This window comes from Lagopus leucura, unplaced genomic scaffold (assembly GCF_019238085.1).
Source record: "Lagopus leucura isolate 7727_CA_CO unplaced genomic scaffold, USGS_WTPT01 Super-Scaffold_100016, whole genome shotgun sequence".
Taxonomy (NCBI): domain Eukaryota; kingdom Metazoa; phylum Chordata; class Aves; order Galliformes; family Phasianidae; genus Lagopus; species Lagopus leucura.
The window spans coordinates 4,594,351-4,666,439 of record NW_024962270.1 but is presented as its reverse complement, the minus strand read 5'-3'; the positions used below and the strand labels follow the sequence as shown (position 1 = coordinate 4,666,439).

General features: G+C 34.6%; 1 protein-coding gene across 2 annotated transcripts; it reads left to right on the top strand.

Moving 5' to 3' along the window:
* The first annotated feature begins 23,222 nt into the window (after nucleotides 1–23,222).
* On the top strand, nucleotides 23,223–64,676 carry LOC122183002 (protocadherin-9-like). 2 transcript variants are annotated; one of them, XM_042876709.1, is made up of 3 exons: nucleotides 23,223–23,298; nucleotides 58,355–58,594; nucleotides 64,423–64,676. In XM_042876709.1, the coding sequence occupies exons 1-3, from the start codon at nucleotides 23,241–23,243 to the stop codon at nucleotides 64,464–64,466; spliced, it is 342 nt and encodes a 113-aa protein (XP_042732643.1). In that variant the 5' UTR covers nucleotides 23,223–23,240; the 3' UTR covers nucleotides 64,467–64,676. The 2 variants fall into 2 exon arrangements, with proteins under 2 accessions (XP_042732643.1, XP_042732644.1); XM_042876710.1 differs by lacking the exon at nucleotides 64,423–64,676 and adding an exon at nucleotides 59,594–59,930.
* The last annotated feature ends 7,413 nt before the right edge of the window (nucleotides 64,677–72,089 follow it).

Sequence of the window (72,089 nt, the reverse complement as noted above, 5' to 3'; positions counted from 1 at the left end):
ATACTCCTGAGGAGTCTCTGTGATTCTGTTAAAATTGTTAAAAAAATCAGATTAACTTTTATATTTTAATCAGACTTTTAATGTAGAGTCTGTGATAAATATATCAATAACTCTGTTTTGGATCTAATTACATTACCTTTTTAACAAGGACAGTGGTTTCTGCTCACTGATGTTACAAAAACTTTTATTCTTTGTTCACACTAATTTATTCAGTTATAATGAGACATTGTTTGTTATTACAATACAGAAAGTCATAAATGGTTTTATTATCTATGTAATCATCAACTCTTACATCATCTTTCATGTTTATAAAGCTACTAGTTAGGCTGATATTATGCCTTTTTTCAATCAGCTTATTTGGGATATCTAATGATTACAAAATCAAGTTCAAAGTATAGGGTTTGTTTTTAAGTAGTCTGTTTCTTGGATTTTTGGGTGTTTTTTTTTTTTTTTTTTTTTTTTCCCCTTTAACAAATATATGTAATGCAAGGAGAATCAAGGCTTCATTGTGCTTGTAGGCAGATATACACAACAAACCACTGTGATAAAATAACTAGCTATCTTTCATATTGCTTCATCTTGTCGAACACCTTTGGAAACAGATCTGATAATGAAACAGTATAATAATAATAGCTTCCACAGTGATTTGTTCTTTGGCATGCAGTTATGACAAAAAAAAATATTTTGTTGGCTTCCTTTTAAAATGCATAACCCAAAATTAATAGCAGTACAAGTTAGAGCTCGTGTCATGTTTTTAGCACTACATGATTATTTTTATGGCTGAGTCACAAACCCCATAGTGACTGGAGTTAAAAATGCTGATAATTGTCTAAATCTACTGTCATTACAGGGCTTGTGAGATCAGCGGGGTCTTTCAAGACTGCAAAACTGTCACCATCTCTGACCTGCAGTGGTGATGAGAGTGCAGGACTGAGTAACTCACTGAATTACGAGGCTTAGAAATGGCAAAGACAACAATACTGCCAGAACAGGAGAAAATATAGGCACACTTAGTGAAAATGATGTTTTTCTACTTTGAAAACTCTGTGATAGTTTTACAAATTGTTACTGGGGAAAAAGAATTCAGAAACAGCCAGTTTGCTGTTAATACAATTACAACTCAAATGGCCGACTAGAATTTTGTTATGTGACAGGAATCTGATATCCTGCCACAGTATATTATGCATGGGAATTTCTAACCACAACCCATTAGAAAAAAACACGGTGCTGCTCTTTTGAATTCCTAGCTGCAATTAGGCAGCAGTGGGACACTGATGTGAAGCTTTTATGAATAGAAACCAGCATGCCCCTGGGCTAGAGAAGTGAAGGGATGGCTCAGCAGCAGCAGGAGACAAACTCACATTTTGAGCAACATTGCATATTGCATGAGAAATGGGTTTTAATGTGAACAGGCATCTACTTCACCTGGGTATTATAGGAGAGTTAACTCCCTAACAACATCAGCATTGCCATTCACGGACTTGAGCAACTAGCAAATATGGCTCTTAAACAGCAAGGTGCCAGATTCTGTTTATGTATGTTTTCCCACAAGTTAACCTCATAAACAGAGCTAGTAACACAACTGATTCTTACTGGATAGTAATTCCATTCAGAGCTCTCTTCGGGGTAGTTAAAAAATAGAGGAAAAACTAAGGAAAACCTACTTTAAGAAGATAACAGTTGATTCTTTTTGCAAAGTTTGCCCACTAAGTTTTCTATTTAGTTACCTAAGGGCTTTGATTTGTGGTAATTTCTTTCCTAGAAGATTGAGAGTGATTGTCTTGTACAGCTACATTTGGGCAGATAAGAGTAAACCATCAAGAGCTGTCAACATAGGAATGTACTTAACTAAGATAAATCAATGAAGGACCTTGGTAAATGTCAAAAGATGCAGAGCTTGAAACAACTAAATTATCAGGTTACAGAGACAAGGTGTCTGCAAGCAGGGTGAGGAGAAATATCAAGAACAAGGTATGAGGCTGTATACTAATACAGTCTCTGTTTCCATTGTAGTTTAACAATTCCTAACCCTTGGCATTTTTGGGTATGTGTTTAAAGAATTCTATGCAGTCCCAAACATCATCTGGTTGCAGAGGCAAAAGAAGTAGTCACATGACAAGTTCTACTTAAATTTTATTGTGTCAGTTATCAACAGCGTAAGGTGGTCAAGTCAGAATTTGTTAAACCTGTCTGTATCTACCAGAGTGTATTGTCGCTTCCAACAATCACTTCTCTTATGTATCAGTTCATTAATCTATTGCAGAATTGCTCAGAGCACAGCAGTGTTCTTTCTCTCTTATGACTTGTATCAAAAAGATCTGTAAGTTAACATTTGTCCTGTGAGTGAGCTGGAGCTGGCCAATGTACAGACAAGCTGCTCTGCTGCACTGTGAAGTTTAACAAAGAGCTGTGTGCCGGCAGATCTCAGACAAAATTCTTTGTGGAGGTGGTGTGTTTAACCAGATCAACACTAAACAGTCTCCTAAATTTCCACTCAGATGCACAAACATTCAGCTAAACATGCATATTTGTGCTCTTAAAATATTAAAACATAAGTGAAACTGCCAAAATGGGTAGCAGTATTACTCCAGAAAAGCAGAAGCTGCATAAAATACAAGAAAAAGACACAAAAAGCCTGTTCTCCAATTTTGAAATGTTTTAGATTTGCTCTAACGATAATTTAATACTTCTTTCATAAAAGCAGCCAGTGAAGTTACAAAACTGGAGCATATTCCCTGCCTCAGGTTCCTGAAGTTCTACTAAACATTTTGAAAGAAAGTTGAAATGGTTAGCCCAATCAAGAGTATTCAATATGCAGGAAGCATTTATTAGGAAAATATTCTTAAAATCCATCGTTTTCAAAAATGCTTTTTTTTTTTTTTTTTTTTTTTTTTTCTGTCACCATAGAAAAAATTGAAACTATGTAAAAAGCCTCATTATCCCATAAATGCAGATCTGAAAGCCTTGTCAGGCTGCCTATTGAATTAACAAATACAAAAGTTGAGCACTCTGATTGATGCTGCCTTGCCAAAGCAGCAGCCAAGAGGATTTAGGTAGCTTTATTAAAGCTGGGTTGTACGGAAAGACTAAGTATTAATTCTTAATATGGTCGAACACAAGGTTGGAGCACGTCTGCTGAGACTGCTTTTTTCTTCTGTTAGATTACCAGATTCAAGCTTACTGTCAAAATGCAGAACAGAGGTTTAGATGTAAAGAACTGTATTCCCGGAAAAAAAAAAAGAAAAAAGAAAAAAAGAAAAAAAGAAAAAAAACCTTTCAGCATTAACTGTATGACAGTTTTGAGGAAATAGAGAAGATGTAAGAAAATGTCCTACTTTCAACTTTTTTTGGAGGAACTTGAATCTTCAGGAAAGGAGAACATAACAGAGTCCATTCTAAACACTAAGAGAACAAGCAGAGAAGTAGTTGTGCCAATACTGTCTTGTTTATGGCAGAGCTTCAGACAACTGTGCCTTCTGCAACTGCTACATCAGCAAAGTTGTGTTAGGGTCCTGACTGCTATGGTTGCCTCTGCAGTAAGAAAGATCTGCATTCCCACACACTACCATTGGCAGGAGAAAACAAAACCACCAAAAACTAGGACTAGTTACTAGTTGTTTCTTTTCTGCTTGGATGGTGAGATTGTATTTATCTTCCATTCAGAAGCCTTGGGGTAGTACTTATGTAGGATTCATTTGTCTGCAGTGCATTCAGATAAATGGGAGTTAACCTATTTCTGCTAGAAAAAAGAAGTCTGTAACAAAAAAGAGCATCATACTTAACTTGCTCATTTTTAACTGCTGCAGATGGATCAAAAATTGAATAGGATGGAGTTATCAATTCTAAAGACATTTCTCATGCTGCTATTGTCATGCCTTTAACATGGGTTAAAAAGAAACTGCTTACAACTAGTCTACTCATACTTTTTCATCAAATGCTAGGTTTATTGCCTATGTGTTTTTGTTTCCAGAAAGCGGTAAAAAATAAGAATGATGTTCAAGAACCACTCTTCAACACCAAGGCTGTGTGTAAACTATTAAATTGTTTGAAAAGATACATCTCTGTAAATGTATTTGATTGTATACTGTCACGTTCCTTCCCAGAGCTTGTGATACTGTGTTTGTGTCCTTTATGTATAAAGCCAACTACCTGGTGTTGGAGTGCCACAAGCACAGCTAGAGTTGGAGTTGTAGTGCATTGTAGAACAAAATTAATATTTTTTACTATTTTTTAAGCCCCACTGTCATTTTCAGAATAACTGTCAACCAGTTTGGTATTCATAATGTGGCTAGCAGTTGTTTCATCTTGCGTGTGGTACCTAAAGGTAGATCTACTGCAAAATTTCAGATCCTTGGTTGTCTGAGGCTTTCCCCACTTTTTTCTTTTTTAGAGGTTACTGTCCTGGTTTTAACAAAATACATTTTCACACTAATTTGTTTTTCTACCAGGGATTTTTTTGATCATTTTCCCATTGTGCACAAGCTGGACTTACCTTGTGAAGTGTTTTTTTATTTGTTCGCATTTTATTTTGCAATCTTGTTTTAAAAAGGTGTGGTTATATGCTGCTGTTTGTATGGATCTCTTGACTGCAAACTAGGTCATGTAGCAAGAAGGGTAGAGAGGAGTAAGTCTTCCATATCTCCTCCTAATTGAAGAGGTCAACTGATCAAACTCTCAGGTTTTCTAATGCATGAAGGAGAGAAAAGACTGACAGTGAGAGGCAACCAGCAGTGAGCTGACATACAGACAGATGTGGAGGCCTTGGATGCAGCAGACAGAAACATCTTAGGGACTTAGAGCAGAACGAATGAAGTTTGTAACAGTGTCAGAATTGCTAGACTGAGAGCAAGTCTGAAATGAAAGCATTTTCAATGTCCTGTTAAAACATGATGACAAAGGGGACATCCTGCTTATAAATCTTTTGGTTTTATTGTCTCATCCTGATTTTGAACTATTTTAGAAGTTAATAGCTCCGGATGTGTTCTAATCAAACTTGGCTTTTGAGTTTGAAAGACCTTTTCTTATGGTCCTCATTATGAATAGAAAATAAACAGAAATCCAGGCTCTCAAAGCCTGGTTGAATTGGAACCTTGCATAATCTCAAGCTTAAAACATTCAAATAAGCATTGCATTGTTGGGACATTATTGCAGCACAGTGGCAGCACTTTTGTAACTAATGAAACAGCCATTTCTTACCACTTTGAGTATTTTAAATAGAAAGTAGGATTCCCTACTCTAGTTTGCAGGTCTGAGAAGAATTAAAAGATCTGATTCATGCTGAGAAAACCTTGCTAGAGGTTTTGGTAGTTCATTTCAAAGCAATTAAATGCTTACCTCAGATTCTGGAACTTGTGAGCACATTTGAGTATATTTAAAATTGAGTGATTATCAGAAATGTCACAAAATAAAGGGGCAATCAGGATCTAGAAGGACTTTTTACAAATTCAAAACAAACAAAAAAAAAAAAAAAGAAAAAAAAGCAACCTCCACTGGTGCAAAAGAAAACAATTATTGTGCAACTGGTCTTTCAGAATTGTAACTAGAATCCATATCCTAATGTACATCTGAAGAGTGTAAAAGTCTCAATGACAATGAGAAAGGACACTTACATTAAGAAGTGTTTGGTGTCCAAATTCATATGAACTAACCAAAACTGAAAGCATCTGCCTTAAGCCCTGAGGCACACCAGTAATCTACGAGCTGATCTTTGAAGAGAAGCATATTGTAAAATCAGCAGAGTACATAAGTAAAACTCAGCTCATATGGCTTATAGCTGATTTTTGCCTGGCAAACAAGGATACAAATTTGATGAGCTTTAACATACAAGATAATAAGAGTAGTCCCATGATAGGGAACACTATACAAAAAGAAACAGAAAGAAACATGAAAAGCTAATTGCTTTAAATTCTCTGCAGCTGTAATGAAATACAGTAAGAAACATCCCCAAGCCATACTACATTAGATTCACTTGCATAGAAATCAAGAACTAGTTAAACAAGCAAAACTGAGACTGAACACTCCCTAGCTCAATGGCTCCAATTTCAACACAATTTTTACAAGAAAATGCATGCTGTTTACCCAGCATGTACAAATTAAAATTAAGCTAAAAATGCTTTTCTTTGTCCTTTTCTACTTTACTTTCCAATGAGCAATTTTTCTTGCACAAACACTGAGCAAAGCAAATAACAAGCTCATTGAAAATATGTGTCGAGAACAAGTAGTTGATTTCTTCTCTTTGCACTGCAAATTGGGCATTCAGATCAAGTATAGCATTGTCCTTCTTGAAATGCATCTTGGTAGTGCAAGGCAATTCAGTGTTTTTAGACCTGTATAAGCAATGTTAGAGATAACAACAGTTCTCAGAACAGAGAAAGGCTATGGAAAGTTAATGTACATGAGAGTTACAGTCTGTCATTATATGATCAAAATTTCAGCTTATTTCAGGTCATCTGATATATGAAAATCTCATACTTTTCACTCTAGCATTTTAACCATCAGAATAAAGAAATATTTTTTTCTTGCTCATCTGAAATTACTACATAACAAGCTTCTGGAAAAATCTGTGAGGCAAGAGTCCTGAACTCTCCTACAGTGCCACTACTAAAACTAAATTTGCAATTATTACTACTTCTTACTCCAGAAAATAGGTAGCAAATGAGACTCCCAGAAGTATCTTGTAATAGCTGATATTTGTGCAAATCAAGTATAATCAGGTACACTTTGCCTCTCTATTGCTGCCTGATCACTCTAGGAAAGCAAAACCAATATGTTTTAATGCCCTTCTTCTCTTGGGTAAGTTTTACATTTTACCCACAGAAATCTCAACTTGTGCACCAAGAGTCATGCTACAAAGTCGTCTTCCTTTAGGAACTTCCTTTAGGAATTTGGAGAAAACTGTTAATATTTCATAGCTAATTCATTTCTGCTTTTTCAGTTGAATTGAAATTGTAGGGATTTATTAAACAAAAAGCTTGTGGGTGTTAATTTTGATACTCCCCATTCTGACTGCACTTGACTAACACGTTGAGCAACTACATCTTTTTTTTTCCAAAACAACATTACTCATTTTCCACTTGAATATCAGGAGTCAATCAAATGTTTGTCTCATAATTACTGTATTGCAGTAATTTTCATTAATTAAAATTATATGCATAACATTGTTTCTAAATTCCTCTTCATAAAAACAGCATTTCACTTTTTAAATCTGTAGTTTATTTTAAAGGCTAAGCTTCAGCTTTACAGCAAAAATTACATTGCACCAAATATAAAGCCCTGTTTGTTACGACTTACACTAAAAAAAAATCTTGTTAATTTTATTCTGACACATCTTATTCTGTACATGATTTTTGATAAGTTGAATATATTTAGTGCTGAAGTGCTTTGAATGTTCTTAGCTTGACAGAACAATAAATAAAACAGTATGTAGAAAAAAATGTTTAGTGCTGCCAGGAACTGCTTTCATTGTAAGGAAAAAAAGTGTTTTAAAGTTTCTTTTTCCAGTCCAGAAAATAATTCTTCGCTGTATTATACTAAATTGGCATAAAACTGTTTTATCTTGTAATATTTGCACACTATATAGCATATACTGCACGAACATTTTAACCTTTAGTAACTAGAAGTAACTAAACTATAATTAACCTCAAACACAGAGAGGTTATATTTTGGTTTTTTTGTTTGTTTGTTTAGTTGGTTGGTTTCATTATTCTTTTGTTTATTTTTTTGAACAGTATTGCTGGCTGTGCTAACAGAGTGAGTTTCTAGCTCAGGCTGGTATGCTCTTTGAGCAGCTAAAGTGAAGTTCTGCTTTTTATTTAAGAATTTCATTTCCACCATCATTTTTGCAGAAGTAAATTCATATTCATCTTTAGATAGTGCTGGGTTGATTATGTATGATATTTCTTGGCTGTCACAATGGAAAACCAATGCCTATTGACAGTGCCTATTCTCTTACGTAGTAGGGGAAATGCTTTAAGAACATGTCTGGTGGCAACAAGTTCTTCTGTTTGGAGTTTCTGCAGTCTCTGTACAGCCCAGCAGACCTATTTCACAGGTCTTGACTGGGAGATGCAAGTGCATGTTGTTTCCTGGTTTCCTGTTTTGTGCACTGACAGGATCAGTAGTTTACTGTTCTGCCAGATGCTTCATAGAGGCTTAAGATGTCTTTTTTTTTTTTTTTCCTTTTTTTTTTTAATGACAAAGCAATGTGTGTTCGATCTGCAATTGGTAACTATTCAGCATAACATTCAGCATAAGATGAAGTTTGAAATGTACAGACTTTAGTCTTATTAAACCGCCATTTGAGAAAACAACAAATAATTTTAAGCATTCAGCCTGACTTTAATTCTAAGCAGTAGGCCACACAGTAGTCTTATTGCATGAAGATGTCTGACAGCAAGGAGCTTTCAGTAAAAAACAGACTTGCTCAAAATAGGGAAATTAGCTTTGTCCATTAGTATGTGAAATAAGTGTAATAACTTCTGTGTTTCTTAAACTTAGTGGACAGGTTGATTTTACTTATACTAATTACATGCTTAGTGAACCCAACAATGTCAGCAATTCAGTAGTTACAGAGGAGTATTGTAAGTATCCAGCTGTGCAGTAGGACTTCCAAGTAATGCACAAACCTAAATCTTTGTATTTGGCTGACATGCAATAATGTACCTTTCAAGAAAAGAATGCCACAATCCTTTAATTGCCACACATTAGGAAAGCCACTTTATCAAAGAATCAATGGGAAAGTCATTTAGGCAATTTACATCATTTCTGCAGGTTTCACACCTGTGAATAAGCTTTTGCCTTAACATGAGCTAAGAACTGATCTTCCTAAAGTTAAATGCTTTAATGTTAGCTTTAAAAAAAAACACGAAAACAAAGAACAAAAACAAACAAACACAAATAACCAACAACCTTTCCTAATGATTCTTAAGATTCTGGAAACACTTCAGATTGCTAGTTCCAAGGGTAATGTTCCCTAGCTACAAATCAGGTAGAGCAGCGATATTGTGCGTTATGGGCATATATATATGTAAATTTTTTCAATACAAAAACACTACTACAGGAATGTGCTTTCACCCTGTTCTGGTGAAAAGATTTCTGACAAGCGTGGCCCATTCAGTCATTGGCTGCTTTCTTTTCCTGAGGCTGCCAACAAAAGTGCCAATTAGTAGCAATTGTGATGGTGATTTCTGAAGTGCAGTTTAAAGGATTTCTGAGTTGGAGCTGCTGTCAGTTGACTGACTGGAATAATAATAAAAAAGCTCGCTGCTTCAACAGAAGCTTGTTAGACTTTCCTGTATGATCTGCTATGGATAGCATGAACTGCAACAGCTTTTGCATTCAAAAGAGGGATTTTCCTAAAAGCATCAGTGAGCACTTGAGTTTTTTATCTGTCCTAAAAAAAATTTTAATTTTAAATTCTGTTAAAAACAAAAATAAATGGGGATCCAGAAATAGGAGGAAAAAGTAAAATACCCTGTGGGGCATGCATAACTGTTTGAATACACTAGGATCCCTGAAGTGTAGTCTTATCAAGCAGAAAAAAAATTGTGCATATTTTCCATGTACAGACTTACTGTGATAGAATCGTATGCGCTAAATGGGTTAAAACACAGGGGACCTGATATACTGAGGTTTGTGTTGATGTTTTACCCTAAATATCACAAACCAATATATACTGACAAGCTATCTAAAGAAATAAATATTTATTGTTTGCACAGAAAGGAATTCTTGAAATACACATCAACAGTATGAAACCAACCATTTGAGCATTAAGCTTTGTTTAAAGGATTTTTCTTTATGGAAACATACATAATTAGTTTTCCAATTCTTTTCTGTACTAGTTTGTTCTTAAAGCACGGTAAGCACCTAGTCTAAGGCTTAATGAACTCACCCTAGCCACTTAAAAACAAATAACATTGTGAAGTTTCAGAACTATATATATTAATTGCATTAAAACTTATTTTAGAATTCCCTGGCAGCTTTTTAGTTTAAAAGAAAAAAAAATCCTCATGCACGAACCTGACTGAGCTGTAGGAGCACAGGTCAGCATTGGGGCAGGCCTAGATATAAGCAAAGAGCAGGCAAGCCTGGACCTCATCCTGCCCCTCTCTGGAGGGCTTCCAGTTGCTCTGAAGTGCAGAGCAGCTCTCCTTCACTCCTGAGTTGCTCCTGAGCCAGGTTCTTCTTAGAGAAAGGGGATGTGACTGAGAAAACACAAAACAAATCTCACATCCAACACTGCAGTACTGCCTCTCCCTGGGAGAGCAGCACCTGGGTAGGAACTCCTAACCTCCATGTCAGGTCCTAGTCTTTGTATCCTGCTTTTATGAGCAAGGTAGTAAAACCAGATACTGGGGGAGCATGGTAGAAAATCACACATGTGCTGTGAATTAATGATTCCTTGCAGTTTGGATATTAGGAAAAGCTTCTTCTCAGAAAGAGTTGCAGTGCATTGCGCTGGCTGCACAGGGAGGTGATGGAATCACTGTTCCTGGAGGTGTTCAAGAGCCATGGAGATATGGAACTGAGGGTTGTGGGAGTGGGCTGGAGTTGGGGTTGGTTATCTCAGTGGTCTTTTCCAACCTCAGTGATTCTATGATTCCGTGATTTGTGAGTGGGCCTTCCAAGGTGTTGATGCACACATCTGGGTTGGTACCCAGTGGTGGGCTGCAGCTGTGTGGGCTGAGCTTGCTGAAGTCAGCCTGCAAGTAAAAATGTACTGTTTGAGTTGCTTTATAGCATTTAAACTGACTATTTAATAAATGCAGTGTGGTTTATAATATTTTGAATGTTTTCAAAGAAGCAAATCCTGATGTGTGTGATATGCTACATTTCACTTGCATGGCAATTCCAGAATACGAGTCCAAAAAGATCTGTGAGATGCCACCATGAGACAGTAAATGCTTCAGAGATTTGTTTTAGCAAATTAGACTATTGCCTGTGCTATTGCCTGGCATAACTTATACTCAGAGGATAAAAAATGATTTTTGCTATGTATATTTGTTTCAAAATGGAGTTTAAGCAGATATAAATTAAGAAGAGTTTTATACCGCTTTATGTGGTACCACTCCCATTTCCATAATTATGAGTTAAAACTCCTAATACTGTACTAGTTACTTTACTCACTTTTAAGATGCGCTTTGCACACAAAATTAGATTCTGGTTATGTAAGTGACAAGTACCTCAGAGGCTGAGGTTGTTCTGAAGTGTAGAGTACCTATCCTTTGGCTAGAACTGCTGATCACAAAATCACAAACATAGGGTTTTCCCCTACATCCATTTCCAGTGAGCAGTGCAGAACAATAATAAAAATCTCTTTTTTAACTTTTAATTTAAAAAAAAGTGGCTTATTTTTTAAATAATCAGCTTTTGTGTATTTAAAAAAATGTGGCTCAAGTATTTTTTGTAGAGTGGATTTTCAAACTGTGAGATATAGTACAGGGTTTCACTAGAAATGTTTACAGGCCTTCAACTCTTGGCAAAAATATCATAGCTTGGGTAAGTCATCCTAACTGATAGTTCACTGAAGTACTGCTATTGTTTTATTTCATGTTCATAGTTACAGTAACAAAGACTTTTTGTTAACGGCATCAGTGGGCCCTAAATTACAGAAATCTCTGTAGTTATTTTCCAAATATATGTATACAAAATATGTAGATATACACATGTATGTTTGCATCTTTGTGCACAAAAAGTACATACAATTCAAGGAAATGTACTTCTTTTCTCATAAAACAATAGCAATATAATGTTATTTAGGTAAAATTAGTCACGCATGGATCTAGGCTTTTCTCTGACTAAAACCTATTTGAATATTTTCATATTTTAAATGTCTCATGTGACTATTCTTATATTTCAAGACAGATTCCTGTGATTTAAGTATGTCTCATTTTAGGCACAGGCAGATTACCAAATGACCATAGAATACAACTGAATACAAATTCAGCTTCTGTCTCTGGCAACCATATCACATAATGTCTTTTATGTCAAGCTCTCATTTAAAAATTACCCTTAGGACTGCTTGGAGCTATCAAATTCCTGTAACAGTTCTTAAGTTTTCTAATTTCCATGGAAGTTTACTAAAATTTTGCTTTTAATGACTTCTAATCTTTTGATCTTTATTGTTTGGAAATAAATTACAATTGCACTTTGGAATTCATTTTAGTAAGCAAAAGATCAAGCATCCTTTAGTCCATTCTTGATGAGAGATTTCACCATTCATCATTTGGCCATTCATCTCTATGCCCATGACATTTTAACATCTCTCTTTCACTGTTGGTTACAAGAATTCTAGAAAACCTAGATGTGACCTTAATGTACTGACATAGAGCTTGGGTTTTTCCTCATATCCACAGAAAGTTACCAAAAATGTTATTAGAGAAATGGAATATACATGTATATTTTTTCACAGTTATGATAACTAGGGATGCTTAGAAAGAGGAGTAGCTGAAGCACTTCTGCAGAAACCCATTTTCTTCCAGGTCTTCTTGCAGAAACACCTTTGTAAATCTTTAGATATACGTAATGTAAAGAAAAAAGGGATATCTCTAAACAGAGATGGGAAGATTGAGGCATTTAAAGAGTTATGGAGGAATAATGGGAATTGCTAGTGTGGAAGAATTTTGGGACACAGTCATTCTGTGTTCAATTAATATTCAAAGGATATTTTTATCTTGTAACATTTCGTATGAACTACCCCCTGGGCTACCATTTCCTGTTATTAGTACACTTAAAATTTAATAGTCTGAAATTTCATTCTATCATCATCCTCAAGGTCATCTTGGTCATCATCATGGTTGATATTCTACTGCCCTTCAAGGTGATGTCTTCCAACTTCTTGTTACTAGAAAACCCCACCAGCACCTCCTGATTTTTTTTTGCTTGTTTGTTTGTTTTTTTAAAGGGAAGTCATTAACATTAGATAAAAAGCCTCCAGCCCAGTTGCTCTTTTTTCTTTTGCTAAGTACCTTTATCTTATAGGCAGCAATAATCTTAATCAATAACCTTAAGTCAATAACCTTATCAAGTTCCTTATTTACCTTTACAATTTTTTATTGCAAGTTCCTACAGATTAACTAAATGCTAACTATATGTGTCAAATAATTAATGCTTTAGTTCAGAAAGATTAGTTCTACCACATTTCCTTTATTTATAATTTTGTTTATGATTCTGACATACAAAGCTGTGGCTAAAGCCATGCTATATGACTATTTACTATTTGTCTTTACAAGGAAAGGAGTGTCTCACAACTTCCCTAACTTCATGGGGAAAGGAAACTCACCACAAAAGAGCTAAACACTGAAAATAGCTTGTTTATTTCTAAGCCTAGTTTATAAAGCAAGTAAGTCAAGTCTCTTTTGTGGAATCATAATGTTCACTGAGAGTTGCCTTTTTGTCTTGTTTCTCTCAGTCAAACTGTCTGAAATCAAATTCTCTGAGCCTCTCCTGGTGTAACTTCATGCTCCCCCTCATACATTTTCCACTCTAGACCATCACTGTTCTTGCAGCCCCAAGGCACACAACATATTTACTTTAGCTGTAGATCTGGTTTGCGAAGGTCCTGCCCTATTTCCCTAATTCTGCCTGCCCTTCTCACTCCTACAGCCTCCTCTACCCCATTTATACTGATACATCCACTTGTGAACCCTAAAAATGTTCTAGGTGAGTAAACAAACACCACTCTATAATCCCAACCCTCAAAATCTTTTCAACTGCTGTTTTCAATTTGATCTATAGTGAAGACCTGCAAATAGCTGTACTGGGCCAGTTCGGAGGGCCAGTAAAGTGAGTGAGAAGAATGATTGTCTGGGCTGGGTGTGTTAAACCAGTTTTGATGAAAATGTTGTGTATAATTACATCCTGTGTCAGCTTTTCAGAAACGAACTATGTGTCACGAAACTGAAAAGCATACTGTCTTGCATTTCATATTTATTTTGAAAATTGTGTAGTTACCTATACTTTAGTGTAGTTGTTTTTTCAGTAATCCTAAATTAGCAGTATTGTATAATGTGGTAGAAGCTAATTTTTGTTGTGTACAAACTATCCATACACCTATTAGCACTTAATCTGTGCAAATTGCATTTGGATGCTAACATTCTATCCAGATAAATGAGGGATGTTCACGCTTTGGTAAGTGCCTCATTGTTTCAATTTGGTTGTGAGCAAACAAGATAAGGGTACATTCTTGTGCTGCTGTGTTTTCTTTGGAAACAGAGAGAGAAATTCTTAGTTAAAATGCTCCAGTTTTTACCGTATAATACATAACCTGCCGAATGTTCTGAAACTCATAAACTTAATATTTCAATTCCAAATTTCGTTTTCATGAAAAGCTAATTTTATTTTATGCCATCAAAACAACGTGTTGTGGGGAACCAGTATTATTTGTATTAATTTGCATTTACGATTCTTAGCTTCCTGGATCCCATACAGGACAATGAAAATCTGAAGTTTCCCTTTCTTCAGTGTCTGTGAATGTATACATTTCCCCACTTGTTTTCCAGGAATTAAGGTAAAGATGTGAATATGGCAAAAATTCTTTTTATGGTCCTTATCAAACCCTCCTTTCTTTGCTCCACAAAATTAAAAATTCAAATATGAGCATTTGTTCTTAATTCATTGGATATATGGGTTGTATGTTCCAGAGGCAAACCATGAGAAATTTTGCGCCTGAAATTTAAGGATATTCAACCTTCTTTTTAAAGCAATGTATTTAAATATGATGAATATAAATCATGAGTTGATTTGAGAAATATAGTGATTATACCCTTGCCTATAAATAGCTAAGTTGTAAAATCCTGTTCAATTGTTTATTAAAAGGTGAGACTTTATTTTGCCCTGATCTAGCTATTGTGTTCTATCCTGGTTTTGTATCTAAGCTGTTTTCCATTGATTTGAAGATCCGTCCCCATTTTAAGTGTCACTGTCAGTTTTTTCTGTGAAAAATGAAGTTTATTTGATGTGGTTGTTGTTGTACTTGTATAAGCAATGCACCTAACACTTTTCTGTAAAGAAAAACTGACAAGAGTATGTAGTCAGACTTGTTTTCTGCAGTGACTTTTGCAAAGCAAAACTGCAGTAATGCATACTTTCTTTACTCAGATAATGTACAGAATATATAAACATGTAATAGTGAAAAGAAAAAAGCAAAGGCAGAATATACCTTAAGCAGTGTGATGTACTCTGTGCAGATCCATACGGCTGGTTATACTGTGAGGAAACAGATGTATACCATACACCTATAGTAAAAATAGTTGTGAGGGCTAATATGAAAATATACCTTAGCATTTATATAGACTTCTTACATTGTTTCTTTCATCAGGGTAAAGGGTAACAGTGACCATTTACTTAGTGAACAATTAATTACTAATGAGGAAGTCAAGATGTGAGCCATCAGCCCAGTCATGCTACAGAGTACTGAGAGGAAGTGACGAACCTAAAAGCTATTCCATATTAATAGGGAATTCTCCTTTAGGGTGAGGGAACTCCAATGGAAACAGGACTGTGAAAGTCCATTTGGCTTTCAAGATATGGCATATGTAGCAATGAATTTCTACAGCAGTGAGTTTGGCTGTTGCTTAAGTCCATGAGGACATTGGAAAGCCAAATGCTTTGCTCTGTTTTGATATTAATTATCTGTTTGTTCATACTTCCCCTAAAATACCAATATTAGGTGTTTTTAACCAGTTGACAGTATACACTATGGGCACTGTGAATGGAACTGTGTTTCTAGCAAATGACTTGTCATTCTGCCACAAGGTACATGAATGTGACCAATCAATCCTACATTGTCTTCATGTGATGAATTTGCATTTTAAAAGCAGTTCCTCAGGTGATTTTCCAGTCTTGCCTATGGCATTTCAGTCCTCCAAACCACCTGTGATATCTGGCATAAGTCTTAATTAAATTCTTTGAGCATGACTGTGTCTCTAAGGGTGCACCTATAGACTTTACTGAAATTTGTCTCCCACACAGGTGTTAACACTGCCCTTAATTATGACATGACCCAAGTCACCTGTCACCAGTGATGAAAAAATCAAGCATCTATTGATTCATGTCACAGCCAAAAAGCAAATCCCACACCTAACCTTAGTTTAGATATAAACTTCTTAATGAAAGTTCAAAGTTGTCGTGAATTAATTGAGAGTTGGTATATTAATTAACCAACTTTCCTAATTTAGGAAGTCTAACTTAAAATGTTAAGTTATGATGTACACTGACCTGTTTGCATGCTTGTAAGTTGAGATACCATTTTAGCGACTATTTTCAACTGTCAAACTTGCCTGAGCAGTTATAATAAATGTAAAAAGTAATAAAAAAACATTTACAAGTCTAGCTGGATTATATATTATTAATAATAGCCTCTCAGACATAGTAGGCACTGTATAAAAACATAGCATTAGCTATGATGCCAAAGGGCTTGCACAGTAGATAAGAAGCAAGGATGTTTCCAGAAACCTGCAGTTTTTCCTTTCAGTCACTGTAATTTTCCCTCATTAGAAAAAGAAGGGGAAAGAAGGCGCTGTTCATCTTTCCATCTTTTCTAAGTTTCTTTTATTTTCACTTTTAGAGTGCAGTTCTCAGTTACTACAATACTACAGGACTCATTTCTTTATCCTTATAATCGCACTTAGGTGTTCCTGCTTGAATTTGTATTTGAGCACTTCAAAATCCTTCTGAAACTCATCAAGGAATTTTGAGGTGAATATTTATTATATGGGAGAAGTAATAAATAATAGTAAGGTCATGCGGACGATACAACTGAAGTCTTCAAATTTGGACAGCTCTCCAGCTATTTGGTGGTCTACTCCAAATACAGCTTTCATGTTCTTTTTCTTTATGTCCCTGCCATCCCTTAACATTATGAAGCATTGATTCTTTTTCCTAATGTTTAACACATCCTCAAAAAACAATCCCCTGTTAATTTTTCAGCAACCCAGTTGAGTCTCCATTGTTGTCATTTGAGCTCCCCTAATAAAGGGGAGATAATTTTATAAGAGATGTGATAAAGCTGTGATACTGAATCATGGAAGATGTGGAAAGGATAGTTTTGAAGTTTTTAAATTCTTCATGTTCTAAGAAGGAAGGGCACCAATGGAAAGCTGGCCTGTCAAAAACCAACACAGAAATGCTGTTTTTCCTTTGGGGCTAATGATTAATCTGCATCACACATTGCCATATGGCATCTTGGACTGAACATTAATAAGAGTAAGATAATGTGCTACTTTGAAATGATTAGTATTTAAAAGCATGTGAAGAGTACAGAAAGCATTACAAATCTTCATATTTTCTTGCATAAATGGTCTTGTGGTGCATGTGGTAGAAAGGACGTTTTTAAGCAGTAGATTTGTCTCCTAAATTAAGAGTTTGGTTCTTTTTCCTGTATAGTATCACTGTTCAAGACAGGATTTGGGATTAGATGGATGACTGCTTTGATCTGAGCTGGCCATTCCTCTGACGCTTCAGTGAAGGAGTTCTAGGAGTGAAACTTGTCGCCTTACCGGTTTTTGATCATCTGACTGCCTTGGAAGATGGAGGGTTGCTCCCTGATCTGAGGAAGGACTGTGATGGCTTGAGAATTTCAGTCAAGCTTTAGCCACAGTGAATATTCACTAACTATGGCCTACTCAAAAGTAGTTGATGGTAATGAAAATGAGAAGGAGCTGTTAACACCAAGTAATCTGTGCTACTGTAATTAAAAGGGGCACCAGATAATACTCTAGATATTATATTATAATCTGCTAAACATTTTGGATTTTCTTTGATTCACATCTTCAGTGGTTAGAGTAACAAATGCCCTTGTTTGGATTGGAAAAGGTTTGAGAGTGGAATAAACAGATGTTTGAAGTTATTCCCCAAATACCAGCATTTTACAGCTCTTTAGAAGCATTGTTACTGTTAATGAAGGTCAGTGTGCCTCTGACAATTAGATAATGTCATAAACAGGGCTGGTACTTCTGGTGAAAATACTGTGTTTAAGGAGTACATACTTGAAGAATTGCAGTATTATGGTTACCTAAGTGATGAAGTAGGATCCTGTTTTGTTCCTAGAAGTGACATTATTTTACTTTATTAACTGGATTCATTGCTCACTGAACTGTGCATGCTTGTGTGCATATACTCCTTCCCTCTGCTTTACTGCTCTTCTTTATGAAAGAATAATCTAAGTATATGTATATATATGTATATATATGTATGTATGTATATATATGTGTATATATATATGTATATATATATATAAATAACACAAAACACTACATAGTTTCTAAAAGAGGCCAGCTTCACAGTACATGTGGAACGCAAAGTTTCCAGGCTCATTTGCCTGTAGTACTGTCTGGTAGCTAATGGTTCCTAACTGTGACCATCCTGGCTTAGAATTTTTAAAATAAATGTTAAGCAGCTCCTATTGTGCAAATTCAGTTGGTGGATTGCTTGTCTGATCCTTACTGTTTTATAGTCTCTAGGATCTCATTATAGGACTTTAAGGAAGGCTTTTTCAGGGATGTACTCTAGGTCAGAATCACAGAACTGTTTCATTCCTGGAAGTGGTCATGAAGATTTTCACAGAAGTCCCACGTGGTGCTGATAAGGCTAGGATAGTATGAGGCCTGCTATCACAAGTTTGTCATCCTCAGTGTCTCAGTGTCACAGATGCCTCATTGTCATCAGTGGATGCTCAAAGTAATTCATGGAGCCTGAAACTTGTTAAAGAGTTAATTTAAGAAGTAAAGTGTATTAATAGTTTATTCAGCATAATCACAGAGGGCTGTGTATATATTTTTATAGCAGGGCACTGTGAAGCATGTAGACGGTGCTTGAGAGTGGTTCTGAAAGACAGTTTGGAAAGCTGAGTTAGGCAGGGGGAGCGATGGCACCTTCTGCCTTAATACCTCATATAGTAGTCAGTGGATCAAAGCCCCAGGTTTCATCTAGTGGAATATTTATTGTTTCTGTTTCAAAAGAAATTTTGTAAATGAGATAGCATGTGCATATGCTGAGCAGAAACCTCAGGGCAAGGTCTAAGGGTGATTCACATTGACAGAATTACTATTCTCTCATCCAGCTGTACACAATTTGCAATGTGACTTAATTGATCTGGTAAGCTTTGTGCTTTTCCCTTTCCTCATGTAATGCACCAAAAGCCCTTCCACTGACTTTCAGTAGATACTGGATTGAAATCTCAGGCTCTAGTAGCCAAGGCTAGAAAGATTTTAATTTTACAGTAGACTTAGTAGCTCAGATTCAATAAAAATACTAATGATTTAAATTTTGTTGCTGTTCTTTATAGTGTATTAAATTATGTATTAATCTGATAAAATATGATCCACAATCACATTTGTTTAACAATGAAACATTATGTCCATCTCTTTGAGTGGTGTAGAAATACAAAATTTGACAAAAACCTTAAAAATCCCTTTCACTGAAGATGCTTATAATGCAGAGTTAATTAAAATGCACAATGCTCACCTTTTCTTTTCCAGCATCTGAGTGTGTACTAAGTATTGACCACTTCTACCTAGTCTAGCAGTTATCCCAGGCCTTTCTTTGTGAGTGGCAGAGAAGAGATAGGAACAGAAGAGGAGTCAAGATGTATCTCCATAGTACAATCAGATTGTTGTTTTATTTTGTGTTGCTACTGTTAGTAAATTACAGCTGGATTATTTAAATGCATGTGTTTGGAAAGATTTGCGACTAGGAAATATTATAAGAAAATAAATAGCTCTAAAATAAAAATGCTTCCAGTTGTAAGTGTTCTGAAAATGTGCTTTTGTTGCTTCTTTCAAATATGCAAAAATGGCATGATATGGTATGATGTAATAACGGATTTAAGATTGATTCAATAACACAGGATTCCAACATACAGGCTGTTTTGATACTTTATGAAGAATTCAGCAAACAAATCTAACCTTTTTTTTTCCTTTTTAAAATTTTTTTAAAAAAAAAAAAAAAAAAAGAAAAAGCTCTAAAACTGTTCTGAGCAATCTTATAACCTTGACAGGGATTAATTAATTTGAGTTTCATTCACATCTGTTCTAATGATGGATGTTTAAGCTGTTTAAGCATCACTACAAACAATTTGGTTCATTTGAAAAGTAGATACCTTTAGTATGTTAAAAGCCTGACTATATGCATTAACAAAACTCACCCTGTTTGTAGAGTCTCCAGCTAAGTACAGGCTTGATATGACAAGGATTGAGCACTTTATATCCTACAATTAATTGTTTGTATTACCTTTATTTTAGAAATGGATAAATTAAAATCAGTTATAATAGTTATATCAGTTGTGTTCTCACTGACTTCTTTGACAGTTGAGGCAGGCAGAATTTTTACTAGAGGGAAAAACCTGTAAGTATTAGCAATTATGCATATAAAGCGCTGTGTGCGGGTGGGAGTATATGCAGAATGCTGTGAGAATAGTAAATGAATATGAACACTCGTTTGGAGTTTTCAATTCTCATGAACACCACTCCTCCGGAGCTTCAGACAGCTCCTGATTCTTCAATTACAGCAGGTTGGTACAGCAAAGTCATCTATTTGGCCATTGCTGGAGTCACAATGCTGAGGCAGATGATCTTTTATCATGACCCGCTGGCAATGTCTTCATACAGTGGCAATGTCCTCATATAGTGAGGTTAAGGTGGTTCTAAGGGAGAGTTCTTTGACCTTGAAATGTATGCATGTGCGTCTTTATAACTACAGAAGAAGAGAGAGAGAAGTTTTTCTCATGTATGGATTCACATTAGCATGTACACATATGAACACATTTAAATTACGAAATGTTGAATATTAAAATGCTCGTATTACAGATAATTATTTTTCTTCAATATTTGTATACATGCATACATGTGAACATGTTATGTATGTATATAGGTTTCTTGCTTATTTGTAACTATTTCCACATTTAAATGCACATATGAATAAATATATGAGTATGTGGAAATATGCGTAAATGTAGTTCTTCTCAGGCAGATTTCACTGATGTTATTGCATCCATTGCTGTGTAAGTTGAATCCTTTTAGTTATCTACCTAATCAGTGTCGTGATGTGCAAGAGTACAGGATGGACCCCTGTTAATTCATCATTTTCAACACAATTTCTTTAAACCAATACAGGGAAGCTTGTCTAAAGAGAAGACAAGTTTGTGAAATTGTAAAGATTGATTTGAAGTCATTTGGGTCTTGTATTTTCAAATTACTTTTGTAGTATTTTTCCTTTGGCTGGTTGATTTATGAATGTTAGAAATTCAAGTTACATTTATGATTTCTTTTAGACATTGCATTTTACTGATATCTTGTAATGTTAATATGACATTAAGACTGGAAAGATTGTAAAGAGAAGAGGTAATTATGTCTCTTATTCTTGCTTTATAATCTTAAAATAATAGGCAGTACTTACAAATGACTAGGAATTTTGTAAACTGTCAAGACCTTGAACTGAAGTGCAGAATGTACTGAAATTCCCTTGTAAAAAATTGGCGTAAAACTTTCAAAACTTCTTGCTCCTGTTTGCCCTTTCCACCTTATTTAAAGTAGCACATTTCTGTAATGTAAATACTTAGCTGTAACTGCAGTGTAACTCAACCAAGATAGTTTTACATGGGCAATTTTATTTCAGTAGCAGTCTGACCCCAGCACTCAGCCTAAATTAAAAAGGCTCCTCTGAATAGATAGTATAGTCAGATCTGTAGCATTAGATACTTTTCCAAGTGAACACTTTAGGCATTCATGTGCAGAGACCAGACCTATGTCAAATATCTGCACTCTGTTCTTCCTTGTACATACATTAGGTGGAAAATGATGCACTGTAAACAGAGTATTTTACATCAACTTATTTTTTTATTCACTTTCTTGGCAACCTCCTGAGGAAACGAGACATATCAAAATTCAAACAGTGGGGAAAAAAAAAAAATGCAACAACAGCAACAAAAAAAGTTACTGAGGTGAAGTTGAGAAAAGCAAAAATGACAGCAGTTATATGAAGAAGCGCTTGCTCTTGAAGTTAAGCTGCTCTGTCACATACCATCAATTGGACTATTATCTGGCACAGGAGGACTGTAATAAATTGTCAGATTTTCTTCTTAGCTGAAATGATGGGATGGAAATTGTGCTGTGTATTTTTGGATAGGAATGGGGAAAAAATCCAGCATGTAGCTGATTTCCTCGCATGCCAGACCTGCCATGATACACAAACCCAATTTCCAGAATGTAGCTCTTAGAAATCTTGTATGATAAAAGCTGAGATGGTTAGTAAATCCAATCTCTTAAGAAAATAAGGTCAAGGAGGAGAAAAGTCACTAATGAGAGACAAATGACTTTTTCCTAAAATCAGTAAAATTTTGTCTCGTTATTTTCTTTTCCTTTATTTTATTTTATTTTATTTTATTTTATTTTATTTTATTTTATTTTATTTTATTCTCCTTGTCATTATGAGGGTAGCACGCTTTGTTAAATCAGTCTTTTGTGTAGTGTTTTTATCTGAAGAAAACTTTTAGAGAATTGCAGAATCTGAATATTTTGTTCCCTAATAGCTGCTTTTGTGTAGGTAAAGATATGTAAAAGATGTATAAGGTTATAGAGATATATAAGGAAATACTTTATGGGATTTAGATGATCTGATTTAGACCACATGTGATATTTTTGGAAACCAGTTGATAGTACGTGATGAGTAGTGTAGTGATCAGTAGTGTAGTGATCAGTAGATAAAAATCTTTCAAAGTGTTCCATAATTTCAGAAGTAATTTTTTAAAATTTCAGGAGAATTATTACAAATGTGTATGATATGCTTGGTAGTAGGGTATTGATAACCCCTTTTAAAATCTGAGCTGAGTCGCAATGTAAATGGCGTAGTTAGTACACAAGTTATTTTGTATGACCAACATCCTTAAATTATGGCAAACATTTCAAGGATCTTCCACAGTACCACAGTATTCTGAAATATTTATAAAGTTGTTAACAAGTTCTTAATAACTGCTCTGAATAGAAATAGATACAATTGCAACAATAGGTTGAAATTAGACGCAACTGAATTTAGGAGATAGTAAGGTCAACGCCTGCCAATTTTATTTCTGTACTTTGTTATGCAACAAGTCTGGTCTATCACTTCCCCTGTTTTCGGTCAGCTGCAGCAGTAGTTCAGTTGTGTAAAAGCTTGCTTATGAGTCTTTTCAGTGAGCTTAAGGAGGTCTGTGTACAGCAGAAGAGAATGTGAAAACCTTTCCTTTTGTGAGTCTTCGCAAGCCATTTACTATGGAAGGTTCAAGCTATGAACTGGAACAAGAACTCGTTCCTCAGTATACTTCATCAGGTATTCTGTGTATAATATTATCATCATTAGATATGCAGTAAAATGTGCACGTTGTATTTAGATTTCTTGGGAAAAAAAACAGTCATTAGTATTATTGGTATGTTTTTAAAAAATATTTTATTGGTTAATTCAAAGATTTTGATGGTAGAGACTGACATAAATTTTTCAAATAGGAAGTGGGAAATTAATTATGTGAATAGAAAATCATAAAAGCTAGAGTAAGAACGTGGAACAACTGGACAAATTATGAGAAGGAAATGGAAAACAATGTACTGAATGAATTGGTAATATGAAGATTGAGAAAGAATCAGAAGATGTCAAAATATCAGGAGATAGAGAGCTTAGTTGAGAATCATGATTGTGAAAGATTAAGATTTACTTTCATTATTTTACTGCCATTAGAAATTGAGCAAGAACCCAAAAAAGCATAAATTATACCTAATCATAAATGATCAATGAATTTTGAGGGTGCATATAACATGAGCAAGCTCACAAAAGTGGGTAGTTTGCATCTAAATAAAGAATGATAGAAGGAAAAAGATAGCAGCTTTCTTTTTTTCTTTCTTAATGCTAGAAATGATTTGGGGATCATTAAAAATTGGAAAACTTTCCGAGAAAGTGTTTCAGAATAATCTGAAACCTCCAGTTACTTTGAAAATAATTCTGAGAACCTGAATTGTTAGTATAGCTTCTGTATGAGCACATTTTACTTCCTGATTCTTTAGAATTTCCTTGGCTTGTTGATTGAATAATAGATAAGCTAGAACGTATTGGAATAATTCCTTGCTGCACTAAAAGATTAAAGCCTCTGACAGATTAATAGAAAAGAAGTTGTCATGAATTGTCACGTAAATTATTGCTTTGGATTAGAAACTTGATAAGATACCAAAAATAGAGTAGGAATAAGTAAACAATTTAGAAGATGGCAAAGCATTAAATAGGATTGCCTCAAGGTTCTACTGTGCTATATTTAATAAAAACAACTTCCATATAGTATGTTGTTTCAATGTCCTTATAGTAAGGTATAATATGAACATTCCCATTGCTTTATACATTACAACCCTTGAGACACCATTTTGTAAAGATTGCTTTGTTTTTACTGCATTCATCAAGTCTGTTACAGCTTCTTGGCTTTCACTGAATGTGTCTGAATTAGACTAGGGCTTTACATTTAGAAATTACAAACATGAAAATATATTTTATAATTAAATTTCAGTAATATTTAAACAGTGGTTAACAATTTATCTAGTACTTGACACTGCCATTAATGGCAGAAGATTCTTTTTAAGATGAGATATTCATCTAGATTTCTTCTCTGTCTGAGGCATGAGTATGATGTGCACATTATGATCAAGTGAATTTGTCCTGATGTTCCTATGAAGTGCTGTGGCAGTGTATGTTTTAAATCCTTTTGAGAGTTGTAAATATCTGTTCCTACTTAAGTTAATTGATTTATTTTTGTAATTGGAAAGTGTGGCTTCAGAGAAATACAAGCATAGCTTTTTCATTTTGGGGTGCAAAATTTCTTAGTCTGTCAAAGCCATGATTTCACTGAAACTAATGACTATTTCTTTTAGTTTATGAAAAACCTGCATTGTTTTATGAGATTATACCATTACAATTGATTTTTTTCTTAATGTTTTTGGTGTAGGTATATATCTTCATTTTCTGGCTAAAGCAGCAGGGAACAAATCTTTACAAGCCTTTACAAGGCTTACCAACCATGAAACAGATTTCACATACCATCTGCTGTGTGAAGGACACGTTAGAGTAGTCCCCCATTTCTTCAAAGCATCAGCACATTCATGCAAATCCCTATTCTCTTACCTGTACTTTTGAAAGTGATGGAGTATACTATCTACACAGTCCATTGAATCATATTTCAATTGTACAGTCTTGTTCACAGGCAGACTAGGTAGCTAGATACACCTAAAATGCAGCACACTCAACATTTTAAGTTGAAGCAGAGGCAGTCAGCTACTTATTATGGATAATTACTCTGAGAATTAATTTTATACAAAGTCTCATTAAGGGTTTAACAAAATTTTATAAAAGCAGTTAATACTTCTGGAGGAGGGTAAACTCATGACATTCAATGCTGAATTAATAGTAGTTCCTCAAAGAATTAATCTGTTATTTGTCACAGTTCAAGTTACTTTATTGAAAGTCTATTTGAACAATGAAACAAAATCCAGAAATGAAAATGCATAAATGAGTTAAATGTTTTTTGTTCATATTACTAAGCAAATCAGATCATTAAGCCCACTAAAATCAGGTGTGAAGACTTTCCATCTAAATGTATTATAATGACTTTTGTACAGCAGAAGAAATTTTTCTTATAAAACAATCTAGTTGTATTGTAACAAATGTAGATCGTGACCTTACAATAGGCTTTTACTTGTCATTCACTGTTCAGATGTTGAAAGGGCTAACACACTGGAAGCTTTTGTGACAATCATTGTCTTCTAGTTATGTGCAGAAAAACACTGAAGTATTATTAATCGTCAACAAAAAAGTGGTAGTCAGCAAAATCAAAAAATACTTAACAGATCATTGAAATCATTAGAAAACACCAGCTACCTGGAGAGACTTCTGACCTATAGAAATAGAAGAAACAGAATAGGCTGTAATATATCACTTTTAAAATGCTTCATACTCGCTCCCGAGTACTTGAGTATATTTTCATGCTGATTTATGTGTATTGCTTCTATTCTACTTTGATGCTCACATAAGTCTTCTATGCACTTGTATCATTTTAATGTGACTCAAAGCAAACCATTGCCAAACCACTTCCCAAAGTATTAATTCCTTTGTTTGGCCATGAGGATCCAGACATTCCCCCTTCCATATGACAGGAAAGTCAATCTTGAGCTTTGTGTCATGGATTCTTTGCTATAAAAATATGCCCTTGGAACTCAGCTAAGTGTTTGGCAGATATATCAACTTGATTGCTTTGCTTAGAACTTTAATTTTGGCTTCTTGTTTAAGGGCTAAGGGAGGCATGTGCCATTTAAAACTTTCATTTTATTGGTAGGATTTTTCTCTCTCTTCTTTTTTGTCTTTGTTGTTGTTGAGTAATGAGGTAAGTTGAAAAGAAATTAAATTAAATTCTGTAACTGGAATGTCTGAGTTTACTACAGATTGAAGTGGGAAGTTTCATTGTGTGAAAAAGTTTTCCTTTTCATTCACATTTTATAGCTCAGAGCTATCCCTATCATATAATAAAAGAAAACAGCTAGGTAACAAAAAAGAAGCAAGAGACACAGATTTTCAGGGTTAGCTATGGGGTTTTCTTGTCCTTCAGCATTGATTTTACTAAATGCCACAGGCGTAATTCTGTTCATTCTTGGGAAGCGAATCCCTGAACTACAATATAAAACTTGGCTTATCACCTTAAAGACAATCTTTAGTCATTCTGGAAATCTCATAGTGGAATCTCATAGGAAACATTCATTTTCTGGTTGAGTTTCTTATCATGCAATCCAAACACTCGTTTTTATTCATTCTTGCCCCTATTCTATTCATAAAAAAAGCCTTTAAAAGGCCTTGTGGTGCCTCAAGTACATTTCAAGCTATATTTTAAAACAGTAATAAGAAACAATACATTTATAATCCATTCAAAATTTTAAGGCAGAACATGTCTGCTTCAAATCAGTGTCTTGTCTTCTGTTAGCACATCAGTTTGCATGTTTATAACCTTGCAAATATATCATGCTTCATTCCAGGATAAATTAATCCAGGAATTGATTCAAAATATACTAAATGTGCTGGTGCAGGTAAACTTTGCATCAGGCAGTTGTTTTTCAGAAATGTACTGTGAGAAGGAGTTTCAGAGGAATTAAATTTGCATGTATTGCTGGAAAGTTTAGGAAGTTAATTCAGCATAATCACTGTCAACAGCATGAGTAGTTTGTGATAATGTCCTGTACCCATGTCATTTGTCTACTCTGTATTGATCTATGAAGATTTGAAGTGTAAAGCTAGGAAAACACAAGAAAAATCAGAGAAACAGCAGATGAATCTCTCTGTAGCTGCATAAGCATAATTCTATATATTGAATTGAGGGTTTGCTAATCCCTTACAGTCATGTTTCTTCCAATTAAGTTGCAAGGCTTTAAATAGTTTCCATCACAAGAGGCTGAAGAAGCAAATGCAGTGTCAGGAAGAGGAGGAGGGTAGTAATCCTAAATGAAAGTAATTTTACTAGGAGAGAAAGCAAGTAGCAAACAGAAGTTCTGAAGTGGATAAGTTCGGAAAATAAAAGATTCTGCAAAATGCTCTGACCCCCTAGGGAAGTGAAGAAAGAAAATTGGGATTTTCAGCTTGATTAAAGTTTGATTTATGAGCTCCTTTTTGTTAACGGCAGTGGAACAGGAGGAGGAGAAAAAGTATTTAACTTGTAAGGGAGAAAATTCTTTTGGAAATTACCTTCAAGTTCGTAAAGTTAAAAAAAAAAAAAAGTGACAAATGAAACAGATGCAAGTACTCTCCTTCAAGCCTGTACATTGTTCTGTACTCTATCCTCTTCCCACTCATTTCACACACACACACACACACACAAATGTATGTATATCCCTAGTTAGATTACTTCCCCACCATAAATTATTTCTAAAAACGTAGCAGATTTTGATGTTATATTATTGTTCAAGAGTATATATCTTAATATTGCAACATATCTCCTCTATTTATTTTGTGTGCAGTCTTACTCAGATGCTGTAAAAATGCATCAAATGATCTGAAAGGAAATCACCAGCTTTGCTTCCATAAATGGGGTTCTTTTGCACAGAGGTTATTATATACAAAGATCAGGATGTGGAAAAAAAAAAATTGCAAGAATTCTGCCCAGGATCTCTGTGCAGAAAGATCTTCTTTTACAACTAGAAATAAAATAAGGAAGGTATGAAAAAATGAAGTGTTTCTTATGTTGCTTTTTTTTTTTTTTTTTTTTTTTTCCTATGGGTAGAAGCATGGCTAAAGCTAACAGGAGGTACGAGATGGTACAGCTTTCTTCTTGGAAAGATTTCACAACTCATGTTTCATGAGCTCTGTTTCATGGTTGGTGATCTGAGCTGCAAATGCAACGTAAACCCTTGTTTCATATTGCTGCCCCTTCCTATGTTAAACATTATGTAAGTGACTCACAGGCCCAAAAACTTAAGGCAGTAGGCTTAACTTTCCACAAGTCTAGTTCTCCAATACGGAGCCATGGTGACATCTTCTCTTAGATACAAAGATACATAATATAATGCACACACATAGTATTGGGTTGGATACAGCAACAGTAAGTACTAGTGTCTGGAAATTTACAAATATCAATTGTTACGAGATTAGAAAATACAGTTTAGTATATTTGTGTTGTCAGCATATGGTGTAAATGGCTTTTCTGTATAGAGATTTTCCCTACAATTGCTGTACTTTTAAGAATGTCTTCTAGTCACTTTGGTGTTTTTATGCTCTATCTTTAATTCTTAAAGAACCTGGACTATCACCACATTCCTGGCTGCCACTGTTGAGCTTTTGGAAGAGAAGTGGGCTTAAGTACAGCTGATAAGGGTTATCCATAATTTACACAGAAAGTAGAAATATTCAGGGTAAAAATTCTGCCCTCTCCAATCTTCTTTTGGTGCTATTTTATTTTTAATGTACTCCTAGGAGATAGCTTTGAACTCTAGATTTGTATAAAAGAGCCTCCAGCCCTATGTCCTACAAAAAGCACATAGAACTCATTTAATCATTCTTTTTATTCCTCTGACTGGAGTGTGATCTCTATTCCGCTTTCACTGATGAAACTGGCACTGTAACTTCACCCAAATTTATTCTTGATCTAATTCAGTAGAACACACAGCAGAACAAATTTCTGGAGTAGAGTAATAGCCACTTAAATATTAAGCCTACCACATACAGAAGAAACAGTTTCCGTTTCTTCCAAATTATTTTTCATCTGCAAAAAAAATATTCTCCCTGCTTATTAAGGTACTATCTAATTTGCAGCATGTCCATCATAGGCTAGATGTTACTTTATGTTACTGTTATTACACCTTTTGTGTTGGAAATTCTTTTTAAAGTGCCTGCTGCTGATGCAGAAGGTTTTTTTTTTTTCATTTTCTTGAAGCAGAAACTCAGATGGTTCTGCTGGGAACATATGCTACTGAGCATGGAGCTTCTCTTACACATTCTTATTAACATTGGGATTTACCATTTAACATGGGATTTACCATTACCTTTCATATCACATAACTGGTTGCCAGGTCACAGTAGTAAGAATTCCTGAACCTATTGTCATCAGATTGAATAGATCAATAAGCAGAAATACATTTATTTTCTGCCTTCTCAGAAATAGTATTTTTATCAACCCGAAGAAAAAATAATGTTTTGAAATTTATTATTGTCTTGAAAATTTTTGTCAGGTTGGAATTATTACCTTTTCCCATCCACTTTATCTCTTCACAAGTAGAAGTGTAGGTCAGTTGAACTGGAATTTGGTTTAAAAGCTGGGACATATTTTCTTGCTAGCCAAGTACATAAAGTGGTAAATGGACTTCCATTGCGTGGGTTCTTGTGTTTGTGCATCTGTGTCAAATAACATTTTAAGAAACTTTTAGTTCAGGAGCACCTCTTTCCATTCTTCATTAAAGGGATTCCTAGGCAGGAAAAATAAAATCAAGGCAAAGACAAAGTGTGTCCTGCATCTATCAAAATTATTCTCATCCTCTGGTAGTGTTTCTTGGAGTGCTCTTTGCAAGGAAGGGCAATATTTACTATTTTTAATATCAGTCCAAAAAAATGAAAGGGATCCCCATCAAACTTTAGCCATGCTGAAGCTATATGCTTAATTTAGTTGTCCTAACATGTAGATGCCCAAACTTTCAGAATGGTAAATATAAACGATATTTTATCTTTTAAGGATCCACTGCACAAGCTGGCAAACTCATATACAGGCCTGGAATGCTCCATCCACCAGCCTTTGATTTGGTATATGGAGAAGAGACAAGTAGTCATTCATAAATGGCAATACGGCTGTCACAATTGTGCCATGATTGTGACAGATCATTTCCTCACTGTATTGACTGCTTTTCCAGAAACCTATTTTTCAGTAGAACAAAATGGAACAATTAAGTTTCCCTTATACTTTGCTTAGTTCATTGTGACCGTAGATTTCATTCTGTCTGATCCAAATTGGTTAAATGTTAAAACAATTTGGTGTCTTTTCAGCTCAAATTTCTACTTTCAGAACCTGAAGACTGTGAACTCTGTCTTACTAAAGGGTAAAGTCAATTTTATTTTCCATTATATGAGCTAATTTGTGAGGGGTTCTTACAATGTCATGTCTTCAAGGAGATTGCAGTGAGTGTCTTAAAGTTCAGGCCAAACATGAATTTGCTGTTCATGTTATAGTGTTAATTAGAACTCACTTGGATATTTTCAAAATGCCCAAACTCTACAACTCAAAAAGCAGGGAGTGTAATCTGTAAGTGATCTGAGACTTTAGACAAATTTCATCAGAAGTGTATTGAGAGGAGAAACTGGGATTTCTATTGAATGTCTGGCAGTTCCATTGATTCGTTATTTTTCACTTAACCTTTCATTCTGCCTTCATTAGTGGTTATCATATTGCTTACATTTTTCTGGGGGCATGGCGCCTAGTTGTTTATTACATTTGGCATACTCTGGCACAGCAGAATGTCTTCTGATATTTAATACAAGTTATTACTTGAATGAAAACAGCTCATATTTTCATTAGTGTTTGCATTGTGGTTGCACTAAGTCTCAACAGCCAGTCCTCAAAGGTGTATAACTGGACCAATCAGACAACAAAATTACCCTTAAGCCAGATCCTAAGATGTAGTTCCTTGTAACGATGAGAAGACAGTACTTTTTATATAAAGAAGCAGTGCAATATAGGTTATCATAATGATTAATTTTTCTTATCTCAATGCTAAAGAAAAAGGGCATCTGTACAGATGAACAAGTTTTGTTGTATGTGATTTATCTGTGGTCACATGTCTATATTTATGGTCAACTTTGATTCTCCATTTTAAGTAGCACCATTACTGTAAAGGGTTAATTCCTTCAAAGGGTTTGTGTTTTCCTTAATTTTCTAATGCATCCATTCTTAGGACCATCCATCAGATTACGTTTTCTCAGGTGGTAACCTGTTTCTCTTGAGGGCCATATATTTTCTCATATAAATGTAGTCATCTGTGAAACATCTATCGGTATATGTTTTTCTTTCGGTAACAGATTAACCATTTTTTAGTGTTTTGAACCATTTTTTAGACATTTTATGTCACGCAAGGTTTGAGATCGCCTTAATATATTCTCAGTCATCCAAGCATTATTACTCTGGGGTTTCCAAATTTCTCAGGCTTCCTGAAAATGGAAGTTATATAGAATAGTAAAAGAATATATATATATATATATATATATACGTGTGTGTGTGTGTATAATACCTTTCCAACACCTTGTTACTAACAACATTTCACGTTAATGGTAGCTCTCAAAGTTATTTTCTTAAAATGTTCATTTATTTTCAGGGGACAACAGAACATACTGTCATACTGTTGTTTTTATTTTTATTTCTTAACAAGTCTCTCAGATACAGAGCAAGTAAAATGGTGTATTCTGTTTTGTCCAACTGGAGGGATTAAAGACGATGACACATGACTTTGCCACGATCACTCACATAAGAAAAAAATTCAATTTCTTTATTTTGTATGGCTAGTTCATGCAAGATCTATCTGAGTTAGCATTTCCAGCACCAGTTTCAATTTAGTCCAGGGTTGTTAGTGCTCTTCTAACAAAATAACACAGCAGTGATTCCCTATAGTGTGATGGTAATCACCAATCACTGCATTTGCTGGTTAATACCGTAACTGTTCCTCTGACATGTCAGGTTAATCCCATGTAACTCTTTATGATGGGTGCTGATTTGTTTCTTTGCATTTTACTGTATTGGTACTTTATGCTACTATTTTTTGTAAGAGCATGGCTCAGCAGAAAACAGGAGGGCTGACTGCTTTATCAGGGCTGCTGTATGTTATGTATGTGGCTGTCATGGGTGGAGGAAGAGCATACCAGGGCATGGCACAGGTAGCTGGCAGCAGTCTAACACAGGTTCTCCTCAAAGCTCTCATCATTTAGGATGGATCATGTATTTATTTTATTACCGTTGTTATATTTTGATGAATGGCAGCTGTCACGGACACTCTAGTAAAAACTTTAATTAGATTCTTGATCACTGTCATGACTCGTGGCCCTGCAATTATAAAATGCTATTACATTAGCTATTGTGTCTTTAATTGCCATTGGCTTGTAAGTGAATGCACAGTAGATTTACAGCTGAAGTATCACGCATATATGCGAGCAGCCATTTGCAAAGTTGGTGCTTGTATCATCTGAGCTAAACAAGTAAATGTGTAACACTCAAAAAAGCAAAAGCCTTTCAAACAGGAAAATATGAGTTTAAAAGACTCACCTGTTTTCCAAAAGCAAGAATCAAAGTGAAATTCTGTGCTTTCAGGTATTTCAGATGCAATTTTGCCACTTAGGAAAATATTTCCATCTACGTCTTTATGTAATCAGTACAGTCATACTATGGAGATATTCTTGTGTATTTTTTAGTTCATTTCTAGCTAAATACTGTAGAAGAGTAGCCCCTACTGAAAAACAACAACAACAAAAATACAAAATTAAGGAGAAAGTTGCTCCTAATCTATTTGTGCAAATTATAAGAATAAAGAACTAGTCTTAATTAAGCAGATATCAACTGGATTACATAATAACATTGTCTATGCAGTTCTCTTTTAAATTTTGTAACTTAAAGTTTGGAGTTCAGTGGAGCGTTGTGAAACTGCTCCATCTGGGAATTTATAAATGGAACAGATGGCCAAGGGGTTCTTCTTCAAGGGCCTCAGCTATTCAGGAATTGTTGATTTCTATAGAATGCACATCTAAGCCCATGAATGCTTAGAGAAACTCTAACTTTAGTTAAAATGAACAAAAATATAGCTCCTTTTTTTCCTGATATTTCTGGAATAACTGAATACAATAACAAACTATGCTGTGTAATAGCGACCATTGGGGAAGCACAGATCAAATGGTTAGGCTGGTTTCCCATTGTTGTTCACAAATATCTAGCCTTCTTTTCAATTACCTGAATAATACCTCTGCAGACCTGTAACACAGAAGCAAATCCCTGCCCATAGTAAAAAGGCTGAGGAAAACCTATACTTCTGAGCATTCTTTAATTAGTGTAGATATTGAGAAAAGGCAATTCAGGAACAAGAACAGTTCTGAACATGATTTGTTCTATATACTTTCTCTCAGACACCAGACTTTCTGACAGAAACCAGACGTACATGTTTTGGAAAAGAAGCTTTAATTGATTACAGAATCTTCTGAAGTATTCTCTTTGTGTGACTCAGGATGTGAGATGGGTCTGCAATGGCTTAGTACTGAGAGATGGTTTAGTGTCTTGGATCTTAGCTTGCAGGATCTTGGCCTTGCTCTTCTTTTTACCTTGGTCTTGTGTTCCTACCCCATCCATGTGTTTTCTCTGATCATCAGGTTGCTTGGTTTGTTTTCAAGCAATTCTTCATTTTTAAGCATCTGTTCTACTTAAATCTACATCTATTTTAAATCTACCGCTATTTTAGCATTCACAATCCAAGTTATTTTATACTAATTGACCTGAAAACCTCACTTGTGCCCATAAATAACATAAATTAAAACAGAATCTGAGTTTTAAGTCTATTTTCTGACAGTTATTCACTAACATTGAAGGTAATATAATTAACTACTCAGCTTTTTAAGAGAGCCGTGATGCTGATCTTTATATAGTTACATAGGAAAAGCAATATGTGATTGTTCTGTAATTTCTGGATTTCTGTTTAAAAAAAAAAAATAAATAAAGAAAATAAAAGCTATTATATAATTACTTGTACTATTAAGCCATGGCTATGAGGTGATTGCAGATCTCTGGATTTACAGATAGCAATCCTTTCATCACTCAGTTGTGTGTTTTATGAGCGTAGGATTCATACATTGTGATAGTTGCTATGGTATCCACATGTGTACTAGGAAGATTGTAGGAGAAGTGTGATTTATGTTAACAACAAACAGAATTTTAAAAAAGTCTGTGTTCAGAGGTGGCTGGTAAAGTCTTAGTGGTTCCTCAAAATAAAGAAAATGCTTTAAGGCCAAAATTCTGATTATTCTGATTATTTTTTTCCCACTGAGGATAATGCTAACTTGGAGGTACTCTGATAGTTTGGTTGTGTCTGTGGTACTGGGGTTGGCACTGCTTAATACAACTCAATCTTTCGTTCTGTCACCTGGCTCCAAAATGCTCTCCCATTGTCTTTCAATCTATCTCAACTGCTCCAGTCTCTCATGGTGAAACTTAATTTCATGACAGGGAGGTGCAAGTTTGCTAATAACTATTCTAAGAAATACTGCAAAGTACCTTGTTTTTTGGAGTGGCTACTGGACCAGTACTTACCTTTTTATTTCCATCTCATCCATTGGGATGGGCCATCAGTAACTTAGTAAGAAACCAGCATGCTCAGCTCCCTAAGGATGGGGAGTGCTGGCACTACGTGTTCAGCAGCAGTGTCCTTTTCCTCCAGCTGCTCAGGGTGCAGCAGTCAGAGCTCTTATGTATGAATTCTACTTTCCTTCCAGTTAAGAGAGTTGACCTCTTAATTCCATCTAATTAGAAGGGTTTTTTAAATCCATTCTCTGTTAGTGCCACTGTACATGCAGGATCAGCATCTTACCTTTGCTGTGAACTATAATGGATTAATCATTTATATTGCATGGTCTAATTACTGCAGTTCAACACTTATTTACTTTTGACTTCTAATTGACTTTATGAATGTAATTATTTGTATTGTATGGCTCCTAAAGGAAAACCTCTGACAACATAATTTTTTTTTTTTTTCAGAAAAAAACGAAAACAAAAAACAAAAAACAAAATACTTACAGGAAACATAATTCAAAGAAACATTACACAGACAAATTTGTTTTCTAGCAGATTATAATTCAGGGAACTTAAGTATTCTTTATAAGTAGGCCAGAAACTAGAAGCCTTTTCAGTGGAATGGTGAGACATTAAGCCTCCAGCCGTAGTTAAAATATTCCTGATATATTTTATGTAACAGTCTCTGGATACACAGCACTTGTGATGATGAAAAGTATATTATTATTATTCGCTCTGCAATAAATACTTTATTTATCCATAAATAATGAATGAATTATATATATATATATATGTTTTTCTTTCTTGAACTTGCTATCATGAATTGTAAAGTGGAAAGTCTTTTTTTCTCTCATCCAGACTTTTCTTCATAGAACCACTTTGTCTTCAGCTGAACAATTTACTCAGTGACCATCTCCTACCTTGAAGACCAAATGTTTTCTCCTTTAAATAAAAGAAAGACTGATTGTCACACTGATTTAGTTCATAAGTTCATTCTATAAGGAGAATGTTTCCTTGAGAGAGTAATTGTTAGTTTGTTTTTCCTGATTACTAAAGAAGCTTATCAAGCCTTTTAAGGGATCCTTAATAATCTTGTTTTAATTTCCTGAATGTGAATAAATGCTACAGACAAACTGGAGGAGAACTGATTCCTTAGTTATCTCTTTCTTGATATAAAAAAGTAAATAAAAATCACAGATTGGGTTATAACTCTGTTTTCAGGAAAAAAAAAAAAGTACATTGCTGAGGCCTGTAAACAAAATTATTACAGTGCCTGCCTGGCACTGCAAACTGTCGGTTCAAAGACAGACAGGTCTGCATTGCCCTGTAAAGAATGAACCCATTTCAAACGCATCTAATAATCCAGTAGTTATAGGTCAGATTTGTTGGGCTGCAGAATGAGAAAATATTTTGTAGGATAATGTGCTGATTGCCTGTCAATATTAGGAATAACGTGGGACTCGGGTAGAAAAAAAAAAAAAGAAAAAAAGCATGCATTTGTCTAATTAGAAGTGGCATTTATTAAAGTAAAGCAGTCTGAATTAAATTAGTTTTTGCTCATCTGGCACTAGCTTTCTTGCTAGCTGAGAATTCGGTAAATCTCATCTAGTATGCTAATTCAGTCCTTCAGTCTTTTTCTTTGAGGCATCTTCTCACTCAATAATAGCTTTCTCATTTAGGACAGAGGTCTTTTTTGAGGCCATCTTTTAGTTTCTGCACTGAAATGCATAAACATTATTTTCAAAGACAAAGCAGTAGGTGAGGTGGGTACTCAGAAGTAAAATCAGATCTATTGCCTTTAAACAGAATAATATACTCTGCTGGAGTAAGAAGGCAGAATCTAAAAAAATAATTCTTCCTACTTCAAAATATTTTTAAAAGTATTTTCTAGTGTTCAATATCCTCCTATTTGAGACTTAAATTTCTCATTTTGGGGAATACTACACTGCAGCTGTTTTTCATTTCTTCATGTAGGTTCTCTTCTACAGCCTCAAGAAGAAGCAAAGTCATAGCCAGAGTATGAAAATGTAGCCCACACTTCTCACTCTTTAGGTTAATCGTTTCTCTTTGGTTTTATAAAGGAGATTCTACCTCTTTGCCTTGAGTTTCTGACCAGCCAAAGTTTTAACAGTTTTGGGCTCAGTTTTGAAAAAAACTGAGGAAAGGCAAAGTTACTATTGTTCCTGTGAACTCAACTGCTAAGATGCCTTGATAAACTGGTAAGAAAATGAATATACAAGGGTAGAAAGAATTACAGATAGAGATAGAAGGATTAGGCTGTGAACTAGCAGCAAGACTTGCTGTAAAAATGTTGCTTCAGGCTTTTGTTTATTATTTGGAAAAATTCTATTTAAATGCAGATTAGATTTTCTACCCAAAAGTACAACTTATTCTTTGTTTAGAAACTCTACAAAGAAGAATGAATACAGGGTGTTTTTGTTTTCATTTCTACGTGTACTTTGGCAGTCTCGTCGTTTATCCTGTTATCTGGATTAGATATGCAAGCTGTGAATATAGGAGTTTTAGCAGTTTGCCTTGAGACCCTAGTTTAATTAATCAGTGTAAGATTACCAAATTCCCTTGTGATGAAAAACTGCACCTGAGAAGCTGTAATTGGCTACAGACTAAACAGAAGAGCCCACCTCTGCATAGGGCATAATGGAAAAAAAGAGGCAGAGGAAAGAAAGAGAGGTATGAAAGAAAGAGAAAGATGAAGAAACGATGTTAGATAAATATTTAGTCCTTTGTGAACTGAAATCTTTTCCTTCTGTCATGGTTTGGCCTGGCTTGGCCTAGTTCTGTGACAAAGGGGGCAAAGGAACCCACGGACCCATACCCTGGGAAAGGAATTGAAGCTAATAAATAAAATGAGAGAGAGAGTGTTTCTGAAACCAAAGTTCTTACTCTAATGCTATCGTTGAGACAGCCAGGGAGCACAGAGAGCAAGGAGTGCAGTCTCATGACTCCCAGTCAGTTTTATCTTGCCCTCTGGAAAGAACATGGAAACAGAAAAATGAAGTCTTCTGGGAGTTATAGTTCATTCTTCTCTTCTGAGACCAGGTAACCAGAACTATTGACCATCCACAGAACAGCAGCGTTAACTCTTTAACTCCCAGTGATGTTATGATGTGGAATGACCAATGCATGATGTTATGATGTGGAATGACCAATCAAAAATCATAAAAGCACAACATATTTTATTTGCAGCAAATTAACTGTTTGTAGTTGCTATATATTCTGTACTCAATCACTTGTTAAAATACCATTTTATTTCTTTAGAAACAAAATTGATAAATAAAATTAAAGCAATTCTTTATCAATTATTGGATTTATGAAAGCTACTCTGAAAAGTCTTCATTGAAAATAGACTTCCAAATGCCTGAAGATTTTTTTCCCCTGCAACATAGGCTTACCGTAGCAATATTACATTGTAGTCAAGAGAAAAATCCCTATCATTTCCTATATGTATATTTTTATTATTTTATTCATTCTTCCTGAATCATCACCAGCAATGCTTCTCAAAATTTGATAACATGATGCATATTCCTTAAAAGAATTAACTGTCTGTAATAAGGAGAATACATTCCAATTTCAAAATGGTGATTTGAAGAATATTTTTTCTTTTCACCTTTTTTTTAATTCTCAACGAGATTTGTGAGCAATTTACCACGCTTTATGGCAGAAACTCCACAGAACGCTTGGCATGAGCTGTCACTGGGACTCATGTACAGAAATACTGAAATGCAACTATGTTTCAGAATCTGAGATTTTGATGAAATTTTAGAAATTTAAAAGTAGTTTGGATTCTTCAGATGTAATGATGACTTCTGTTGTTTTTTCCAATGTCTTATATGAGAGGGAGGGCACACCTGGCTGACCTAGAAATCAAGTATGTCATCTAAGAAGATGTATTTTACCAGCCATTTGCCATGATCAGTAATTTTTTATTGGTCATTTTGCATGGAAATAACACGCTAATGTAATAGATTTAATGTGATGTTATGGTAATGGCATACTATTTAGCATGGTAATGTTTTAGCAGGCTCTTAAGAGCTTGACTATTGAGAGTATAATAAAGATTTCCTAAAGTATCGCCTAACTTTGTTATGAAGGGGAGGAAATAAAATGATCATGTCTTGGCTTTGGGGAAGCTAATGAAATTTTGCATCATGCCAGCTGCATTTTAGGTGCTCTGTGCTTTTTTGTATTTGTCTTTTTGATGGAGAAGCGAACACAGTAAATAGGATGAGCTGTATTTAAACTAAGTCAGAAAAAATGGAGTCTGTAATGAACAATGCATGATTGGTGAGTGACAAAAGGTATATATTTAGGAGAAGAAAGTAAAAAGTCATATTGTTTCATACGTCAATGTTGTCATATGATTCTATTTTGATATATATTTATACATTTGATTTTGATACATAGTGTCAGTGACAACCTGAAAGGCAGTTATTACAAGTTAATTTTCCCTTAATGTATAATATCCCATTTACTTGTACTCTTAGGCTACATCAGATATACTCTATTTCAAAAGTTTCTTCTTCTATTGTTTGACTAGAATACCATTCTTAGTAGCTTTGATTGTAATATAAACGTGAAATTTTTTTTTAGTAGTTATTTTTTCTTGGGCATATCTACATGTGTGCATTACAATTCTGGGCTGGTTGGCAGGATCAGTAAAAGTTATCTTTGCTGTGTTCAGAAGGTTCTGTAGAAGGTTATTGTGTTGTTTTTTCCCTTTCCTCCTGGAAGAAGAGAGACTTACATTCAAGATGCTTGCTGTGAATTAGTGGAATTGGAAGCACAACTGTATCTGAAAATCTTTGGGCAAAAAACGTTTCTAGTGGATACTTGAGGCTCAAATTAGAAAATGGTTTTCTGAACAGACCTGGCCAGCAAATTGTTGCTTCTGAAAGAGAAACCTTATAATGACAAGTCTAGCATTGAAACTTGATAGACCAGAGCCCTGCTAGAGTTATTGCATTCCCCACTTTACTTTTTTGTTGTTGTTGTTTCATGGAAGGAAAGATGGTCCTGTTATTTTTCTTCTTTTTTTGGATTACAGGAATATAGCTGTTCAGAGCTTTTAATCTTCAAGTTGGCATATGTGTAGGAGCCAATGTGAAGAAGCTTTTGTGTTACAGAATAAGTTAGATGCCTTTTCTTCTCCCTCATCCTTTGTGGTTGTCCTCAACTCTATTTATACACTGTTATATAATTACATTGATATAATCTGTACAAATCAGCAAATTTTAACCTGTTTATATGTGTTTCTTAATTCCTCTGTAACTTCAGCACAGTAATCATAGCATATGCAGGTGCAAGTTGCAGTAACATGGATGTAGTTCAAGTGTTTCCACAGAAAAGCTGCACAGTTGTAACTGAGCTCCCTGGTGCCATTGCCGTAAAGTTAGTTATGCCTGAGCTGACTTGAGTTTAACTAATTAAAATGAGCATATTGTGCTGTCTGTTGAATAGACCCCTGTATATAACTGTACACAGCTCTTCTGAATCACTTCTGAACTTTCTGCCATCTGTATGATAACAATTTATAAGATTTACACAGATGATGATTGCATTGCAACTTGAAGGGGAGAACAGACTTTCAGCGCTCAAAAATTTTAACTTTCTTTCTGAAATTTTTCCTTCACATTATCTGTGCTTGTATCTGTATTGTTCACTGAGAACAGAAGTTATTAACTTCATTGTACAGAAATTGTATCCTGTCTATAGCAGTTAAGAAGGAAAGTTTACAGCTCATGTCAGAAATATACACCAAAAATGTTTCAAAATAAAATACTAATCAGTAAATATAACACCATAGTTTTGAGCACTGAAGATACATGTGTAATTTTAATTGCATGAGGCAAAATCTAATTTTAAATTACATAGAGAAATGATAAAAGCTTTATATATTATTAAGGATTACAATTTATTAAATTAGAGTCAATTATATATATATACATATATATATTGTCGTTACTAATGATGATGGAAGATAAATCATTAATACGTCTACTTTAAGCAGGAGGAAAAATAAAACAACAGCTGTGAATAATTCAAGTAACATTTCAAGCAGATCTTAAATAGGAAAAGAGGCCATTCTTTGCTTTCAGATGCACAAAACTCAGAGTTTTGACCCCGGAAGACCTTGCCCCAGAAAATTCAGGGTTACAATACAGATTTCACCACTTGAATATAGTATTGTCATACACATGGTTAACTTTATGTGAATAGACTTGCTGAAGAAAAATTAGAATTACTCTAGATATTTGGAATGGAGTGGAATTTGTAAGCTTCACAAAATTCAGATCTTGAAACTGGTGCATTTAATCTGTTCTTAACTAAATGTCTCAAGCAATGTCAGAAACATTACTTTCTTGCTTTCAATGAGTTTTAAAATATAAATTCTATTTACAATTATTATTTTAAAGTAAGTCAATAAATTCACAATGTTCTAGGAGAAGGTTGTTGGCAAAAATAAGTTTTGATGGTTGTACTATTGAATCTGGTAAAAAAACCACAGTGGTTTCTTAAATGGATACAGAAGGGAACCATACTCTTTTATGCTGCAAGATTCTTTAAAATATGTGTAACACAGCACTTTGGTAGAGAGAGAACTAATTTTTTTTTGCTAAAAAGTGGGTGCATCCAGAGGGACCTGAACATGTTTGAGACTACACAAACTACACCAGATTCTAGGCAATCCCAAACACCAGTATAGACTGTGGGATGAATGGATTGATAACAGCCTTGTGGAAGATTTGAAGGCACTGATGGATGAACAATCGTACATGAGCTGGCAGTGTGCACTTGCAGGCCAGAAAGCCATATGTGTCCTGGGCTGCATAGAATGAAGTGTGGCCAGTAGGATGGTTGAGGTGATTCTCCCCTCCTACAATGTCCTTGAGACCCCATCTGAAGTCAGCTCTGAAGCCCTGAGCCAAAGAGAGACATGGATTTTCTTCATGCCTCAGCTTCCTCCCATCAAAGAGCCTCAGTAAAACAAATACTCCAAGTGGAATGTCGTTCGTGTTCATGAAAATTTTGGTTGTGCTGTGAAAACAAAATAAAAAATGAAATCTACATTCATGACAAGGCTTTGAAAGTGTTAATTAAAAAGGTGTATGGCCACATGCTGATTAAAGTAGATGAAGAGAAATATCGAATAACTATTTACTATATGAATTGGGCCCAAGGGTCCTCTGACAAAAATAGTTTATGATAATTTAATTAAAATTTTCATCAAAACGTATTTACACAAGGGAGTTGAATTAATACTGCAGAATTTGCACTTCCTAACTTTTTGGTGCTTCATAGGGAAAAACGTTAACTCCTTTTCAGTAGTAGTTCTTCAGCATGCCATCATGTACCAGTCAGACACTTGACTGGTACATATTCACCCCACTGATTTTTTTCAGATTGACAGCATTAATATAATAAGTATATATCTTATATATCTTCAATCTAAATAGGAATGCCAAAATGTTATAGCAGTGAAGTTGAAATCACAATTCCATTTGATTTTGGAATGCAGCATAAAGAAGGGGGAAGAGAACTAGGATGTGTGTTCTGATTGAATCGGACAGATAAACTTACATATATACACTGATATTCAAATTTACTCCCATTTGCAAATAGTTATCATAATACACATTTAAGATAATCTGTAAAATATCTAGGCCTGGTAAGTTTCGTATTTCTTGAGCAAGTCTGATGTATTTGCTGCTAGCTTTTTGGTTTTATTGTTTTCCCTTCCCTAGGGAAATTAAGTTCCTCAAGTCCTGAAGTTGCATAATTACTCATACTATGACAAGAAACAGAAAAGTGGCTCCGATTCATAGAGAATTAGAGTATAAGTCTATAAAGTGATAGATAAATGGAGTAACAACTCTGTAGGGAAATGGCCATGTCCCGTATACAGCAGCTTCTAGTACAGGTGAGGGAAAATTCCCCCTTTGCTACAGCAGAAAGTAAGAACAGTAGCTAGGTGAAGCAGCACTGGCTAGTGTATTGACTGAAATATTGTGATTAATCAAATGTATCCAGGCCTTAAAATAAATTTGCACGAGTCATATTCCATATGCATGATAGTATCTCAATGCTTTCCAATTCTACTATATTATGGACTGGAAATGGCAAAAAAAAAAAAAAAAAAAAAAGACACACCCAAAACAACATTGGGAACAAGCAATTTATTAGCACCTAAGACATGTTATAAATGCTCTTATATCCAGCTGTTCTGTGTATCTACACATAAACAGTGTTTAGAAAATATTGTATAAAACTTAGAGCAGTAGATTACTCAATACTAATTACCATTATATGTGATAATTACAACAAAACAATTTTCTAAAAAATATTGGTACTTTATGCAGCATTACTGTGAAGACTTTTGCTTCATGGATCTATTGATTAACAATTTGTGACCCTCAAGTATCAGTAATGTTTGTGTACAGCTTTGAAAGTCACTGTCAGTGTCACTCCTGTCCTTGTGTGATGGTGCCTGTCTGTGTGTCACAGGCTCTGTGGTATGCAAATGGACAGCAGAGCCTTAATGATTACTTCTGCCTCAAGGCAGTACAGAAGGTGAGAGAAAGGACCAGTGAGTGAGTGCAAAAATAAAAGAGAATCCATGTCAGGAACCTACATTTTTTGGCAGTAGGGCCTGCGTTGTATTTTTTGTTTGTTTGTTTTCTCCTTGAGACTTTAATATCCTTTTCTGCAGAGGTTCTGCAGAACAGTTTCATCTCCCAGCATTCATAAAGCCCAGTTGGTGGGAGGCTTTTACCCAGCCATGATAAATTATTCTCTGTCAGAATCCAAATCTTCCTTTTCAAGTCAGACCATTTTTCATGAATTTATTCTGTTAACATGAGCTTGAATAGAAGCAATAGATGATAATGAGTTAACTTTGAGCATATTAATGACATCTCTAGGAGACTAAAGATGAATTAAGGAATAAATAGTTGAAGAGATTCAATAACAGTCTAGTGAACACTTGGTCAGCAATTGACTGGTAGCTTTTCATTTAGGTCTTTTTGTATTCTATGGTTAATTAAAAACACAGAAAGATTTCAAAGCAACCATTTGGAATACAGACATAAAGTTCTCTTGCCAGCCATACTTGCTGTAGAAAAGATGATTGTCATATTATTCTACTGAAGCCTAAGTAACATTAGCTCCTAAATTCAGGTTTGAACCCTTTTAAAAACAAATCTGTGTGCCAAACATGCTGAGAGCTTTTGACATACATCTGCCAGAGCAGCACTTACCCTAGACTTAAAAAATCCTTTCTGTAAAGCTTATGAAAAAAAGAAAGAAACATAAAGCATGTGCTTTTTTGTATCTGCTTCTATAAACTACATTTAAGGGCAGTATATGGACTGCCATTTCTAACAAGAATTGTTCTAATGTTATTTTATTTAACGCATGTCTGCTACATCCCAGACTTACAAACTAAACTTCTAAAAGTGCTAAATGCTACCTTTTAGTGACTTCATACAAATTGAGCATTTCTAAGCCTTGTTTCTATGGGATCCTCTTCCAAATTCAATAGAGAAATGGCTAATTAAATCTCACGTATTAAGGAAAGTGGGAAGTTCCTTGACAAATCAGAATGCTAATTTTTAACTCCATTTTTTAATAGATATTACATTTTTATTAGCATAAATATATAAAATATTATCAAATAGGAGTGAAAATCACTTTAGTAAAGAAAGCCATGGTGTATTAAATATATATAAATAAAATTACTGTCTGATCTTAGGACATCTTGTTATTAAAAAGAGCTGAGTGAAAACTTAACACCTACACTCTGAAATTCAAAGCTCCACAAATAGATCTCTAGAATCCTCAATTTAGACAGCTTGTTGTGATAAGAGAAAGATACTTGTATAACTAAGTTCAAGAAAGCATAATTTAGAGATTAATCAGCATTGTGTTCCAATTATAAAACAGGTTTTTTTTTTAATAATGACTTTTTGGATGTATGTAATGTATATAATGACAAATTAGATACCTGACTTTATACTCCTACACTTGGTGTGCTCAAAAGTATTTCTAAAAAAACAAACAAAATCAACAGCAAGTAAAAAAAAAAAACACTTTCCTCCAACAGTTAAAGTAATCCTTGTGGATGTCCTGGCAGCTATCGAAATGGGCTGAAAAAAATCCTGTCAGCAGATGCTTATTCACATTTCCAAGGATGATATTGCTCACTCTAAATTCTTCCAAATAATCATAGCTATAATTGTTCCCTAAAACTGTCTTTTTTAAAATTATGAGTAATCTCTTACTTTAAAAAATTGTGTTAAACACAGATATGACCTAGATTATTCCCATCACACGTCAGTTGTCCAGCTGTTGAGAAAATTATCTGATCCAGAAATACAAACTACTCACATATCACCCTTGTTAAAATTAGAGTATTTTTATATTTTAATCATAAAATGCTTTGGAGAAGTGAGAAGAATGTCAAAGAAAATCTGAAAGCCACTGCGGGAATTTGTTCAATGGAAGCTAAATGAGAATTAAAACTCAGCAGTGTATTTTCTGAGAGTTTTTTTCAACAAAGAAAAAGATAAAATAATGCACAGAAGTCCTCAATGTGCCAAAAATTTCTTAACAGTTGGAAAAGGCTTATGTGAAGTGATATGAGAAACTTAAAACCAAACAGCTCCACTTCAGTGGAGTAACTGGTCACAACTGATTACCTAAAGAGAGAACTTTGGGAAGTATTACCGCAGCAGAATCGTGCCAAAATTTCTGAAGGTGCTAGCAGTGCCAAAAAAATCCCAGTTAGGAAGTAGGAAACATCACAGTCAGTAAGTGGTTCTGTACTCATCAGATGGAAACTCTGGTCAAGTATCCCTTCATTTCTTTCAAATGTTTATTCTGAATGAGGCTCTGAGCTACTGTATAGAGATTGCTCCGAATCGCTCAGAGCCACTCTCACTTCTATGCCTGACTGGAGTACAATGAGTTTGGATTATGCTGTTTTAAATTATCACCCATTTGAAGTAATTTTCTTTATAAAACAAGATTAAAATGACTGTAATTCAAAACATTTTACCTCGAATTGATGTGAAAATTGTAGTGTTCATATTATTTCCATTTTTCAATTTGACAAAACATTTCACTCCATGTATAAGCTTTTCTGTGTTGTCACTATCTTGAGTGAAAATATGCATTTTACTCCATGCATTTTACTCCTTCCTGATGTGCCTTATTTTTTAACACTACTTATTTAACTTTCTTAAAGAATGTCTTTATATAGCCTATTGTGGTACCTAGGGAAAATACAAACAGATTTAGGAGGTTTGCTTACCTCCTTTTTGCCCCTCACAATAACAGTTTATAACTTTGTACTGTTAAAATTTGTTCACTGTTTTTTCCAGATGCCTGATGGTCAGATAAGTGCTGATCATAAAGCAAAAAAGAATTTGTACTTCTTCCTGGAGGAGCTGAAACTCAGATTGGAGTGATTTTTATTTACATGAAACTTCCTTTCAATTGTTTTTATAATAATATCACAGTAAAAGTTTCTTGTGTTTTTCTTCAAGGTTTCACATCTGAACAAATTATTTAGGGGAAGAATAGCCTCATCTCTTTCTCAGAATTTTAGTTCACAGACAGGCAGTCCCATCTGTGATTGTTTTTAAAATACATGAATTCTGAGTTACTGACACGAGTTTCCTATGAATAATGGCATTTGTATCATCTAATAGAGAATGCTTCACACAGAGTTCTTGTAGTGAAGTTCAGAATAATACTGAAAAACTGCAAAACTGAGCAACTTGCAAAGGTCCTTGGCTGAATTAATACCAGTAGAAACTATAACTAAAGATCCTGGCTTAAAGAATTCAAATGTGCAAATGTACTTAAATATAAGTCAAGCTGTATTCAACCATAAGTGAAATAGAATGCCAAACCTTATCACTTAAAGTAACAGTAATACATATGTCAGTTGTCAAACCCTCAGATCTTGGAGAGAGCTGCTTTTGTGACTAAATCTGCAAAGGATAATTCGTTCCTTACTAGGGGGTATGATTTCATGAGCAGAAAGCTCTAACTAGTACATATGTATAGGATAGATTTAAAGTGATTATGGAAATGTCACCGCAGGACAATGCATTATTAGTAGCCCCTCATATGTTGTATGCTGTTCCCTTATGTTTGCTGATAATTAAAAGCAGATTGGGATGTCATGGTAAGAATGAGTGCAAAATGTCCCTTTTATCATTTGCAATAAATATGAAATAGTGTTCTTTCTGTATCCCTCAGTGATTGTTCTATTTGTGTAGGTGACAAATGACATCTTTCTCCTTGTAATGTGCCTGCAGGGTTAAATGACTTTATTATTATTAATGAGTCATTGCTCCAGCTGCCCAGAAAGAGGGAGAACAGAAGACATAAGAGATTTAGACCTAAGTAATTACAAGTGTAATTATTACCTTTCAAATTTCATTTTTACAGCAATCAGAAAGTTGTTAATCAAACATGGCCCTTTCACATTTTTTGGGAGTCTCTATCGAAGGGATGAGTAGCTACATGGTTCCACAGAGGGCAATCTGTGGCAGATTGACAAAGTGGTAGTGACAGAAAACTGCTGTGAAAAATTGGTTAGAAAATGCTGTCTAGCTATCAAGGAGCCTGCAATTCAGAGGGTTTTCCAAGAAACAAACCCACCTGGGCTTCAGCCATATGGAGGAGAGTGTCGTCTAGGGGAGGACAGAAGCTGCAGGAGGGGAATCCTTTTGTCCTGTGGAGAGATGAAATGTCAGAGTTTTACATCTCTTGTCTGTCTTTGCACAAGGTTGTACATTGTGAGTAAGGAGTTTAATAAGCACAAGAGATCTGACAAGCTACTGGTCAGTGCAGGGGAACGAAAGGGTGTGACTTACTGACTCTGCTGTAGTTATTTTTAAAATATTTCTAAAATAATTATTCATAAAATCTTGAAAATCCTCCAAAACAGAATTTGGTGGAGCATAAAGCTTGTCCTTCTGTAGTAATGGTAAGGGAGTCATAGGAAATTTAGAAAATGGAAATGAATGTGGATTGTGCTAAGGCCGTGTTGCAGGTGCAGTTAACTGGAAGTACTACTGTTTTTCAGAATCATAAGCTGAACATGACATTGTGAAATGAAAAATCTGAGGAAAAGCTTTGGTGAAATTATAACATTTCCTTTCAATAATGTCCTTACTGCATAATGTTGGACTAGCAGATATTCTCATATTGGAAAAATCCACATGGAAATAAGGAGGAAAAATGGAAACTATTAGTTCCTATACTTTGTACCCCAAAATTTCATTTGAATCAATGTTGTCACAGAACAGGTGAACTTGAAAAAACAACTTTGATGGAAAACTGCTTTGCCAGAAAAGCTTCAGCCAGCTTTACTTGCATACTGAACTCAAGTAGATAGTTTTACTACTGTTGATCAATCAAATGCAGTATCTAACAGCACTCAAATAAGCACTGTTACATAGGTATTTACATTTGAACATCGTGAAAATATCTAGAAATATTCACAGTCTGAGTAATATTCAAAATAAAAACAAAACCTTGTTATGGTTTGTTTTGCATTCTAATAAAGGAAATGTTTTGTTTTCTTGAAATGCAATTGGGCTCACAGCATAAAAGCAGAGAATATTTGAAGAATTTTGTAAGGGTTTTTGTTTGCTGCTCTACTGGTCTTTGACTTCAAATTTCTGTTTGTTTATGCCTGACGAAAGCAAAATTTTTTAGAACACAGTTTTATTACCTATCTCTTAGGATGGCACAGGAAAAATCCACTTACTGATTTACTTAGCATCTGGTTTTTTATGAATTCCTTTTGAAAATAAAGATTTCGTTAATACGTCTGAACTATGAACAATTGCAAACCATTGTTCAGTTACTTTATATAACTGCTTAGAATTCTATCTTGATTACTTTTACTGTAAATTCAATACTATTGAAAATAATAGATCTTTGAACTTTCTGAAAACAGAGCCCCAGTTTGGTAAATGCATTAAGAAACTTATTAAAGTGAATTAAGAGTGTAAATACTGAAAACTGAAGCAGAAATGTAGTTATTTTATCCCACACCGATCCCTTGATGCTGCATGTGAGGTATCTCAAATATACCTGAAGAGGAACTTCTTGTCCTCTTCATCATCCTACACTCTGCTGAGGATGACTTGCTGGCCTGATCTCCTTAATTCATGAGTGTTAGAATTCATTATTAGAGTAGTATGAGTATACACTAATATTTTGATGGAGGTCATTTATCAAGAATAAACGCTACTGACCCTATTCTACCTAGAAATTCTATTCCCTTATCTCTTTGAAGTTCATCTATTTTCCTGTCTCCGAGGATAGATCTTTGTTCTCTAGCCAGAGAACCACAAAAGGTAATTGATTTTTTTGATTGCAGTGTTCACAGCCTAAGCTTAAAGAATGTATTTTCTGCTGTTTCCATAGTAAATGAGTTTATGTAGATTTAGTGATTCTTAGTTCTCTCTATGAATCTTCATGCTTTAAGTATTTAGTGATTTGTAAAAACAAAAAAACTTAGAACAACACAAAAACACTGACCTATTTCTCTGTACCCTTGCTTGTCTCTCTCATACTTCTCTTTCTCCCCCACCCCCCTGGCCTTAAAAAACTGAGCATGGTGTAATCTTCCCTGTATACTTAAAGTCCAGGTATCGTAAACAATAATTGTCTTCTTTTCTGAATCTTAAACATATATATATATGTGTGTGTTTGTGAATGAATGCAAGAATGGAAGTATGAATGAAAAAGGGAGAAATCTCTTTGGAAAGGTTGGAAGAAGAGAAAAAACAGATGTTATGAATTATCAGCAGAAATGACTGCTAAATAAATTTCATTTTCAAATTACGAGCTTAAAAAACTGCGTTTTGAGGAGTGCTGTACAAACAAAACCTCAAGCTCTTCTTATGGCATTAATATAGGGTTTTTTTTCCCTCTGTTTTTTGAAGAGAAAATATAGCAATGCACATATTTCCTTTGTATAATACACTCTCTTTTTCCATTCAGTGCCTCTCAAAATAATGTTGATACACTACCAAATCCCACAGCAAACCCACATGCAAAAGCTTCTTCTTATTGAATTAAATGAGAGAACATATCATGTTGAACTGACTCTTGATTAAATAAATAAATGAACTTAAGCAAAACACATCTGTTTAATTGGTAAGGGCTCTTCATGTGCATTCCTAATGAGGCATTTGGATAAGTATTTGATCACAAAAAAGGAGATATAAATGCTACTTCAGAGTGTCTACTATTACCCAGTATTGGTTAAATGAATTTTCTGTCAATCGGCCCCTCTTCTGTTTTAACGTGTTCTTACTTTTTCTAAGGTAACAAACATGTCTGTGGTTCTAATAAAGAGAAAATAAATATGCAGGTATTTTTATTCCAGATTTTATCTTTTTAATTGTTTTATTTTAGAACTTTTTTCTAATATTATTTGGCATAGATAGTTAAATGTTAGATGTAACTTCTTAGTGGAAATATCCAAAGGGGGTTAATTGTCAAAAAAGCAGCAGGAAACAAGAGACAACTTGTATAACATTAAGGGGTGACTTCCACTATAACTAAGGAAAATAATTTTTACAACACATTTGCAATCTAATCTCTTGAAGTTGATAAGAGTTATACTAATCCTCGTAGAACTTCTGCATCACATATTTCAAGTAATGTTTAAGGATATTTAAGAAAGCATTAAACTAGTTTTTATATATGAATTCACATATTTTAGGGCAGTAAGGCCTTAGAAACATCATCATATTAGAGAGTACTTAGTGAAATAAGTATTGTATCTATTGCTTCAGACTCTCTACAAACACTTGAGGATATACTAGCATTACTATGCCTTCCATTTTGTGATCACTGTAAAAAATGGCTTTGATGAGAGAAGCAGAGAATGATATAAGGTTTTCACTGCACTCAATCCTGCTGGGATTGCTGGAGTGAGTGAGCCACTGTGTGTCACTTAGTTGTTGGCTGAGGTCAGCCCACCACATTAAGATAAAAACAATACTTAGGAGACAGTTATTCCAAGATGATAATTGCTGGGTATCTACAACTTTAAATAGACTCTTCTTTTCCTTCCCGCAAACAATAATTTTATCTGTAGAGGCTTAAAATGAAGTTTGACACATCAAGAGGAAGAAAAATTTGCTGTGTTACAAATGTCTTTCAGAAAACTGGTACTGGAAGTGTTTTCCAGGGGCCAGCTGTAAAATCACTGCTGAAACTCTTTTTCATCCAGCATATTTTTGCGGGATATTGGGTTTACTGCAGAAATTCTACATCAGTAGAAAAGCTTGATATATACCACTGAAGATGTATGTGTGGGGGAAGAGGTACAGATTTCACTCTTTGTCTCCAGGTCGAAGGTTATTGCTGCAGGAAAAAACATTCTTCACTGTGTAGTTTCACCTTATCTAATTGATTCGAATTTAAATTTATATTCTGTGTTAAATAATGAACTCTGTATTAATAATTAAAAAGCTTCAGCACAAATGTAAAGCAGTTAATTAAATATTAAATAAAGGACATTGTATTACTCACTGTTTTAATCAATAGACTAGATTTTAGGCTATTCATTTTAGATGTTCATTATACTTTACAAGTTATGGTTAAAATTCTCATTGATAACTCAATATAAGAAACATATGCCTTTGCAAATTAGAATATTTGTTTTGCTGTAAACAAGGCCCATACATTAAAGATCAATAATACAGTTGGGCTGCTGAAAGAAGAGAGGTCAATACCATGCACTCTGCAATATTCTCACATGCATGTTCATTAGCATTGAGCAAAAGAGGTTGCAGGTGTTTGAGGAGCTCAGTTTTTTTTCAGAAGCTTATTTTTTTCAGTGAAATATCTTTCTGTGGAAAACAGCAATTACTGAAAACCAAACTTCTTATAAGATTGTTGCTTTTAAACAGTTTCTTGGTTTTGATTAATACAAGATTGGAATTCCAGTCAGAATAACAATGAGAAGCTTAATGAAAGAGTAATGTGCTCCGTTTTTGTTTTTTTTTCTTCTAAGGCTATTATTTGTGAAGGAAAGATTCACTTCACTTCACAAGTGTAGTTAATTATACAGGAATTACCATATGTTCTCTCTTTTTGCCCTGATTCATCCTCCCTTCTCTGTCTTCTTCTTCACCAGCTTTCCCTATCCATCTTTAATAATGTTTGTTAGACTAGTTGAAGCCAGATGCAAAATATCCACATTTCACACCAGTGGGATTTTATAATAAAAAGCTTCACTCAGGACAGCTTTTAGGATTAAATTCAAATTAAAAACATGGATGTTAGGATGTGTAACTGTGATGACTGGAATGGAAGAATATTCTAGCAATTCTATTGAGCACAAGATGGCCACACAGAGATATGTTATTTCCAGCATGCCTCTTGATTGCATATTCAGAATGTCTGGAGAATCAGCCTTCCACGGAGTGTAATTTAACATGGGATATGAGAGAGGAAAGCCCTGTATGGAAGGCTGAAGAGTGAAGGCAGTAGTGTGTCCTACTTGTTCTTTGGATAAAAAGGTTGAAAGGCTAAAACTTCAGTAATTTATTTAGGTTTTTGAGTTACCAAGATATATATGGGAAATAAAATATTCATAGGAAGCTTCTCCTAAAGGGATTCTATTATAAAAGCTAAAAAAGATGTATTATAGCAGCAGTTATTTAAGGTTTCTACATTCAAGCTTCTTCCTCCTGAACTTACTAAAACAGCCCAGTTTATACTAACAAACTATTCTGCCCTTCCTTTCTTATTGTTAATGTCATTTTAGTTCTCTTAACATAGCAGAGACTGCTAAATGATGTTGCCCAAGTGGCAGCTTTTGGTCACCAGGGTGATTCTGGGCTATTATTTCCCTATATTATGCTTGAATTCTTGCTTAGATTGAGTACCACTTTTAGTACATACACATGGGCAAAAGAAGGAGGGGGAGAAGGGAAGGGGGAGAGTGCAGCAGGGAACACAACCCATTCCTTAGGAGCCATTGGCTGAGAAGAGCAGTATAAGATTGTCATCTTCATCACTCTGGTGAGTTCCTGCTGAGCAGAGAGCACTGAAAGTGCAATGGGAGCTGTTTAATATGAAACGCTTCAGTAAATGAGAGGTACTTCTGGATGCTGACAGAATAGCATTGGCACTGCAAGCCATGTATTCATATATGTGCTGTGTTGTGAAAATATGAAAAATAGCTCAGCAATGGCATAATTATGGGCAATTTGCTTAATTGCTTGCTAATTGTTGCTTGCTTTATTATGAAACAAGAGTGCTTTAAATGCAACACTGGATGGTTTGCATCCAAAATGTATCATATTCAATACTGGCTTTTCATTAAGACTTCAGCATTAAATTCAAGCACTCTATCTATATTCCATTTTTAATTTTTTTTTTGAAATTGTTTTTGAAATTTTTAAATATAATTTATAAGCTCCTAAACCTGGAATATGAATACTTTGCTAGTGAAAATTTACCAATTCCTTTTGATTATTATTACATTTAATGTGGATAAAGATGGGGACATTTTAAGGATTCTCCAGAAAATCACACTGTTCATTGGTCAGCTTTAAGAATGTGCAGCTTCCTTTTGAAATGTGTTAAGAAATCTTTCAGGGGAGATGTAAGGCAATAAGGCAATTGTTAAACTTTGGCCTAAACTTCTGGAAAAACACCATATACCTTGCTCAAGATAGCCTGTTTTGAGCAGTAATTTTGACCAGGTATCTTCAAAAGTCCCTTCCAACCTAAGCCTGCATGATTCCATAATGCAAGTAATGAATTTTGTGATCTTATCTTAGTACTACACCTCCTGTTTGGTATGGACATATGGGTATAGGGGTAGAAAAGAAAGTGTGTCTTATATACAGCAATGTACACAGCATTATGAGAATGCTGGTAACACAGTCGTATTAACAGCTTGTCTTCCTTTGAGAATTCTCGATGAGGACTAGTCTTAAACTTCCAATATTGAGCTGGAAGCTTCAAAGCGTGCAGCATTATTCTATGTATTTTGTAGACTGATAGTGCAAAAAGCATTATAGAATTCTTTAGCTTTATTTCATATGCAAGAAGAACACTCAGCATTTGTATTTTCATCTATACCATACATGGACTTTGTAATCATAGAAAGGTACAACCAAAAACAAGCATAAAACTATTAAGTAGTATTTTTTATAACTGCTTTTCCTGAAGGGTAGCTACCTGACAAAGTTGAAACTCAATGTTTTAAGTGAAAATAATTGTTCTTACTGAAAAGTGTTTTGACCTATAAATGATAAAGACTGCAGAACAATGAAGAAAGCCTTTTAACTATTGTGCTTTTAGTTATATTTGACAGTTCTGATCTAAACATTTCATAAGAACTGACATACATTTTCTTTAAAAAACGTTCTTAGTTCTGAGGCAGACAGTTTAAATAACAGCTTCATTCCTAAAACAATCTGGAGTTCAAACAACGCTGGTAAATTCACATGTGTATGAGTGTGATCTGTTGCATGAATTAAAAATTCTTTCATATTACTTGTATGTCGTAGTTGATGGTTCTCTTACATGAGAAGATGTTACTAGACAATTTCTGTACAGAAATTCTCTATTCTGAAAATACTCAGAAATGGCAGAAACCTTCTTTAACTTGATTGTTAGAGGCAGACTCCATAGATTTTTTCTTACCAGAATACTTATGGGACTGAAAGAATAATTACCAATATTGCCAATTTTGAATGAGAGAAAGGCTCAAAAGTTTTTCTTTTCACCTACATTTAGCAGTGACTTGCATAAAGTAACTATTACAAACAGTTGCCTGCATAAAAAGACGCAAAGCAAAACGAAGCTTTAAGAGTAGCATCCAGCAAATTCAGTGGTCAATTTACACAGCATTGGATAAATAGCCTGTTGAGCACTGAACCTGACTCTCGCCCAGCAGCGCTTGCATTCCTCTTCATATTGTCCTCTGGGATGCTCTGTGGAGCCAGCCTGACTCCCTCCTTTTAAGTGAGCAGCAAATGGAGGAGGGGGAGCCAGGCTCAGTGCTAGTTACATTGACTCCTTTCTTTCTAAGTTGGTAACAGAATTTTGGAAATCAGCAGCATTGTATTGTAAGTTGGCACCGTTAGCAGTACACTCTACTGCTGATAAAAAGCAGGAATTGTTGAAAGTAACATTTTTATAACTAAGGTATAGTTAAATGGCAATAGACTGCCAGGGCAGGGAAGCAAGTGAGAAAGATTTCAAGTGCTAATGAAGAAGAAGAATGGTATCTTAGGAGAATGGAGAATGAATTAGAAGGACTGAAAGAAGCTACATTTCATGACCTAGAAGAACAAGCAAAAAAAGATAATGTCTGGTGAATATTCATGAAGAAAAAAATCCTGTTTTGTGCTGGTTCATTGAAAAACAGAATTATGCTCCAATGGTCATTTTTACTTCATTTTGCTAAAAAATAATGGTTTTGTTTATTTATTTCTAATTCACGCCAAATAGAAGTTGTTTTGCATCCCGATTGTCCTTGCTAGTAGTTCTTACTGCAACAGATCAGTTGCTGAGATTTTCTAAGATTCCTTTAAATGTAAATAGTGAGGACCTTGCCTGTCTCACAATATATTCATGGTCACACCCTTAGTTAATTTGGTTTCCTACAGCATACCCAATCTCCTAAAAGGTGCCTCAGGGCTGCAGTGATGCTATGGACTATATGCCGATGTTTTAAATTAAAAACAAAACAAAACTCTTCTATTCATTTTATAAAACATGTTCTTCTTTTGAAGTTACAGTAGAGGTTGATAATTTTTTTTTTAAGTGCAGTGCATTATAAACAAAACTTGACTGTTACTGTTGGAAAAAAAAATGAGTCAGACAGAAAAGTACTTGTATGTCCTAAATACTTTTTTATTTGCTGTTCTCTTGCAGCACTGCAGAGCTGCTCAGTAGAAAATGGAAGTAACTCTTCAAAATTAATGAGAACTGTATATTTTGCATATACTAATTATAAGCAGTGATGAAAAATAGAATTATTTTGACAATCAAGATTACATTTTACAAATACCTACACTGACAGATTATGATTGCTACAAAAAAATGCATCTTCTCAACAGTCTGTAAGTGCAGGATTGTTATATAATTAAACTCAAACCTCAAAGCCAAAATAATTTGTACTCATATCATAGGATTGTGCCCAGAGTTGTACTAATGATTTGATAGCGTCTTTGCGTAATATTTTTGCTAAAACTCATGTGCAAATCCTTTATTAAGATAATAAATGAGACTGGCATCCTGAGAACATTGTTGTTCTTTGCACACTAGCATGTTTCAAGTCTGCATGCAGTCTGACAACTCATGACACAAAGTTACCGTCATACTGATCTGTCCAGATGGTGTTAAGAATGTTTTTTAAGTGATCTTTTATTTCTTTAGTTGCCTTGTCTAAAGCTTAAATGTTATGTTTTTATTGCCAAATGCTGATTTTAATTGTTTAATTTTATTTTTTTATTCGAGCATTAGATAATACTATGAGTATTGTAACTACTTGCTATGTGGAGCTAGTAATACATAAGAATTATTATTTCCAAACAAATAACTGTATTTTTCCAGCTTAATTAATTAAAAGAATTTTAGGTGATATCTTGAAATAAAAGGAACACTGAGGGATTGAGTATCAAAGATGTTTTGTTAATAAATGCAAAAATATCAGTTTTTGCGTAAGTCAGGGGTTACTCAACTCTTAGTCAAGGATGTACCTGATTTCAGTGAATTGTCTTGATCAGAAGAGAAGGAAACCTGGATAATTAAAGAGCTTTAAGAGCTTGTATATACTCAGATTTATTTTTCTAATAGCACATAGTAGGACACAAAGAGATTAGACTAATCTAGCAGTAGTAACTTTTTTTGAGTGAACTGTTTTCTCTACTGAATTATTTTCATATTTATATATCCCACTACCCATCAAAACTGGATTAGTATTTCAACAGGAAGGTGCCAACGCTTTGTCAGGATTACATTCAGACATATGGAGACAAAATGAAAGTAGACATGTTGAAATGCTAATACTAGGGCAAAACAACATTTATAAACACTAATTTCCCTAACAGGCAGATGCAATATACAGTGTCCTTCAGGAGAAATTATCAAGAATATAACATTAATGAAACAGCAAGAAAGCAATTGACTACTTATAAGTGGTAGACTTCAAAAAAAGATGCATCCTGTATGTTGGACAGCAGCATTATGTATTTTAATGTCTGAAGGAAAAACTAAATCCATTTGTATTTAGATGTAATATGGAAATATGTACTTATGCTTCGTAGTTTATACAGATTTCAACATTCAAAGTAAAAACAGAACATTAAATTAAAGCAGAAATAAAGCATCTGTTTACAAACAAAGCTCAAAAGATGAGAGGCTCCTACTTAGAACTCATATTGCAATAAGTAATTTGTAACAGCATAATTTCTGTGCTAGTTGCGAGCCAGAACCCATTTCTAAAGATTATCTTCTTGAAGCTAGATATTAAAAATACATACATAGCTTTTATCATAAAGAAAAATAGCGTTGAAGTTTTGTGAAAAGACACAGTGAAATATCTGAATGGAGACTTTTCCTCTCTTCTGACATATTTTAACTCTGTTCATAGTAAGATAATATAAAATTATTATTATATATAATATGAAAAACATTTCAAGGGATGATTTTTGGAGTTTTAATTACATTAATTTGAATCTACACTACCTAGTAAAACCACAGTCATTTAAATGAAATTGATCAAGATTTTTTATGTACTGAAAATTATGTGTTTCTCAGTTAGTAGTTGGCCTTTGAACACATTATCATTTCTGTAATCCTTTTCAAGAGCACAAACCTTGCATCTACTCAAGAGCTCTGGTTCGATTACTTGTAAACTACAGAGGTTACAGCTTTTCTTGCTATTACCCTTTGATTTTTTCAAGGTTTCCAGTATTGAATGCATCAAGAAATCAATCCTCTTTAAAATAACTGTAATGCTGTCTTTCATTCTTAAAGTTCTTGAGTGCATCTTTGAAACCAATGTACCACCTTTGACTATATCCAAATTAAATTTGTTTTTTTCCTTAAACAGAGAAAAAAAAAAAATCCAGCATTAACAGCATATTTTTAAAATCTAATTTTAATCTTATTTTTTCATGAATGCAAAAAAGTATTGTATTCCTAGATTATTGTAAAGCTTTTAGCTTTATTACTAAGGGGACAATTTTAGAAAGTAAAAACATCATTATACGTAGACTATGTAAGGGCTTTAGTTACTTGGGCTGTAGTGGTGTAATCATCTGTTCTTAAAATGTTAATGTTTTTTCTGATGCTTGCCAATGTCACCACTGTGGGCCTCCAAATTGAAAGCATCTGTATGTTCATTTAAGTCGTATTACTGCAGGTATTTTCTTTCTAAAGTACATCCTTTGTTTTAGAACTGGGATTGCTTTCTTAACCTTCATTCCCTACGTAGATCATTGTTTAAATCTTTTGGTAATTTTTTTTTATCTTTTTCTGTCTTCCCAGCTATTGAAGTAAATCTCCAGAAAGCCCTGGCTGAGGCCTCTGAAACCTGCACGCAGGAGTGTCTCATCCTGGGCCATTCTGACAACTGCTGGATGCCACCTTCTTTGACACAGTATCAACAATCCAACACACCTTTGCCATCATTTGGCTTCCAGCAAAGCTGGGGCCGAGGAGCCAGGTCTGATGGACGACACACTCTTGGGAGGCCCCTTCCAAAGGATGACACTGACAAAGGCCAAGGTGGGCCTAGGCCTCAGTTCTACAACACCTGTGAAAGACAGTGCACCAGCGAAGATCCTGTCAAAGTCATCCCTCTGGCAAATTTTGCCATGTCCCACCAGGCAGCAGTGTCTGGGAGTAGCACTACGTTTATCCATGAGCACCAGCTATAAATGCATATCTGACAAATCGGCTATTTCAGGCTTTAAGGTGTTACTGTATATAGTCACAGCCTAACACTGTTCTTAGTGCATATACAAATTTGTTAGGCTTGTGAATATTTATGTATATAGAATCCTAAATTTAACTTGAAAAGCTAAATCCTTAGGACTTAGTTAAAGAAAATTCACCCCAATTCTTAGTAAAATATATAAAATGGGGAAGAAAACTCAAAATCCAGAGCCAATCAAAAGAAAACCTTAAAAACCTGCTTATTTTCTAATATGGGTCTATATGGTACAAATATCTGCTAGCAGGTCTTCCTCCCTGTTGAAAGCAATTCCTTAATACAGCTTAGGAAACATTGCAGTAACATAACTTTCCAATTTTTTTCTGTCTTCATTGTTATAATTTATAAGGTATTCATAGATTTCACCTTCCATTTGCTTACCAATAGAGATCAAGTGGTCAATTTCTTTTTTGGTTACCTTACACAATATAAAAAGACATACTTTGGAAGGATGGTGTACATTCCTACCAAAACTTACTTTTCATGTAATTGAGAAGAATGTACTCAAAGACATGACAGCTGCTTTTGATTTTAATTTTCAGTGGTTGAATCTACAGGTATTTATTCTTTGAAAGAATGCAGTAGATGAAATAGAAAGCTCTTACTAGGCTTTTCTGTGTGAAATAGACAACAGGACAGGATGCAATATAGATCTAAAAATATTACAAGATTTTTTGTTAATTTTTATTTAAGATTTTCCTTTCTGCAATAATAAAAGCAACAGTATAATGCATATGCTTTTCAGGCTATAAGTCTAATTTTTTTTTATTTTTTTATTTTTTATCTTGCAGAGCTTGCTTTGGCTACTGTTCCTGTTAGTTGAAAATTACATGGGCACTGCTGAAATCAGTAGGAAACTGGGGTAGTTTTTTGGCTGATGTCTTATTGTGGCTTTAAGCTACTGGTGTTTAAAATATTATAGTGATGTATATGTTTGTTTTACAGCTATAATCAATCACCTATTGCAAGTGTTCAGTAAAAGGTTAGTGATAATATTAGTTACTTCACCCCAAACTTAGAAGATAAAGGAGTAGTTGTCATTGTAGCTTAGTTTATTATTAGAGAATCACAGACATTTCTCGGCAAAGAAAGAGGAATCCAGGTAATGAGTGCTGGATAACTATAATTACAAACACACTCCAATCATATTATTTGACAAAGTCTCAGTATGATTCTCTGTAAAGATGAGGATTTTTTTTTTTAGTGTTTTGTGAACTGGATGGTATAATAGTAGCGGAAATAAAACTAGTAAATTCTGTAGTGGTTAAAATGGAGATTCCTTTCTTCAATGAAAAAAATAAAAAACACCACATTTTCCTTTTAGCATTCTGTTGCTGTTTAGCCATCATCATTTACAGTGTGTACATACCAAGATCTTTTTCCTTAACAAACTGCATAATTTTGTTTAGTTTATTACTACATTAGATGAGACAATTGAAGTTGTGTGGAGGGAAATTTGAAAGTTTATGAATATTTCCCATGGACAGAATTCTATGTAAGCTTCATACTGTAACTTACGTGTAACATAAAAATGAAATGAAATTTAAAAAAGGAGTGTAAAAATGCTGTAAAAAAGCTGCTTGTAGAATTTACAGAAGTTCAAGTTGTTGAGGGTTTCCAATGAATGCTAAAAGAGCTTCTATTTTGTGCCCAGCAGGTATAAGTAGCTTTATATATTGTTGTCCCCACTGTAAATCTATTCAAATCACATTTACATTTTATGTGCAAAATTAAACAAAAAAAAAGAAAAAAAAAAGCATCACTTTTAATCTACTGGTAGGGTTTAATTAATAAACATCAGATTATCTGACGATGTACTTCTGGGTTTTTTTGTTTGTTTTTTTGTTAATGTAATTTTTTATAATGTTTAGAAAAGACATGGCACACTGCTTTCTGGTTGCATGTAAATCCTGGGAGAAAAAAAACAAAACAGTCCTTTGGCTACTGACACACAACGGTTGATACAGCTCATTTTCAGTTCCAGGACAACTAAAAATTTGACAAATTAATTTACACCTAATATATACAGAGCCATTCGTTGTTTGCTTTGGAGACATCATAGTTAGAAAAATTCAGCAGTCCTTTTCAGGATATACAAAAAAGCTTATCTGTAGTTTACACAGCCTTACCAAACACATTAATTGTGCAAATTTAGAATAAGGCTGGCATATAATACTTGCTATTGTAAGCAGTGGACTTCAGTTTTTATTATACAAGTCTGCTATATTGTGTGTATATAGAATTGGCAGCTGCACTTGAAAACTCATTTTTTTCCTCTCAACAGTCCTTTCTGACAGAATATTGTAATTGAAATTTATTGGCAAAGCAATCCATTCCTACAGTTTTGCTATTTTCACAGGAAAAGATAAAGACACTAGAATTATATTTTTTTTCAGAGGCAGAAGAACAAAACAGAACAAAAAAGTTTAGCAAATTATTTCTAAAAAGAAAACAAACAAAAGAAAAAAAAAACACCTAAACAAATGAGCAAAAAACCAACAAAAACCCGAAGAACAACTGCTTAAGCAAGATGAATTGTAAAGATGAATCTGGTAATAGGAAGTGTTAAATGTCATATCCAGGGAATTGTGTTATGGTATTGTAAAATTCAGTCATCAAGATACATAACACTTAATTGTAAATACATACTGTATCAGGAGTTAAATGTTGCTTTCATTTTTGCATATTATATATCTAATATGTAAAATTATGCATTGGAGGCAACATTTTTTTTCTGTGGTCTGTTCAAGTGTCATGTCAGTATCCAGAGGAATAACGTTACTATAGACTCATTACACATCTTGCCATATATATAAGTAATTTATCTAGTGCACAGGCTGTATATTTTTGTGTAATTTTTTTAGTCACTTAACTTATTTTATCTTACTTGTGTGAATTTGTGAAGAAAACGATCCTATATACAATATGCAGTAAAATGGTAGTTACATGATTAGATTTGTTTCATACAGTGTAACAATAAATGAAAACCTTTGCCTTCAAAGTAATGTGTCACACAGTCTAGCCTAGATTTTTTTTTCCCAAGCTCAGTACATGCTTGTTGCACTTCCAACTACTGCATTGAGAAAATAAGTGGTAGCAGCAGAAAGAAAGACAGTTTTTTGATGATGTCAAATAGCCAAGTGTAAAAAAAGGAGATGAATTGAAGTCAAACTGTTCATTGTAAAAATAATTAAAAAATAATAATAATAAAAAGCCAGTTCTTTGTTTTGCTAAACTGTGCTGTATAACTTAATTCTAAAGGAAGAATATTTAGGCCCTGTCTGCTTGACCAAACAGAGGCTACAGAGCACCTGCTCTCTCAGGGCTATGAGGCAGTCAGATGCAGGTCATTTAGCTAATTATCATGGCAGTGAGCCCATGCTAATAGGACCTGAGGGCTTAAGAATGTTAGTGTGATGGCTTGGTTTGAGGAAAAGTTAGTTAGGTGGTTCTGAATACAACCAAGTCTTTTTTTTTTTTTTTTTTTTGTCTGGCACAGGGATGAAGGCTTTAGCCACTTTGCATCAGGTGGTATCAGGTATTTGTGTACCCCGTGTGTGCACATATGCGGGTTTTCAGTTTTTGTGGTGTTTTTTTTTCCCCCTGGGAGAAGTGATACATTGCTCTGCTGTGTTCTGGGCGAGCTCTAATCCAGTGAGGAACCACTTCAGCCTCAAATTATCATTGTTATGCCCGCTTCTAGCATGGTTGAGTGAGATAGTTGACTTAAATAATTAAGTCATTAATGGTTGATTAGTGCAAGGTCGTTTGATTCAAGCTTATGAAGTTTGAGAAAGCTTGATCATTTACACTTGATTTTGTTCTTAACAATTCTAGCTCAAGTTTTGCTTTTGCAGCTTTGAAGCTGCTCCTTATTAAATAATCATTTATTATATGATTACACTGCAGTTTACTACCATTATTTAATTAGGTAAGTAAAAAGGGAGGGATCGGTTTGTGCAGACACAGAGCAAAGTTGAAGGCAAAGATTTTATTTGGTATATGTAGGAAATTGTGTATAACATGTTATCCCTAGTGAAGAAAAGAGACTGACAGATTCTTGTAAATATCTGGGTTTGTATTTCTGGGAAATATCCCTGCTCTATGGCATACTACAGGATCTGAGAGTGAGCAGTATATGTCTGTGTATTGAAGCAGCCCTAACCATGCTTTACAAATTGTGCAGTTGGACATCATATATCATTGTCCAGCAGCTTTTGAAGTCCAGTAAATTTACAGTAATTCTATTTCAGGTCTATGTACAGCATGTTGTCTTGTTAATTACAATGTTTATTAATAAACTAGATCCACAAAAGCAGTTTTCTCCTTTGCACTGTCTTCTTTGAGTTTCTGAAACGCAGATTTAATTTTTTTCTTTTTTAAATATTCCTCCATCTCTGCTTCCTTCATTCCCTGCTTCTCATAACTCATTTATTTGTAAACCCCCAGACTGTGAAGAAGGAAAAGTTGATTACCTTGCAGTTGCTTCACAGAAGTGAGCAGCAGGCTTTTGATAGGCAGTAGAAATATTCACAATTCAATGTGTACAGCAGCCTAGCTTTCTACTATCAGATATATTTTATGCCTCTCGGTTGCTTCTTTTTGTACAAACCTCCCACCTTCTACTATGCCTCCGGTACACTTATTTATTGAAAATCATTACAAGCTGGAGTTTGGAATGTTTATGGGTTTTGTATTGTTAGAACGTGAGAAAATGAGCTATTTCTGATTGAGAGAGCATGATTAATATGTTGTTGTTGAGGTAAAGGGATGAGCCTCTCACTATAGTTGTCATCTAATGACAGTCCACTAGCAGTCAAATGAGAAACTAAGGAAATAATATTTCATGCATTTTCTGTATTGTTTAATATTCAAAAAGAGAACTTCTCTTGACATCAAGCAGTAGTATCTTATTCTTTGATGCAATTATGACTTTGGAAGCACAGATTTCTTGTCTGTCTGCTGAACCTCTTTCAAGAAAAGAACATGCTCAGCCTACAAATTAAAACCAATGAAAACAAACGGAAAAAAAAAATAATAAAAAAATCCATGCCATATTAGAGAGAAGGCATCCCTGGCTTGGATCATAAATTCTTAAGCAGTAGTGGTTTGGAAGGGCAAACTCAGGAAGCAATGAAACTCAAATTTCACAGAGCTATTATAAGCCAGTTTTAAGAATAATAGAGCAAGACAAAAATAAGCAGTATCTGAACATTTGCATAATTTTAGCATTGGTGTGTTGCAAAACTGCAGCAGGATTGCGGAAGTAATGTTCCCTGAGTATCATCTGTTCTCATTCCTTCCTGTGAGCACATAAGAATACATGGTGCTCTTCTCTGGCCGTGCTGAGAATAACTGAATCCCAGATACCTGTTGGGTAACTCTATAGGGTGCAGCATTTTCACCAAAGTGCTGCAGCACTAAGGGCTGATACAGTGTTCAAAGGCCTTTAAGACAGACTCCAAGGCTTCCTGCTAGGAAGTCTTCCAGCAAGGTAATTGCTTGTTAGAATGTACAAATGGATTTATTTAAAGAAGAACATGGGTTTACCAGTAGCATGCAATATTGGAGATGTGCTGCCTGTGTGATCATTTAGCACTTTCTTTGCCTTTTCTTCAAGTTTCTTTCAGGTGTGACTTTAGAACTGAGCTGCATTTGGATTGAAAAGCAGCTAGCTCCTCCTTAGAATGGATGGATAAGTATCAAGTCGAAGAAGAAAATGAGCACGAAGCTAGTTTCTGCAGTGAACAAAAAGCAGCTCTTCTCCTTTGTGTGGTGGTGAAAGTTGGACTTTCAGAAGATGCATGTAACACTACTTGCAAATAACAGGTATTTTTCTAAGATGTAATCTCTTTCTTCTGTCCTTGCATTCACAATCCAGCATGAAAATAAATCATAACTGCAATGAGACTCGTGGTATATTTCCATTTTTTATTATTTCAGTGATATAAAGGTATTTTGATGGTGCTTAATTTCAGGCTTAAAGCAGAAGTTCTAATAATAAATGCATTGCTTATCTGAAATGTGTCTTCATATTTAGGTCTAAGTAATTATTTTTTCAGAAGTTTAAATCTGAAGGTGCAGGCTTTTTGGATAACTTTTGTTTATGACACTGACACAGACTCTTCTTAAACATTTATTCTCTCATAGGAATTGTCTACAATTGTCTATAATACACCTATGAAAGAGACACAAATGAGATGTCTGGAAGCACTGTACTAGACTTCAACCCCTTAGCTTAAAGCCAACAGTAGTGATGTGCTTTAGAGCAGATGAGTAGGATGTGCAATCAAAAATACATTTTCTACGGCACCAAAATGAAGTTATTCTCTGCTACTGCAGCTGTTACATATGTAGTAAAATATCTGATTACATCAGTTTAAACTAAGATAAATTGTTCTTAACCTGTATTTAGCTTGAAGTTGTTGTTTAGTTATGGGAGATGATAAGACTGTGCCCAAAAGCTTGCCTACATTTTTTTGAGTTTCAGCTGTTCTATAAATACAGTTTCTGCTGCTCTGCTGTGTAGAACAAACTTCATTGTACAGATGTGTGGAATTAAATAAACTGTTGTATAGTTCTCTGGAAGATAATCAGAAAAGTTAAAATCAGACTGAAAAAAAAAAAGTAGTGATTGTAAGTGGTAGAAAAACAGGTGAATATTTTGAATAGGAGGAAATGCTATAAAGAAGGAGGCAAGTAGATAATATGGTCAACTTTTCCAGCTAACAAATATTCTAAGATCCGCTGGTCTGTACAAAAATATCCGTTAACTTCAACAGAATTAGCATCTTTAGACCCTGACGCAATTAGAATGTGCTTAGGCCTATTTGGACCTTTGCACCAGGTAGGCCTACAGATTCATTTCTAGTGAATACGAAGTATCTCTTCCCATTGCTGTGCAAGAGCAAGGGCTTTCCAGTTACTCTAATGAAATACGGACCATAGAAATTTGAATGTTAAATGAGAAAATAAAGGTATGTAACTGATCGACACACAGATAAACACTCTCAATTTTATTTTATTTGCTTTTGAAGTTCTTCTATGTATATGGGTCAGATGCCATCACTGAGCATCTCACTGATTACTGTTATTATTCCAAGAATACTCATTATATTATGTAGGTGTGCACAAAGTCAAAGCTGCTTGTCTTGGCAGATACAAGTTGTTTGTTTTTAATTGCAGCAGAGACATTTAGCACTGTGCTTGCCTGGTAACATAGGAAACAATGCAAGACCTTGGCATCTAAAAAGATTAGACGGTCTGAGCTGACTGGCTCATAAAAACTATGCTGCAGAAACTGGCAAAGAAAACAAGTCTCTGAAATTCTAAACAAGTATTTTGAAGGCAGAAAAATAATATAAAGGGTCATATTTGCTGCTTACATGCTTCAAATGTATCACGCAGTTATACCCGTATAAAAAAAATTTGCACAGTGAAATGTGGTTAGAAAGCCTTTTTGTTAGTTGAATTTGCTCTCTTGCAATGGTTACGCACAATCGATCTACTAGGATTTTTAAATGCTTTTTATCAGATTTCATCCTATTGAATTACAAATGTATTTTTGTTAATGTAATGCTACTGAATATTACAGAAAAGATCAGATTTTCCTATATAAAAGCTGTCATTTCAGTTCACAAAAGGCAGTTATTTAAGCCTATTGTTGTTTTGGATGTACTTGTCTGAAATTCTTTCAAAACATGCTACTAAAATATGCAGAAAAGACCAAGAAAAATGCTAATATTGGAGATTTATGCTGTGAAATTTGGGTGAATTTGCATATAACGTTTCCTATGATACATGAAATGTGATGAAAATTCAGTAATGTTAATAATGCTTCCTGTACGAAGAACACTTGATGTTAGTAAAGAGAGTACATGACAGTAATTGCAACAAAAGTAAATGTAGGCAATAGGTTAAATAGAAACAAAGATACAAATATATGCATTTGCCTATTAGATACAGGGAAAATGTATTTTTCATAATACTTATAATTAGGCATAATAACTGAGACAGACACATCACCCCGGTTGTAGGGATGTGTTTTGTTTAATAGATTTCTGAACAGGATTTTGGGAAAAATGTACCTGCAAGGATAATTCCTTCAACTCTGGAATTTCAGAATCCCTGTGTACTCAGTTGATGAAGGAAGCAAGTTAGAAAATTAAGATGATACGCCTTTTATATTACTAAGCTCATATGTTTCTAAGGTCTAGTATTTACATAAAAGTTGTACTCCATATTCTAGGTATGAAAATTGGAATGACTGATTGGTGGCAAGCAAAACAAATCTAGCCCCCCTCTTCTCCCACCAAACAGGGCTACTAAGCTCTTCAGAATAGTTTTTGCTTGCCAGGATGCACCTGGTTGTGTTTTGTCTTTCATGCCAGCTTCCTGTCAGAGGGGTATAGAGAGGCTGACATTTGATGTATGCAAAAGAACAAAGAATAGGTTTTGCATTAAAGCCAAGTTGGCAAATATTTTTGTTTCCTGTGACAAGTTTTGCTTAACTAGCACAAGAGCCAGCCATGCAGAGAAGTGTGCTCCTATAGTGCAAAACAGAATCTATTTAAGAAGGTAAGAACAATTGCTGGGTTTTCACTTCCCTTTCTTCACTCTTTTGCTAAATGCTGCATTGGCACGTCACTTTCTTTTCTGTGACAAGTCTTTTGGAAAGCTAGCAGGGAGCCAACTGTGCTTAGGCATGTGCACCTGTACCGTAGAGAAACCAAATGAAAACATTAAATAATGTTTCCCTTTATGCAGGAGAAACATCAACAGCAAAAAAATGCTGCAAGGAGCACTGCCACAGTACAGAAAAAAATGATAGATTTGTCTCTTCATGAGAAAATTCTTATGAACTGGGAAGAGGTGTCTTGGTTTTGTTGGGGGGTGTGTGTGTGTGTGTGTGTGTTTACCTATTCAAATGCTTATATCTGAATAACCTCTAACTGCAACAAACCAAAAAACAATTATGTCAGCTTGTCCTCGGCATTGGCTGGTCACATGAAGGAAGGAAGGCTATATGCAGGGAACTAGCACTTCAGTGTGAAGGACGTACTGGACTGACCTTGGTGACATCCCTGGGTCTCTTACTTAAAAACCTCCTGCAACTTGATCATCCACATTGTACAATCACACAAACCTGGCAGTGCCATTTCTAAAAGGAAAAGTGATAAAACCTATTTTCCAGTAAATTCTTTCAGTATTCAGTAGGTTCTACGCATATTTCAACCTCATTCACAAGTTTTCTCCAATGTGCACCACTGGTTTTGACAGTTTATTCCCCATTTTTAATTCATTCTATGCTGGACTTTGCCAACATTTTGTATGCTCTCCCTGTCTTCAAGACTAAGTTGCCACATGTCTGTAACTTAATAGCTGGCTTAGTTTGCCTGACATGCTTAAAAGGCTAAAATTGGGATGTCTTTTCTAGGTTTGTCAACTTTCTGCTTTCTAGAAAGGCCTTCAAGTCAGGAAATTTCCTGAAACATTCTAAAAGATCATGGGTGGCTGTAGTTGGAAGCAACTTAAAGAAATAGCAACTTTAATAATGCCATTGGTAGAAATTTATGAGAAACTTACACAGCCAGAAAGTTTGAGGCAGGTACAATGGGGATTTCAGACTATGACAAATAAGCATCTTTAGTAGAATTCTTCAAAATAGGTGACCTCAGAAGTACATTCAAACATTAGGAATGTGCACAGGTAATTAGCAGCATGGATGTTGGCAAGCAGTAAGTGGCTATTTCAGTTGCATATGATTATGCATAGTAGTGTAAATAGGAATTGTGGGTTGTTTTATTTATTTGGTATTTCTACATCATTTACTCTATGCTTTCCCCTCAGCTTTAGTCTTTGTATCACAAACATTTTAAAAATCCTGGAACATACTCCTGGTACTATGACTTTGTTAACCTCTTTTTCTAAGTTCTCTCAGTTTTTTCTTCTTATTGTATTCTACAGTCATTTACCTGCAATGACATAAATGAACCTAGAAAATATAATGGAGTTTTCCTAATTTTCCAAAATTTGCCTTTGGATTCAATCATCATGTAGGTCTCTTGAAGTGACCACAGATCCAGACACACTTCTGGTCTCCCCAGGGAGAGGGAGGGCATTTCTCATGTTCTTGGGCAGGCAGTCAGGGACACCTGGTCAATTAACAATGCTCACAGCTCACTGGGACTGATCATGTCCCACTACTTTAATATGTCTGTAGACATATGGCATCTCTTCAAAAGAGTTTCTACACAAGCATATGTTTTTTTTAACAATTTTTCTCCTTTGAATGCAAGCTTTAAAATCTTCAGACGTTTCAGCTGTGATTTATTTTTCATTTGCCCTAACTAATATTACTTGTGGTCCCAGAGATTTTCTTTGGCCTTTGCCCACTTCAATTTTCACACAGTTTTTCAGAATCCAGAGATATTTCATAAAAGTACACAAAATTGTTCTCCAAACACAAAGTCATCACGGTGCAGACATAGAATACTACTGCCACTTTGTCTTGTACAGTATGGAAGTCAATGCTGCTTTTTTCTGGCATTGCAACCATCTGTTCCACACAGGTTACTCACCCTTCTGCATTATCAAGATTGTATTTTTCCTCCCTGAGAAATAGCAGTTATAATAGGCTATTTTCAAAATGACAGCTTAAGTGGCTTTGTGGTTCCTTAATATCTATTCAGAAATCTTGTCTCCCTGCATATTTTTATTGCTTTCTTTAGAAAGCAGCTTGTGAGAAAGGTAATACATTATTAATGCTACATGTCATCAAATAAAATAAATACTCACTTTTTGAAGAACCTGATCCACTAATCAAGATTAAATGAATGCATCTGAATTATTCAAAGAATCTCAAATAGTGCAACTTGTACTCAAATTGAATATAGTGAAGAGAATATTCACAATATAACAAAAAGAATCCGTAGTAATATTAACTACTCAATTTTCACAACAGGAAATGGGACTGTTATATTTATTTTTAATCAGTGCAAATATTTTACCCTTCTTGAAGGGCAAAAAGGTCCATGGCTAGGTTTCTGCACTTTCATACGTTTACCATAATGAAATAGCCTTCTAAATAAATATTTCTGTTCATAAGAACAGAGTTATCCAACACAGAAGAGATTCTGATTTTGTTCCTTGTTGTTTCTGTGATCTAATGTTTAATTCTTAGGATAATCAATTATTCCTCCTCAATTTCATTTTGCACCCTCAAAGTGTACGCGGTTTCCTAGTATTTTGCCAACAGTGAAATCTTTTCAAAGGAGAAAGAGGAAGAAGTGATCAAGAAGGCGTAAATATTATCTTTCAAAGTATGAGAAGTAAGAGCATGGTACTCCAGGCATATTCATAGTTACTGACTTCACGTAACTGATGCTGATAAGCTAATGTCATCTTTATGAAATTAGAACTTTGATTTTGCAAACCTAAAAGCTAATGTTGAAGAAGCATATTGTAGACATCCGAGTATGACTTATTTCCATATGCTACAATATAGATCATGTAGCTACTTTTTAATGAAAACATCAACCCAGAAGTTGTATACTTCTAAATGTGCTTTGAAGACTGCATATCCAGTTGGGAGCCTGAGATTTGGCAGACATGTCTAAATCCACGATCCTATGCAGAGGTGCCACATTTATGCTCACATCTACTAGTAAGTTTGAGAACTCAAAACTGATCCAATTCTGATTGAAATCAATGGGTTGTTTCCACTGAATTTAGTGACCATATGTTCAAACCAAATGTGGTTTGTATTTTGTGACAAAAAGAAAGATAATTTTTTCATCTCAGATACTGTTTTCCCAAGTGGAAAGCTACAAGCTGGAGCTATGGGATTTACACATTCACCCCTTTTGTTTAGTCCTGAAAGAACAAAATTTCTCCAAATATGCCTGTGCTCTCATTTGCTTTATGTGCTGCATCTCTGGAATAAAGTTGTCTTATCTGCTTGTATTTCAAAACATTGAAGAAGTCTGCAATATGTTGAAGAAAGGCATGTTCTTTCTGGAGTATATGCAAATTTTCTTCAGCGCTTACTCTGGAAAATTGAAGTCTTTCTATATTGCTTAACTGAAATGTAAGAAAGAACCACACAAGTATTAATCCATTTTTCTACCTGGTTTTGATAATGTTGAAATGCATTTTTTTGGTATATTTTATTTAAAATATTTTCAGTTAACAGTAGGTAAGTGATACCTGTTTATCCATATACATGCACAAAAGTACATTTTCATTATAGTGTAAGCCAGTCAAAGCAAAGCCAGAGAGAATGTATTTGTCATACCTTGCATTCAATCTAATCTGTTTTTCCACTGATGCGTATTCATCATAAATCTAGCAAAACATGCTGAAATGCATTGGAAGGACAACCTCAATAATGTCAGTAGATTTATGTGGTAACAAGGCTAGATTTTAACAGCAGCATTACTTTCCATTTCAAACCTGTGATAAAACTTCGGCTGCAGTTTGAGAGAGTTATTTGAGAAAATATTTTCTTGTTTCAAATATGGCAGGCAATGAATGATTAAATTGGTGGAATACTATAGATAAAATGTTAGGTACGTTCTTTACCCAGGTGATTTTTCTTAATGTATCCTTGAAAGAAATACAGATCATCCAATTAAATCTTAAATCCTTGCTCCGTGTACTTTTGCTTGGGGCTGGAATTTACAGGAGCTGAGACATCAGAACAAAACCTCATTGAAATCCACCAAAAGATTTTCATTAACTTTTGTTGGGCCTTGAGTTACATACTAAATGATTAAGACTTCTTTCATAGAAGTGTAAAATGTATGATTTTTTCCTAATTATTTTTATAGGCATACCTGCTGTATCAATAGTTGTTGAAAAATGAAAGCACTATTTAGTAAAAGCTGTTTAGAATTATCATATACATTGAAGATTAGTTCTTTTTCTTCTTAACTTCAGTATTTGGAAGTATGTTGGTTGCCTTGCTGTTAGTACCCTACACATTCTTGTTTTCTTTTCAGACTATTATGCTGAAGATAAAATAAACAATTTATTTCCTCTGTATTTTTATGCAGAAATACATCTGCAGAAAAAAATTACAAGCATAGTAAGTCTTTCAAAGTGTAATGGTACCTTCTTATGCAGTCATTTTGAGATCAGCATTCAGTAAATGCTTGTGGAATCCCTAGTAAGGCTGAATATGGGAGCTATACAGAAGTAGCTCTGCCTGGAAGAAGGAATATCTGCCTGGCAGAGAACCATCTTCTGGGATGAATTTGGTGAATCCTGTGTCATGGTTCTATGTTT

What these genes read in the sequence shown, in the direction of transcription:
- LOC122183002 (XM_042876709.1), top strand. Translation starts at nt 23,241, where the DNA reads ATGGAAGGTTCAAGCTATGAACTGGAACAAGAACTCGTTCCTCAGTAT. An exon ending in TCCTCAGTATACTTCATCAG is followed by an intron (nt 23,299 to 58,354) that starts GTATTCTGTGTA and finishes CTGTCTTCCCAG; the next exon opens with CTATTGAAGTAAATCTCCAG. An exon ending in TGACACTGACAAAGGCCAAG is followed by an intron (nt 58,595 to 64,422) that starts GTGGGCCTAGGC and finishes CTTTTCTTCAAG; the next exon opens with TTTCTTTCAGGTGTGACTTT.